Raw genomic sequence first — 72,089 nt, 5'->3', positions numbered from 1 at the left:
GTCTACATCCGACCCTTCATCAAGCCTGTGATGCAGGAGCTGCTGCACATCATCAAAGAAACCGAGAACGATGACCTCACCAGCGTCATTCAGAAGATGATCTGTGAATACAGCGAGGAAGTGGCTGTCATTGCGGTGGATATGACACAGAACCTGGTACTGCACTCGTCTTCTCAGTTTATCATTAAGTAATTATACGGTTTCATGCTAAAAGAGGTTGTTGTGCACAGGCGGAGATCTTCAGCAAGATTCTCCAGAGTGAAGAATATGAGGAAAGTGAAGATAAGACTGTGATGGCTCTCGGTATCCTCAGCACCATAGACACTATTCTCACAGTCATGGGGGACCGAAAAGAGGTTTGGACACCTGCTTGAGTTAGCATGAGAAGGAAACACTATTTGTTTTTCCAATATATTTGGGAAATAAATGAATACCTTTAATGGACAGCATGGACTGATCAATACATTTAATTTGTCAAAAGTGACTGCAAAGACAGTTATAACATTTATAATGTTACGGTTTCAAATAAATGCTGTTATTAGAATGATTTATGAAGATCATGTGACACTGAAGACTGCAGTAATGACTGCTGAAAAGTCAGTTTTGCCATTACAGAAATAAATTACATTTTAAAATGTATTCAGTTATTTTAAATTGTAATAATATTTCACAGTAATACTGTTTTTACTGTATTTTTGATCAGATAAATGCAGCTTTGATGAGCATACGAGACTTCTTTCAAAAACTATTTTAAAATCTCCAAACTTTTAAATGATAATGTAAGTTACTGGTATATCAGCTTGCAAAAATATTTTATTATTTATTTATTTGTTTGTTTGAGGCCGAGTACTCAAAAAAAAAAAAAAAAAGATTCATTTTTGGTGGGAAACAAAATTCTATAAAATTGTTGCACATATTTCAGAATTATTCAAAAAATATGATATACTCTTGCATACAAATATAATATTTATATGAAAAAATATCCTGGCTGCTTGTTTCCTTATAACGAAAGTGAATGAAGTACTATTAAAAATAGGCATCATCATCATCATCATTACCTTTATTTAACCAGAATAAAACTCATTGAGATTAAAAATCTCTTTTCCAAGAGCGTCCTAGCCAAGACAGGCAGCAGCACAATTAACAAGGTTGCAGACATAAAAACATGTAACATATAACATCAACATATAACAATTTATACAAGTAATAAATAATTATAAAGTTAAAAGAAATCAGAATTTCACATATTATCGGAAGCGATAAACAACAACAAGGATTGTCCGTCATAACTGAGTCAGTCAAAACATCTACAGCCAGTTTGTGTAGCTACCATGTTGTTTAAAAGTATTTTAAAATCAACCAATGAAACTGGCTCCTTAAGAATCAGGACATTTTGCAGCTGATTCCAAGTACAGGGGGCCGCATACTTAAACGCCCCTTTTCCCAGTTCAGTCCGGACTTGAGGGACAGATAATAATAATAAGTCCTCAGAACGAAGACAATATCTTCCTGTACATTTCTTTTCGATGTAAGATTGGAGATATGGGGGAAGCAGACCAAGAATTGCCTTATAGATAAAAATATACCAATGAATAAGTCTGCGGGTGGACAATGCAGACCAACCAACCCGATCATACAAAGAACAGTGATGAGTAAGTGCTCTAAAGTTTGTGATAAACCTAAGAGCTCCATGATAAACAGTATCTAACAGTTTCAAGCATGTGATGGAAGCATTCATGTATATAACATCGCCATAGTCCAGCACTGACAAGAAAGTGGCAGCAACAAGCCTCCTTTTGGCCTCAAAGGAAAAACATGATTTGTTTCTAAAATAAAAACCCAATTTCAGCTTTAGTTTTTTTACCAACTGTTGAATGTGAGGTTTAAAAGAGAGTGAATCATCAATTAGGATACCAAGATACTTGTATTGAGATACAAACTCAATCTCGGAGCCCTGAGAAGTAGTGATAGTTATAAGGTTCCGTGACTTTGATTTTGCATTTGAGAACAACATAAGTTTTGTTTTGTCGTCATTCAAAACAAGTTTTAAATCGAGCAAAGTACGTTGTACAGTATCAAAAGCAAGTTGAAGCTGACAAAGAGCTTGGTTTGGAGTTGATGCAGAGCAGTATATCACAGTATCATCGGCATAGAAATGAAAATTTGCGTTGGAGACATTTTGATCAAGATTGTTAATATATAAAATAAATAAAAGTGGTCCCAGCACTGACCCCTGGGGCACACCCTTGGATATACTAAGAGGGCTGGAGGTGAGACCATCTGCCTGTACACACTGGGATCTACCTGATAGATAGTTTTCAAACCATATATAAATCATGCAGTTTTTCCAAGTCATACACTTGGATTAATCCCAATTTTTTTAAAATCATACACTAACTTTGTTCAAGAAATGGACTGAAATGTCAGATTCATGAACAGATTGTTCTTTTGACTCTTAATTTAATAAGTTTATCCAATTCACAAAACTAGACTGAATAATTTGTTCGCAAATTGGCCTGATGAGGATGATCATGTTTGGGTGAAAGATCTCTTTAAATTGCATCAAAATTAGTTTGAACATGTTGTGATGTTTCTGAAACAGAAATGAGGTTAATATATTTCCCCTCTCTCTCTCTCTTTCTCTATTTCTGTCAATCTTAGATCAGTCAACAGCTGGAGGGAATATGCCTGCAGGTGATCGGTCTCGTCCTCCAGAAACCCATCATAGGTATGGCAGGTGTGTGTGTGGCACTATTTTCTATTTCAAGATTATTTATATAGATTTTTGCATTAATATGAAATGTTTGTGACATCTCATAAATTACGTTAAATAATTTTAAAGACATCACCATTAAGATTCCTGAGGCGCATTCACACTGATAGCAATTTGCAGTAACATGCAGAGTTGGTGAAAATTTAGAACTTTGTGTGAGTTGAACTTGATAATATTACTATATTTGCATAAATACAGTGATATGATGACCCAACTACCGATGGAAGTGAAGACAGTAGAGATACAGTTACCTTCTGTATTTGATTGTTAAACTCCAGCAATTTAATCGCTGTCAGTTTGAACGCCCCTTAAAAAAAAAATGCGCCATTTGACCACATGGTGGAACTTGGAATTAAAATTTCAATATCGAAACTTTTTAATTATGCAAAATATATATCCTTTTGACTGTCCTCAAAACATCAGGTCTCTGTTTCAGAAGCGATCGGTCACATTCTCTCTGTCTTTTCCAGAGTTTTATGAGGAGATCTTGTCGCTGGCGTTTGGGCTCACCTGTTATTCCATCTCCCCTCAGATGTGGCAGCTGTTGGGGGTCCTGTACGACGTCTTCCAGCACGACTGCTTTGACTACTTCACAGGTCTCAGACACGCATGTAGCTCAGATACTTCACCTGTGGTGTAAAACACAGCCGAGAGCCAAGCTCAGACTTGATCTCTCCGCTCCATAGATCTCTTAAACTATAAATCATGTCATGATTGAACTAGGTTGAAAGAGTCAAGTTGATGGATGTGCGTATTTACGGGAGTCATTTGAAAATGATCGTGCCGATATTGAGTACTTGGTTAATGATGTGATTTATTACCTTGTTGATGCAGATATGATGCCCCTCTTGCACAATTATGTTACTGTGGACACAGATATGCTGCTGTCAGACCCCAAATACCTGGAGGTCATTTACACCATGTGCAAAAAGGTCTTAATATACATGTCCTCTATTAAATTATTCCATTTAAAGTGTGTTTTATGACATTCTTCCATATGCATTTGACATCTGAACTTTTGACCACTCATCCCCCAGGTCCTAACTAGTGATGCTGGAGAAGACCCAGAATGCCATGCTGCCAAACTTATAGAGGTTATTATATTACAGTGTCGTGGACGTGGCATTGACCAGGTCAGTTGTGTGTGGGGGTTGATATGTATATGAAAATTTAGGTGTGTTTTGTCATATGTTAATTTTGTGTGTCAGGACCAGTGTTATTTTTGTATTTTTTTTTATAATATAATTTTAGCATTTATGAATATTTGAAATTAAAATGTTAAATTTTAGTTTAATTTTTAATAGTTTTGTTAAATTCTTTTTTTTTATTATTGTTACTAGTTTTTATTTTTATTAATTTTTGTGTCCCTTTTTCTTCTATTATTCTAATTCTGTTATGTATTATTTAGGTTACGTTTTCTTATTTCGGTTTTAGTTCAGTTTCAGTATTTTGAATTTATTTATTTATTTTTATTTATTTTTATTTTAGTGCAACATTAGTTAATTTCAGTTCATTGCCTGGGCAACATGTCAATTTTTTTTCCCAGTTTAAATTTTTATAATATACATTGATAGATAGATAGATTTTTGTTTTTTGTAATTTTATGTTATGTTTTAATTTTATTTTTAAATGATTTTGTGTCGGTTTAAAAAAGTAAATAAAAAAATACTCTTTCTTATTTCATTTTGTTTTGTTTTAGGTCAGTTCAGTTTAGTTTACTGATTGATTGATTTGTTTATTTATTTATTCATAGTTGGTCATTAATGGTTCAAATAAAAAATTCTGTTTGTTGCCAAGGCAACATTTCTAATTTTTAGTTTAAGTTTTTCATATAAATGTTTTCTTTTTGTAATTTTTAGTAGTGCTTTTATTTTCTTTAAAAAAAAAAAAAAAAGGGGGAATAATAAATTATATTATTTTTATTTCATTTTATATTATTTTTATTTCATTTTAATATATGTTTCAGTTCACGTTCAGTTTTGGTTTATTTTTGTATTTTTTTTTATAGTTAGTCATTTTAGTGCTTTAACTGTTTTATAAATGTATATGTTTTTTCAGTTTTATATCAGTAACCAAATATGTTTTAAATGGTTTTAGTTTAAAGAAACGATAATAGCTGTGATCAGTGTGCTGTAAAAGCGACAGCTGGTTGATTAATGGTGTTTATTGTTGGTTCAATGAGCAATATCAAAAGTGCACATTAATGTAACATCAAATCTGGTGCCTTTGTGTGTTTGTTAGTGTATCCCTTTGTTTGTGGAGGCCGTGTTGGAGCGGTTAACACGAGGTGTGAAGTCCAGCGAGCTCCGCACCATGTGTCTACAGGTGGTAATCGCAGCTCTGTACTACAGCCCCACCCTTCTGATACACACACTGGAGAACATCCGCTTCCCACACAGCCCAGAGCCAATCACAGCGCAGTTCATCAACCAATGGATGAATGACACGGAGTTCTTCTTAGGGTAAGGCTGTTTGCACAGGAAATGCCTTGAGTTTGGTTCATAAGGTCACATGCGCTTTATTAACGGAGATGATTTAGATGAAACACATTTTTCTGTATTTATGCTGATGTGGCAGCTGACGGGGATGTACACTGTTTAAAACTGACTTTGGAATGGTTTTATATTTCTGTTAAATTCCGGAATTTGAATTGTGGTAGTAAACTGAATTAGAATTTTGAATGTGAGAAAATAGAATGATATAACTACTGGATTCATCTTTTTAGTATGAATTTCCAATTCAGATTACATTGTTTCCCAGTGTTACTGCCATCCTTTTAGTTCTCTTAGAAATCTTAACTTCCCTTTTAAATGAACTATATTTATCAAATTATATTTGATCAAACTACATATTTAATTTTATAAATATATGATTGCTTGTTGTTGCTTATTGTTGTCTACCACAGACTTCATGATCGTAAGATGTGCATCATTGGGTTGAGTGTTTTGATGGAGCTGCCCAGCCGCCCTGCGGTCCTGGAGGAAGTTGCAGGTCAGATCGTTCCCTCCATCCTCCTCCTCTTCCTGGGTTTAAAGCACATCTACTCCTCCCGAGTGCTCAACAAACCGGAGCAGCTCGCCAGAGCTCAAGGCACAGAGGAGGAAGAGAATGGTGAGATTGTGTGTGAATGAGAGACATTCTTATGCATTTCACTTGCAAAGTGTTTACTGTCTGTACCTTTAAGACTTCTATATGTAAATGACCTAATTTACATATAGAACCCTTAGAGGTACCATAGCAAGTACTCTAATTAAACAAGGGTCACAGGAGAGTGGAAATTGTCTTTCGTCAAGATGTTTTGGTGCAAAAAACCTTGACTAGTGCAACAAATGACTTTTAAGGAAACAAAAAATGCTTATGTATAAAATAGCTGCTTTAACAGAAGAACACAGCAAATAGAATAGAATTATGTATTTAGTGACCTATTGAGTCCCAGTGTTTGGTCTGTATGGTTATATTAATCTCATAGTTTCATCAAGTCCTTATCTCACTTCACCTCAGGTAAAATGAATCCCTGCACAGGAAGTACTATTTCTGGCATATATAGCTTCAGGTTGGTCTTTAGTCATCAGGGTTTACGGACGACCGAGAACTGATTGTATCATTCTAACAGGGCCCTGGAGACATGGGAAATGAAAGAACGACTTGTGCATGTTAGTTTAACATGATTCTGAACCTTAGGGCTTCAAGCACTTGACTCAAACGAATTAAATAGATCTTCACGACCCTGCACCATTGACCTGAATTCTGACTGCATCATACTGGTGGAGTTATGGATTTATTGATACTATGATGCTGGTTTCTGTGAAACACAGAGAACAGCTTCATGCCGGATTGCATATTTCCAGTATGCCCTTAATGTTTGGACTTGTTTGTAGAGACAACTATGCAGTGTTGCATTCAAGCATAAATCTTATCAAATTTAGTGAGAGTTATATGCATAAATAAGGCAAATATAAGCTTCATTTAAGATGTATTCTCTGAAAACAAGCCTTAAAGCACAGATAGGCAACTTCGGTCCTGGAGGGCCGGTGTCCTGCAGTTTAGCTCCAACCCTAATCAAATACACCTGCCTGTAACATTCTAGTGATCTTGAAGACATTGATTAGCTTGTTTAGATGTGTTTGATTAGAGTTGGAGCTAAACTCTGCAGGACAGAAGTTGCCTATCCCTGCCTTAAAGGGATAGTTCACCAAAAAATGAAAATTTTGTCATAATTTACTCACTCCCAAGTTGTTCCAAACCTGTATGAATTTCTTTATTCTGCTGTACAAGATGTTTTGAAGAATGTTGGTAACCAAACAGTTTCTGGTCCCCATTGTCTTCCATAGTACTTGGGGCAGTCGTGGCCTAATGGATAGAGTTGGACTTGTAACTCGAAGGTCGTGGGTTCAAGTCTCAGGTCCGGCAGGGATTGTAGGTGGGGGAGTGAATAACACTCTCTCCACCCTCAATACCACGACTGAGGTGAGACCCTTGAGCAAGGCACCGAACCCCCAACAGCTCCCCGGGCACCGCAGCATTGGCTGCCCACTGCTCCGGGTGTATGTTCACTACTGGATGGGTTAAATGCAGAGCACAAATTTTGTCCACACACCACTTCCCTTTCCCCTTTCCTAGTATAGAAAAAAATACTATGGAAGTCAATGGGGACCAGAAACTGCTTGGTTGCCCACATTCTTCAAAATAACTTCAGCATTTTTTGAATAACTCGAGAGGGAACAAATGACAAAATTTGATAAAAAAAATGATAAAATGAAAGTTTCTCGTCATCATTTATGCACCCTCAAGTTGTTCCAAAAATGTATCAGTTTTTTTTCTGATTAACACAAAAGAAGATATTCTGAAGAATGTTGGAAACCAAGCAGTTGACGGTAGCCATTGTCTTAATATGGAGAAAATAAAAAAGTGCTATGGAAGTCGATGCCTACCGTCAGCTCTTTGGTTACCAACATTTACCACCATTGTTTCTTCCACTGTTTACTTTGATTTGTAACACACTAATAATCACAATTTGGTGTAAAATATGTAAATTTGTATGTAGCTATTGTTTCATTGTAAACCAAAAATATATAAATTCCAAACCGTTTCTTTTAGATAACCGTCCAAAGGCTTTTTTTTAGCTTCGTTCTATTGGGACCGGTAGTGTGAGATTCAAACATTGGAAATGTCTATTTTTAGAAGTGACCTTTACTTCAACAAGACCCAGACTACATCACCAAGCCCCTCCTCTTCACTACTCTGGAAATGTACTACTCTGAGTTTGGAAATTTATCATGTCTGTTTTCCAGAGGAGATTCCTAGCGATGAGGATGAGGTCGGACAGAAAGGGGTGGCCTTGCAGTCGTGCGGCGTTCCCACTGGGAATGACAATGAAGATGAAGATGATGAGGATGATGATGAATACTGGGATGATGAAGGTCTGGAGGGGACCCCATTAGAGGAGTATGGTACACCACTGGACTATGACAACGGAGAGGATGAATATCAGTTCTTCACTGCCTCCCTGCTCCGTATGCACATTTTTTTACTCCATAATTACCACACATGTACATTTACATAATACATTAATTATATATATAAATAATATATGTCACACTATGCCATATTTGCATAGAGCATCCCCACCCACAGTGAAATCTTGTTTGTCCAAAATCCGGCTTCATATAGATGAATATTAAATAAATGGGTAGTCAATGCATAATAGGTCCAAACACTTGTTTTAGTCAACATCAAGATTTTAGGTTAAAATTTATGAAGTTTTTTTATTTTTTTGGGTCTGCACTAGTTCATTTGAAGCAGTCATGTAGTGTAGTATATTAAATATTAAATTGGTTGTAGAAAATTGCATTCATAATAAATATGTAATTAATGATTAATAATCGTGTATTGCATTTCACACAGCAGGCACGTCAACTGCCCATATGTCAAATAACTTCACATTAATTTTTTTCCCTTTGCTCAATATCAATATTGATTTTAAGACTCAACATTTAATTATTTTTTATTCATTTATTTATCCATCTGTGGGATAAATATTTTTATTTAGTTTTTTCCAGGTCATCATTTCATTACACTTTCTACAATTTTTTATAATATTTTTTACTTGGTTAATTTGAAATGGTCCTATTTTTGGCAAATTAATTTTTAAAATTAATAATATTCTGTGTAGTTTCTTAATTAACTTGGTAATTGTATACCTTAATTTATTCAGAGATCGCCATGAAAATAGCCTTGATGCTGGCATGGCATTAAAAAGTGAATGAATAAATAAAATAATTAACTTGGTCATTAAAATTGCATGCATCTTTTTTTCTTTGCAAAAAGAACATAAATTGATGTTCAACAATTGTCCACAAGTGCAGCACCAGTAATTGGAAACATTTCCTGTTGCAGGTGTTCAGAGTTCAGATGCAGGCTGGTATCAGTCCCTCACATCTCCTCTAAGTGAAGACCAGAGGAAACAACTGCAGGAGATCTATAACCTTGCCCAGCAGAGGAGGAGCGCAGGAGTCAAGGGACTGTGGTAAGTGTGACCTTTTCGAAGATGTGGATCGGTGGTTCACAACAGCTAGTAGCAGCACATCAGCGTTAACTACTGTAAGACTGTCCCTGCCATGGTTATCTTCTACAAATACTGTACTGTTTAAAGTTTAGAGACAGTAAGATTTAATAATGTTTCTGTAGGAAGTCTCTTATGCTCCCCAAGGTTGCATTTATTTGATCAAAAATACAGTAAAAACAGTAATATTGTGAAATATTATTACAATTTAAACTAACGGTGTTCTATTTTAAAATGTTATTTGTTCCTGTGATGCAAAGTGAAATTTATGAATCATTTACTCCAGTCTTCAGTGTCACATGATCCTTCAGAAATCATTCTAATATGCTGATTTGCTGCTTAAGAAACATTTCTTATTATTACCAATGTTGAAAACAGTTGTGCTGCTTAATATTTTTGCAAACCATGACACATTTTTAAGGATTCTTCTTGAAATATTTTATTGTGACAATATCACACACACTATTAAATTAACTATTGCATTAGGAAAATATCTATTTCAGTCTCGCCTAAAAGTTCTGCCTCTATATATGATTTATGATTTTGAGCTCTCGAATGGGCGGGACATTAACTGAAACAGTGATGTGTATGATTGGCAGCGTTTGAAATCAAAAACTGCAACATTAGCATAGTACTCAGCGACACAGATGAAGTATTTAAAAGCATTTGTCGTCACTCTAGCACATTTAACATTCACATTACATTATTTATCTGTCTGATGACTGCTGTTGTTACTTCAAACACTTGAAATAATGCACGATTGTTTCATCATCTCTCCGCAGAGATGCTCCAGTTGCAGGTTGGAGATACCTGACACTTTGGATTTGGATCTGTACAGAGTTCTGACACCGAAAACAGCTTAAACTCCATAGACTAGAGACATCTCGGTCAGGATGGATGGGATCTTTGACCCAGGACCCAAAGCAAGCTCTTTAGATCCATGACTCTTAATAGGAACATTGAGACATCGTCAAAACTGGTCAGAAAGGCCCCAGTGAGGTCGGAGAGGTTACTCTGGGTCGCCCCTTCCCTGAAGCTGTGTGTGTGTGTGTGTGTGTCTGCGCCTCTGTACAAAATTATGGGTGTTTGTGCATGCGTGCAGACGTGTGTGTGTATGTGTATAAGTAATGGAATGTTATGTATTCTGTTTCTCTCAGTCTCTCCTCCATTTGCAATCAGTCAGTAAGAAACTCGACTAAGGCAGTGAAGTGAGACATGTCAAGACAAGCCAGAGAGAGACAGGCGGACAATGCTTCGGACTGATACACAGATGGATGGATTTGTTGTGTTGGTCAGTGCCTTCAGAGATACGTAGGCATATTTCTGCCCAAACAGATCATGTGCACTGGCTAGATGTCAGAAGGACGATGTTTGTATGTTTCAGAGTTTGTTTTTGTAACAGTCAGTTTTCAGAATTAACTTGAGTCATAAAAGTTAATATAACACTATTCATTTGCATTTTTTTTTTTTTGAATGGTTATCCGGTCATCATGTAATCATTGATTTGTGTATATTTTCTGAATCATTTCATATAGCAAATTTAGTCTGATCGTATTTCACCCCAAAATCAAAAGAGAACTTGAAGAAATTATACTGTACATTTTATTTTAAATGAAATCTATTTTAGTACAATTATGATTATATATATATATATATATATATATATATATATATATATATATATATATATATAAAATTTCCCAACAATTAAGCACATTTTGCACATAATTTCTTTATTACAATATGTGAAGATTTTCTTATGTGTTTATATATATATACAGTTGCATGCGAAAGTTTGTGAACCCCTTGCAGAATCTGTGAAAATGTGAATAATTTTAACTAAATAAGAGAGATCATACAAAACGCATGTTATTTTTTATTTAGTGCTGTCCTGAGTAAGATATTTTCCATAAAAGATGTTTACATATAGTCCACAAGACAAAAAAATTGCTGAAATTATTAAAATAACCCCATTCAAAAGTTTGGGAACCCTTGGTTCTCAATACTGTGTGTGGTTACCTGGATGATCTACGATGTTTTGTGATGGTTGTTCATGAGTCCCTTGTTTGTTCTGAACAGTTAAGAGCCGGGGGTGAAAACTTTTGAACAGAATGAAGATGTCCAAATTTTTCTTATTTAGTAGAAATATAATTTTTTTTTTCATTTAGTTCTGCCCTTCGGAAGCAACAGAAGCTACTTGCATGTTTCCTGGAAGACAAGTTAAGTACAATTTACCTTGAAAAAAAAAAAAAAACGTTTTCACCCCCGGCTCTTAATGCATGGTGTTTCCTTCTGGAGCATCAGTGGATGTTTGAACCTTTTTTAATAGTTGTGTTTGAGTCCCTCAATCATCCTCAGTGTGAAAAGGTGGATCTCAAAATCATACAGTCACTGCTGGAAAGGGTTCAAATATGCAAAAGTTGCTGGAAAACTGAAGATTCTGCAGGACCTGGAGGATTTTTCTGAAGAACAGTGCTCAGTTGAACTGTTCAGAACAAACAAGGGACTCATGAACAACCATCACAAAACAAAACAACAGTCGTAGATCATCCAGGTAACCACACACAGTATTAAGAACCAAGGGTTCCCAAACTTTTGAATGTGGTTATTTTAATAATTTCAGCTATTTTTTTTGTCTTGTGGACTATATGCAAACATGTTTTATGGAAAATATCTTACTCAGGACAGTACTAAATAAAAATAACATGCATTTTGTATGATCTCTCTTATTTTGTTAAAATTATTCACATTTTCACAGATTCTGCAAGAGGTTCCCAAACTTCCGCATGCAACTGTGTGTATATATGTATGTGTGTGTGTGTGTGTGTGTATATATAAAAAAAAAATATATATATATATATACATATATATATATATATATATATACATATTAAAGTGCAATTGTTTTATTTTTTTCCATATTTTTTTATGTGGTTCTTTATTTATATATAAATAATGTCAGATTTTTATATTTGCTACAAATTATTTTAATTATTTAAATTTTTAAAATGTATTTTTTATTTTCACCTTTTTGTTCCAATAAATGTATTCCATAAATGTACATAGAAATATTTTATATTCAGTACTTCAGATATTATCATGATTTATGGTTACAAATTATGCACTTTTACATTTATGCAAAATGTAAATAATATAATTATAATTTTTTTCTTTGTTGCTTCTGCTACTGGCAGTTGGTGGAGGGTGTTTAAATGTGCTTAATTGTCATGAAAATGATTTCACAATCGAAAAAAGCACCATCAGCAGTCAGTTACGCTGTTCTTGGTTGCAAGAGCGATTGGACCGTAGGGAGCCACCAGATGTATTTAAACGACCCCCCCCAGAAGGGTAATTTTAACATTTCTTGCATAAAATCATGTTTAGCCAGATGTTCACCCGTCATTGAATCTTTAAAAGTGCGTTTATCATCATGATTCATTATCCCTGTCTTCCTGTTCCATTAGCAAATCCAAATCCAGAGCAATTTGCTTATGACTGGTTCTGCGTGGAAGCACAGGTCACGGTCAAGGCAGTGCAATCACTTTGTGAAATATCCAACAGCTCTTTATTGATTTCCAGCATGTGGTCGCTCTCTCTCTCATTCGCTCCATAATTTGCATTTATCTTTCTCTCTTGTGTTCTCATTCTCTCCTCCAAAATTTCACCTTGGTAGCCATAGTTTCTGCCAAAATATACGACTATAACCATAAGAAATAGCAACCGGTTCTTCATATAACACCCATTAATATCAAAGCGCATTATCTGAACATTTAGTCCCAACTAATATTCCTTTGCTTAAAGTAAACTTGTTATTCTAGTAAATTACATGGCTATAAAACATCTTTAGCAGGTTTTATTCTCAGCTCTAATCTACAGAAACGTGTTTCTGTCACGGAAAAAAAAAATTCAAAGTAATTGTGACTTTTAATCTCACAGTGAAAAAAGTAAGAATTGTGAGATATGAACTTTTTTTGTTCACAATTCTGAGTTTACATCTCACCATTTGTATTTTTTTGTGATTTACCATATGAAAGCTTGTTTCGGCTACAGGATAATAATAAAAAAATAATAAATTAAAATGGTAATTGTAATTTTTTTTTATCTCACAATTATGTCCCCCCCCTCCCCCCACACACACAATATTGTTTATATCTTGCAATTCTGACTTTCCTCATTCATTGAGACTCAGTATTGAAAAGAAAACAGAATTGTGAGATTTAAAGTCACAATTACCTTTTTATTTTATTTTTTATCCTGTAGCGGAAATAACCACACACACAAAAAAATAAAAGTTTAATGAAAGTTTAAAAGTAAATAATGCAAAAATTAGGTAAATGTAAAAAAGACGTGGGCTAAAAAAAATTTAATGGGGAAATTATTATAAACTAATATTTTTCCATATTTTATTCTCTATCTCTCTTTTGTTTCTATTTGCCTCTCTCTTTCCATCTGTTATTTTTCCCTCTCCTTTACGTGCTCATTCTTTCTAATTTGCATCTCTTTCTCTCGCTCTCTCATTTACATTAGTCTCTCTGTTTCTCTACCTCTTTCTCTCTCTCCCTCCTGCGCATGCGCCGGTAGGCGGGTTACATAGATTTCAACACCTTATACACATTCACACTCAATAATATTACGCATTCAGAGCTGATCCGCTGTCCGGGCTTCGGTGCAGCATACGGGCTATGGAACGGGACGACTCTCCTCTTTTTGACTCCCACGAGCAGCATGCGAGACGGGGACCGACATGACTGCGAACAGCCGAGGGACCAACGCCGCTCCTCTCCCGGTGCAGCAACGGCAGTCGGCGCTACCGAGGCCGGCGGTGAGAGTCCGGTACGCCGCGCTGGTGGCGGTGTGCGCGCTCTGCTACAGTAACTCTCTCTGGGGGGAGTTTGTGCATGATGATATATGGGCCATCACCAACAATCCAGATGTCAGACCGGGCTCCAGCCTCCGGAGTATCTTCACCAATGACTTTTGGGGCAAACGGATGACTGATAACACCAGCCACAAATCCTACCGTCCTCTCTGCATCCTCACTTTCAAGTAAGTCCATCAGCTCCTGCGAAGATGTGACCTGAAGTTGCTTTTAAGCGCACTTTTCAGTTTTCCGATATTTACTTGTGAGTTTGACAGGTCTGAAAAGAGTTTGACGCGTTTTCCGCAAAGTTGTGAATTATAGTAACTTTCATGAGAACATTTTACATGGCTGGAGTCACGTGACCAGAGCAGTTTAATTCTTTGGAAGATAATAGCTGTGCATGACATAAAACATGTCACAATACCATATTTGGCACATATATTAATGAGGCTCAGTAAGTGATTAACGTTGTAAATTTTGAAGCATTTTTAAATTAAATGAAAGTAAAAGTAAAGATTATTTTTCAGTTATTATTCCCTTCCACAACAATTGTTATTATATATATATATATATATATATATATATATATGTGTGTGTGTGGTTTGCAGCTTTCTAACCAGCTGAGCATGTTTATGGTTTTCCTCTAGCAATAAAACTTAATTGAACTTAAAAAAAAAAGATGCATGCGTTTTATATCCGTGCGTGGAAAAAATTTAAAATAAGATTTAATTGGGTTATCGTTTATTTTTTATCATGTGTGGAGTAATTGTGCTTAACATATATAAGTCTTCTGGTATTTTTTTTTTTAATTAATGTATTTAGAAACTCCATGACGAAGCGCAAAGCATTTCAACTAAACTTGACCCACCGCCCTAAAAACGCAATGCTCGTGACGTGTGAAAAATGTAAATCGGAAAAGAAGCATGTTGTGCGTGAACGCGCATTTAAATACAACAGCTCCGCGTTCAAGTCCACTCTTTGGGATTACGCTGTTGTTTACACACACAATGTTAGTAAACACTTGGGACCCTTCTCACTTGTTGCGCAGTTTATATAGAGAGCTGTTGCTTTTCTCCCAAACTAAGTGCACCACCACAGCGGTCATTACAAAAAAAAAGTGCTTGTTAACGGTGAAGTGAGTTACAGACAGACAGTCCGAGATAAGCGCGTGAGTGTTTTGACTCCGGATTCAGAACGCTGGGCGTTCCTTTCGCGTGGATGACGTCATAGTCCATATGGCGAGTGAATCTGACAGCTCTGCAACATCCACAGCACAGCAGCGCTAACACAAAGATACCGGAGGAGGACTTTGTTCCTTATAGTCTGAAAGGCGTTGTGTATTTATGGCACGGCAATTAACAGCCTACTCTGCGCCTCATATTTTATCTCCTTTATTTTTGGAGCAGCCAGACACTTCCTGCACTTTATAAATCACTGCCTAAGTCTTTAGTGCATATAAATCTTTCGTTTTGTAAATGTATAGGTAACCCCTATATATATATATATATATATATATGTGTGTGTGTGTGTGTGTGTGTGTGTGTGTGTGTGTGCATGTTTATGTGGTTTATGAGGACACAAATTTGTATTATGACATGGGTATGACAGAGGTATTACAATATGAAGGTGGTTTATGAGGACACTGCCTATGTCCCCGTAATTCAAAAGGCTTAAAAAACATACTAAATGGTGTTTTTTTTTGAAAATCTAAAAATGCACAAAGTCTCCTGTGAGGGCTAAGTTTAGGTGTAGGGCAATAGCACACACAGTTTGTTCAGTATAAAAACCATTACGCCTATGGAGAGTCCCCATAAACCAACGTGTGTGTGTGTATACAGTCGTGGTCAGAATTATTGGCACCCTTGGTAAATATGTTTAAAGAAGGCTGTGAAAATGAATCTGCGTTGTTAATCCTTTTGATCTTTTATTTTAAACATTTACAAAACATTCACCTTTCATTGAATAATAAGAATTTAAAATGGGGGGAAATATCATTATGAAATAAATGTTTTTCTCTAATACACACTGGCCACAATTAACGGCACCTTTTTATTCAATACTTTTTGAAACCTCCATTAGCCAGTTTAACAGCTCTAAATGTTCTCCTATAATGCCTGATGAGGTTAGAGAACACCTGACAAGAGATCAGAGACCATTCCTTCACCCAGAATCTTTCTAGATCCTTCAGATTCCCAGCTCCATGATGGTGCTTCTTCTCTTCAGTTCACCTCACTCATTTTCTACAGGGTTCAGGTCAGAGGACTGGAATGGCCATAGCAGAAGCTTGGTTTTGTGCTCAGTGACCCGTTTTTGTGTTGTTTTTGAGGTTTGTGTTTGGATTATTGTACGGTTGGAAGATCCTAACATGGCCCATTGTAAGATTTCTAACAGAGACAGTCACTTATTGATTTTTTTTTCTGTTGGTATCTGTTAAAATAAATTAACTTTTCCACGACATTCTAATTTATTGAGATGCACCTGTGTGTGTGTGTGTGTATATATATATATATATATATATATATATATATATATATATATATATATATATATATATATATATATATATATCATATGTGTGTGTGTATATGTAAGTATAAATGTATGTGTGTGTTCTGTGTGTATTTATGTTTATATAAATACACACACATACAGTATATATTTTGAAAATCATGTATTTCATGTATTTACATGTCTATATTTATATTCATATAATTTATACTATAAATATATTTAATAAAAACAACATATTTTTCTGAAATATATACATGCATGTGTGTGTTTTTATATATACATAATAAATATATACATGTGTATATATATAATTAAAAGCGTGCTAAAATTATTTAAAAAAATGACAATAATAACAAAGTTCTTTTGTGGCAGTGAACACATTCCTCCATATTGCATGTTGGCTTGGGAAGTATAAATAGGGAAAATAAAAATAGAATAATTACAATAATTTAAAAGTTTTAAAAATGTAATAAAAATATTATACCTTTTAAACAACATAAAAATATCTGGCAAATATAAAAATACATTGCTAAAAATCATTTGAAAGAACCTTATTCTTTGGTGGCAGTGTCAGTAAAAATGTTGGCTTTGCAAGTTACTTGGAAGAAGAAAAAAGTAATTTAAAAATATATTTAATTACTTAAAGATGTTACATAAAAATGTTTTATATTTAAACAACATAAAATATTATTTTTGGCTCACATTATTATATGGCCTAGGAAAAGGTTCCTACTTATTCTTACCCTGACAGCCGTTACGTGCCAAAGTTTAATACTTTGAGGAGAGGTTTTGAGCAAGGTTTTGCTGTTTGTCAGTCTTGGAGCGTATCAGTTGTTCCATGTATGTCATGAGAGAGCGAATGTGTGCTGCTCATTCCCGAGTGTGTGTGTATGAGTAAAGAGATAAAACGTATACCCTTGAGCCCACAGGCGTGTGTGTGTGTGTGTGTGCGCGAGAGCGAGAGAGCTGTGAGCTTGCAGGCAGAGTCACTCTTGTATCTCAGCTTGATCCTCATGTCTTTTATCTGCTCTTTGATGCCGACTTGACACAGACTCTTGAAAAACTTCAGCTGTCTTTCTCAGGCGTGCACAGATAGTTTGAGCTTTGAGCAGAGCCTTTAACACAACGCTAGAGCTGCCTCTAAATTTAAAGGATTAGTTCACACAAAATTGAAAATTCTGTCATTATTTACTCACCATCATGTCGCTCCAAACCCATATGCTGTTATTTCCTCCCTGGAACACACAAGTAGATGGTTTGGAGAATTGATACAGAGCAAGAATTTATAGTGACCATAGCTGCTAACCATTAAAAAGGCAGACAAAATAAAAAACAAAATAAAAATAGCTCATCCAGTTGTTTACATTGTCAGTAATTTACAATTTAAGTTTAGTGTGTTCCTCTCACAGTGCTATCAACAGCTAAACCATAAAGGATGGGGAACAATCACTTGAAGTTCTTACATTTGTTGACCTTTACATCTATTTTTACATCCTGCACACTGAAACTATCGAGCTGGAACATTTTTGTGAAGAAAAATATACACACACACACACACACACACACACATATATTATGGTAATATTAATATTACCTGTGTGTGTGTGTGTGTACACGTACACTGCCGCTCAAATGTTTGGAATCAGTAATATTGTGAAACCTTATTGAAATTTCTAATATTGGTTTCCTATTTTAATAAACTTTCAAATATAATTTATTTCTGTGACGCAGCGCTGAATTTTCAGCATCATTACTCCAGTCTTCAGTCACATGATCCTTCAGAAATCATTCTAATATGCTGATTTATTATGAGTGTTGAAACTGTTGTGCTGCTTCATATTGTTTTTTGGTGATACTGTATGTGATGTGATACTTTTTTCGTTAATGAATACAAAGTTAAAAAGAGAAGCATTTGTTCAAAATATAAATATTTTCTAACAATATAAGTCTTTACTATGACTTTTTATTCATTTAACACATCCATCCTGAGTAAAAGTATTAATTTCGTTGAAAAAGAAAAAAGAAAGAAGAATAGCATTGTATATTGTAACACACAATTTATTTTTTAAATAAATGCTGTTCTTTTTAACTTTTTATTAATCAGAGAATCCTAAAAAAAATTATCACAGGTCCCCAAAAAAATATGAAGTAGCACAACATTGATAATAAATCAGCATATTAGAATGATTTCTGAAGGATCATGTGACACTGAAGACTGGAGTAATGATGCTGAAAATTCATCTTTGATCACAGAAATAAATTATATTTTAAAATATATTAAAATAGAAAACAGTTTTTCGTATTTTAAATTGCAATAATATTTCATATATTCATATATATATATATATATATATATATATATAATGTTATTTATAATGAATAGAATTTATTTGTATATATATATATACATATATGCTATTGGAAATGTTGTTGGAAAAAATATCATTTAAAATAAACTATAGACAAATGTTTTAAAAACCTAAATAAAAATAGAAATAATATTATTTCTATAAGAATAAATTAAAAATATATATATTTCTTGTTCTTTTGCGGCAAAAGGGTAAAAACTGGAGGTACTGTGCCAGCAGAAAAACTTTATTATCATATGCCTTTATTACACCTGGAATGCTACAATCGTATGGACCACTTTTATGATAGATTTGTGATGCTTTTTGGGAGTTGATTGAGCTTCAACGCCCCTGTTATTTGTAGTGTTCCATGTTGTAGAATGACATGAAGTGTGAGTAAATAATGACAGAATTTCCACTTTGAGGTGAACCATTCCTTTCATATAGTTTCCTCAAATCAATTGGACTCGCTTTTCTGCTCACTGAGAGCATTGCAATTATGTGATGCTAGCTGTGACCAAGAGTTTTGCATGGCTCTGTGATTGCAGAATGGCCTAATGATGCTGTCTGATGGAAACTAAAGACATGCACACTCAGAATAGATAGCTAGATTTTTATTTTCAGCTTTGATGAGGCCTGGAGACATTTTCTTGTTCTCCTGTAGAGACTGTAATGCGCACACTGCCGTCTCGATGTCACATTAATCAGCGGCAGTTAAACAAACACAGGCTTGTTATTGCCTGCAGATGTACAAACTGTTTCACAGTCATTATCGTTTTCCATCCATCATTTCATTAACTGTCACCCTTTTCGCTCTCATTCCATCTCCTCTCATTCTCCGGCTTGTTCTCGACCCTGAGTGCTGAATGTCAAGCTCAAAGCGAAATATTAAGTGGCAGGTGTATTCAGTGACTCATGTCGAACCTTCATGGACAGCTTGCATAACAAAGTACGCTGTCCAAGTAGGTCTGAAAGTACTGTGATCTGGCATTTATCCTGACAAAGTCTTGTGCTTTTCACAATCATAATAGGGAGACACTCAAAAGTCCCTCCAAAATAGTCTTTAATTAGAGTAAAACAAGCTAAGCATCTTCTCATGATTAGATTTTGATGGTTATTGGATGGTGGCAAGTGCCATCAATATTAATGTAGTTTATACTTAGGTTTAGGGGAATAAACAAGAAAGAAGGAAAGAAAAAAAAGCATAAGGGGTTTGAGTGTCATGAGGGAGAATAAATAATGAGCATTTTCATTGGGGTGAAATAATTTGAATTCAGTTTCAGAATATAATCATTTTTATGTGTAGAAAAACTGAATTAAATGATAGTTAATCTAAATATATAAAATGTATAAACTAGAAAAAAGAAAACTAAAAAAATGTAAACCATACAATTATTATTTCTTGCATGTATAAATATACACTGTTAAAAAATAAAAAAACAAAATAAAAAATATCCATTAAAATACAAATATTATTTTATATCTAAATATTATAAAATACAAATATTATACAGATAGATAGATAGAGAGATAGAAAATTCACTTATATATATATATATATATATATATATATATATATATATATATATATATATATATAATCCCCCTACAATCATTCAATCAAAACCTGATGATGATATTTTAGTTTGAGGTGATATTATATCTCGATGTATTGTGAAATGAGTTATGTTCATCATAATCCATGCCATGTTCTGCCTCTGGTGCTCTTGCTAAATTTTAATGCAATCTCTCTTGCAAGTCCAGTTGACCATGGAACCTCATTAATGTTGCATTGCTTTGGGCTAATTGTTCCCTTCTTTTATCTCTTTCAGTCTCTCGCTCTCGTTTTCTTTAAGGGCTTCCTGTGCTACCGCATTGCAAGGTCAAGCAAAAGTGTGTATTGAACATCAGAGGTGTTGTACCTGGTTAGGACATGCTCATATCTTTTTAATGTGACTCTTTCTCTCTTTTTCACTCTCCTGCAGGTTAAACATTTTGCTGGGCGGCATGACTCCATTCTACTTCCACCTGGTGAACGTGTTTCTGCACTGCATGGTGACGGCGCTGCTCATGCACACCTGCGAACAGTGTGTGTTTGAAGACAGCAACTTCTCTTTCCTCACCGCACTGCTTTTCTCTGTTCACCCCATTCACACAGAAGCTGTGAGTGAACATGCACAACATGCTGCTTTTCTACTTATTTCAACTGTAATCTATTCTGGGTCTGAGTATGTTGTTGTATTGCAAGGGCTGTGAAGTGAAGTGACATACTGCCAAGTATGGTGACCCATACTCAGAATTCGTGCTCTGCATTTAACCCATCCAAAGTGCACACACACACACAGCAGTGAACACACACACACCGTGAACACACACCCGGAGCAGTGGGCAGCCATTTATGCTGCGGCGCCCGGGGAGCAGTTGGGGGTTCGGTGCCTTGCTCAAGGGCACCTCAGTCGTGGTATTGAGGGTGGAGAGAGCGCTGGACATTCACTCCCCCCACCTACAATCCCTGCCGGCCCGAGACTCGAACCAGCAACCTTTAGATTACGAGTCCGACTCTCTAACCATTAGGCCACGACTTCCTGTGCAATGCTAATAACAAATATAACAGTATTTTTTTTAAAATAACATGTTAACCAGTTAATTGAAAAATTATGAGAGAATTTTCATATTTGTGCAAAATTATTTTAATACATTATTTTAAAGCATTTATTGTGAAGAATCTATATAAAAGCTATAAATAATATTTGATATTTCCATAATATTTTTTATGTATAAATATTATATTATATGCAAATTATATGTTATATAAATAGTTAAATATATGAGAGAATTTTAATTTGTTGGCAAATTTATTATCTATTAAATATTTATTAAATTTATTAACATATATTTTCATGTGAAATGTGAAAAACATTTGTGAAGAAAAATGAAAACTTCACTTTTAAAAACAATACAATAAAAATATCTGTCATCTATCTATGTGTATAATATTTGTATATTATAGATTACATTACTATATTATATGCAATTTATATGTTAATACACACACAAATATAAGATCATTTTCATTTGTGGTCAAAATAATTTTAATGCATTTTCTGAACATTACATATATTTTATATGAAAGAGAAAATATTTTATTTTGAAGAAAAATGAATAGTTCACATTTAAAAACATAAAAATTAAATAAAGAAATCTAAAGGTTATGTCTTGCACATCCATCCATCCATCATAAATAATATTTAATATGTATATAGCGTGTAATATATAAACCATATGTGTGTGTATACTTTACATATTATTATTTATTTCATATATTAAAATATTAAATAAATAATAATAAATTATATAAATATATATTAAAAAATAATGTATTAATATGTTTAAGTAGTTAATTTAATATTCAGGAATTCTATATTTGACGTTTTGTGAAAGTTGAGGGTGCTTCTTTGGGCTTTATAGAGATGTGTTTGAGTTTTACAGCAGCATGCGGTCTCTTTCAGAGCTGCAGAGTTTGTTAACATTAGAGCGTTTGGTGGGTTGTTTGGAGTGAGTCCATGCCACCAGACTCCCATCATCAGCTCTGTGTAAACACCATACATCAACAGCTGCATCCCACCAGCATTAATGAGACTCACATTCACACACACACACACACACACACACACACAGCCGCTGGAGGAGGTGCTGTCCTCAGGGTTTTGATTGATCAAGCAGAAATATAATTAGTCTCTTGATAAATAAAAGAAAGACAAAGAGGAGGTGCTTTACTCAACTCTGTGTGTGTGGAATTATGATAGTTTTCTTTTTCTTTTATTTATTGCCACTTTCAGTGTAGGGACAGCAAGAGATGAGAATTTAGAAATGATGGACGAAGAGGGGGATAATGTCACAAGCTGTATTCAGACTCACATTAACAGGATGGGCACCATGGCATAATGTATAATGCAGTTAACAGATTTACTTCATTTTCTAACGGTACATAAATCAAGTTTTCAAACAAGTTTCATCACAATTTAAACCTCTGGATGAGATGTTCCCTTAAAAGTATATGCTGAACAAAATAATCAGAATGATATAAATGAATGGCATAATGTTATGAATTAAATTAAATCATACATTTTCTTTATGCATGTTAATGACAAATTCATTTTTCAAGTTTTAATTAAATGCTTTTTATGTTGCCATTTAAATAAATACTGAAAATAAATCATTATAATACTGCAAAAGAATAATACCCAAAGTTATTTTCACATTTAGTCCGTTTGAGAGATCTGTTTAATAATAATAATAATTAGTCAATTAATTAATTAATATATTTAAGAGAATGTATTAATTATGTATATGTGTGTGTGTATGTGTATGTATATGTATAAAACAGTTTATATGTATAATTAATATTTTTTGTGGTGGGGTCAATATATAATTTTATTGAATTTGTACAATTTTAGATTAAAGTAAGAGTAAAGTAGAGTAAAAATACAGTAAAAATGGTGATTTGTGAAATATTACAATTTAAAATAGTTTGTGACAACGAAGACTAGATTAATGGCTGCTGAAAATTCAGTATTGCCATCACAGAAATAAAGTAGATTTTAAAGTATATTCAAATAAAAACTGTTCTTTTTTACATAGTAGAAATATTGTGAAATATTATTACAATTTAAAGGAAGTTTTATTTTAATGTTTTTTTTTTCTATATTTTTGATCAAATAAATGCAGCCTTAAGAGACTTCCTTCAAAAACATCAAAAAGACTTATTCCAAACATATGACTGTTAGTGATGCTTCATCTCATGCTTTCACTCTTCACTATCTATCACATTTTTTGCCTCAGATTTGCCTCACCCTTGATCACATGCGCAGTGGTGCCTCATGAAACAGAATAGCGGTTATTTGATGTCAATATAGTAAATGATATCCGATAAGGTTATCAGGTTACATCAGCTCCCTCGGCACATGCTAGAGATGTGCATCGCTCAGCTTGCAACCAAAGGTTTGTCCTCACAGCAGGGCTGTTGGCTAGTTGTTAGTCAAGAGGAACATCACTTGACCGGCATCAGCATGCTCCTGATGGAGGATGAAAGGCCTCCGTTCACTGGCATTCTGTCTCTCCCTGGAGACTGTACTGAGGCCTGCCTGCAACCTGCTGGCCATCTGTCCCACTTCCTCCTTCACAGCCACCCGCCACTGGCCACTGCCCATGTCCTCACACTGTCTTGTAATTGAAAAAATGCATTTAGTCCTATCATTAGCTACGCTTTTTTTCTTATTCTATTCTCCCATTCATACAGTTTCAGACATTTCTGCATATAATGAGTCATATTTTCCTGATCTTAACTTTTCTTGCACACTCGTGCACCTTTGTCTGTTTTTAAATCGCACAGGAACTTTGACTCATGTCTAACGCCTGCTCGGCTTTCAGCTGTGCGTGTGCGATAAAAGTGTGTTTGTGTAAGTTTTATCTGTTCCTCTTAGGTTGACAGTGTGAGCGGAAAAACGGTTCGTAGATTTGGTTTCGCAGCAGTCGGATGTATGTGTGTGTGTGTGTGTGTGTGCGGACCCTCCGTTGGCAGGGCAGGGCCCAACTGCAGCTGTTCTTGAGGAATTCCTGTTGAATTAAGTAATTGGCTGAAATGAGATAGCTGTGTGTATGATTTGGACTAGTTACAATCACAGACATTTGTAATTATGTGATAAACGTGCAAAAAGTCAAAGTTCACATATAAATCATTTTATTAGGATAAATTAGAAATATTAATTAACTTGTTTTATTATTCAATTATTAATATTATATAGTTATATGTTTATTAAATACAATTATTTTAATTAAAAAAATTAACTATTAAATAAAATGTAAATTTATATTTTAGAAAAGCAAAAAATTGATATAGAAAAATCTGTATTTTAAAATGTGTGTATGCATACGTGTGTGTGTGTATTTATAGATAGATATAGATACACGCATACAAAATAATAATATAAATAAAAATGTGTAATTGTGTGTGTGTGTACATATATACATATATAATTTATGTGTGTATATAATTAATAAAATTAAAACAATATTAATCATTTAATATAAATTCATTAAAACATAATATTAATAATTTACTAACATACAATAAGTTATTTTTGTAGTGTTCATTTTAGTGGTGCAAAAATGAGAAATTACACACTTTCTTATCAAATATTTTATTAATGGATAATAAAAGATTAAATGATAACTGCAGTATTCCCTAGTTGCTGGATGCATTACGACATTAGGGTGGCGTTCATGTACGCTTATCTCATAAATGCTATTATTCCAACATGACCCGGAGGCAGCGTTTATACACGCTTTTAGTGGGTGATTTTATGTCTGCAACAGTGCTTTATTACAGCAACTGTGAAAGTCTGGCGCTAGATTTGCTGATAGGTCCACTGGCCCGACATTTACATCTGTATTCAGCCCGTAAACACTGCAGCCGGACTGTAATACCACACAGACGCTGAGCTGTATTATGGGCCGCTGGGCTTTATATGTTTACATTTAAGATGATGTCTCAGAGCAGTGAAAAACACACACACACACACTCTGTGTCCCTCACCAGCGGTGCATGTATGGTGTGTTGCTCCGGGGTGTGTCTTCTGGAAGTGTGTGTGTGTATAATTCCATGGAATTCTGCGTCTGGGGGATGGGCTTCAGAAACCCTCCAGATGTGGAGTGTGTCAACTGTGGGATCATTTTAGCATTTGTGCCTCTGGCAAAAACAAGCAGGAAAAAGTGCAAGAAAACAGATGGGAGGATAGGAGGACTTTATGGATGATGTACTTTTTTAGGGGGATGGGAAGATAAAAGGACGGAGAAACATTTTCGTTTTCTCCTTCCTGCTCTTTCTCTCCCCTCATTTGATTTCGCTCTCCTCCATTTGTCTTACAAAGAAGCAATCATTAAATGTGCAGTGGCTCTCCATCTTTTCCTCACACAGTTCATACTTTCACACCACCCTTTATGCCACAATGAAAGTGAATGTAATTAGAATGCAGGATGACATCAGGAATGGGCGTCAGCACTCAAAACGTTTTGGGAGAGAGGCTCAATTACTGTGAAATTAAAATTTTTCCAAGACTATTTTATGCTAAGTTAAAAAGAAAAACTGGAAATGACCAGTTACTATATAGTGACTGGTCATTTTAACAGTTATGGATTATAAATGTGTCATAATTGTGTGTTACAGGTGTCTGGGATCGTCGGGAGAGCAGATGTGTTAGCCAGTGTGTTGTTCCTCCTGACCTTTCTCTCCTATATTAGGTAACAGCAGAGTATTTTTCATTAGGGTGTCAAAAAAAAACCCACATCTGACAATTAAACTTTTATGCATTGATAAAATTTTATAATTGATTGTAATTATAAAAAAGCAATTTATGTATTAATTTTTATCTAAAATTAAACTTCTTTAATCTTTGAATGTGAAACCTTGTGTATGATTTTTTTAATATTTGTGTAAATTGTCACTCCGTTAACATTTGTGTAATTTTATATCAAACTGGACAATGGAGAAATTTCAGATTTCATGATTGCGATTCTTTACTAAATTATTGTTTTCAGCATATTATTGAAAATACCTGTAAATCAGACCAAAATAATCCAATTTAACTGAGTTGCGATGCATCATGAAATCTGATATTTGGTCATGATTTGATCATTTGTTAACATTATTTAGATGATTATGATTTGTATGCTGAAGAGAGCCATGAATTAAAGAATTGTAGATAAAGCATTGTCAGACCATGTGAACCAAGACTTTTTTTCCTAAATTGTTGTTTTAGAATTATTCAATTTTTTATTATAATCAATGTTGAAAACAGTTGTGCTGCTTAATATTTTTGATGAAAGATTTTTTCAGGATTCTTTGATGTATATACAGTTCAAAAGAACAGCATTTGTTTGAAATATAAATCTTTTGTAACGTCATAAATGTCTTTAATGTTAAGGTCACTGCACACTGAGTCCGAAATTTTCGCACGTTAAAAAATTAATACGACCTCTCGTTGTGTCAATCATGTTTGCTCACTGCCTCCGAAACTTTTGTCCGTCAAAAAACATTCAGATCAGGTTCGATTTTCTGCGTTTTCGCGTCCGTAGCATGCACAAGGATGGGGAATATGGAAAAAAACGGAAAAACGCATGCAAAGATTTCGGACTCAGTGTGCAATGACCCACTGACCCTAAATTTTTGGTTATTATATGTGTTGACTTTCACTTCTTTTTTTTGTCTTTCAGGAGTGTGTCAGCGAGCCGAATGGCTGATGAGTTTCCCCCCACAGTGTCTGTCTTGTCACTGGCTCTCAGTCTGTTGTTGGGCACCTGTGCCATGCTGGTGAAAGAGACAGGCGTTACGGTGTTTGGTGTGTGCATCCTATACGATTTCCTGGTGCTGTGCCGCAAACCGCTCATCTCGTAAGTGTTTGTGTGTTTGCTATGCCATAATATTAGCGGACACTGATTACTGTCAGCTAGCATTGCTTTGGAAGCTCTGTGTCATTGTGTTGGAATTTTTCCAGTCAGCATGCATGACATAATTTCTATCATATTTTATCACCGTTCAAACAATTCTCAAATTGTCTTTGATTGTCTCTTTGAGTTAGATCTGAAATAGCAATCATTTAAATCCCTCGCTGGTGTGCAGAATATATAAACGGCATATAAAGGGCTCAAGGAAGGCCGTCTGTGACGGAATGTTTATGGAGAATTCCGCTGTGGCTGGAGCATCGGAGCAGCCATGTGCTTTCAATCTTCAGCCCAAGGCTGAGACCGTGCTATAAGTGACCGATACACATTCATCACATGTAGTCGGATCACATAGCACAGACACTCTTTAAATTCATTAGGAGACGGTTAAAGATCGACAGTCCCTGGACAAACATCGAAAATTGAAAATTAGCTTAGCTCATCAAAACATCCTAATGTATGCCGACACAAAGTCTGACCTTGGGTAGTGACCTTTCAGGGAACCGATTTAGTATGTTGCATTTCCGTAATTGAATATGTACACAGTGCTTTTATTTTGTGTAAAACTGTTAGCAACATCATGAATATTGCAATGACTTAATGTGCTCTCTTTAGCCATTTCTAAAAAGCTTGCCATTAGATTACTTTCATGTTCAAAAATATAGTGGCAGGTTCAATTAATTTAAGTAAATCAGTGCAAAGTGTCAGGTTAATTTAATTTAATTGTGTTTCATTATTTTAAAGCATTTTGTATCAGATTCAAAATGTTTACTTTAAAATAATCTTAATAAAAAAATAGAAATTGTTTTAGTAAAAATGTTTGGCTGTATGGTAAAAATGTTTTTTTTTTTATAAAAAAAAAAAAACAAATTTACTTTAAAAATATTGCCATATATGAATTGAATATTGTCAAAAGGGCTTTAAACAATATCACTATAATATAATGTAATATAATAATGAAAATGTATATAAAAAGTTTGTTACAGAATTGTTTTCTGAAAGGAATATCCCTTTAAGCTATTTCTGAGCAGTTTCAAAGACATAGAATAATGTCTCAAGTAAAAAAATAAATCTGTATATAATCATCTATTTGTTGCATAACCACAAATGACAAAATGTTTATTACAGTGTGTCTATATATTGCAAACAGGTAGACTACTCAAATGAAAGCAAATTAGTTTTTCACTTCTTTAATCATTTAAAGAATCTTCCTGTTTGACTGGTACCAAACAAATTGTGAGCAGACGATCTAGCCGAAGATCAACGCACATATCTGCGATGGAGAATACACAAAGCAATCTTCCAATTACAGCTCAGCTCTTTCGTTCGGCTGTGGCGGTAATTGGCATTCAAAGAGAGTCAATCAGGCGAGACAAACAGCAATCGCACTCCCCGACTCAACCCAAACTCTCTCATTCTCTCTCTCTCTCTTCGTGTCAACCACATTTGCTTCAATTACAGTCTCAGCTACTTAAAATGTGCTCTGTGTCCAGTGGGTCTTCACTCTCCAAGAGTGTGAAAAGCTGAACAAAGGGGCTCATCAGTGAGTGGAAAATAGATAGGGACCCCTTGACTGGCCCTTGGGTTCTCATTACTGAAGGAGACACACGACTGAGATACCTGACTGATCCTTGAGTGCTGTGTGCAAACATTACACCCCTGTACCCACATTCACACAATCCCATACTCATTCCTTTTTCCCCAGGCTAATAAGTTGCTGTCCCAGCCTTGCCGTTTTGATAATGTAAAGAAACCCCTTTTTCATGGTTTTATTTTGACATTAACAGTCCTAACAGCATTTTAACCTCTCCCCCCCCCCCCCCCCCCCCCAGCCACATAGAAACACCTTAGAAACCACTCAGACTCACACGTTAAAAGTTCTCTGGCCAACTGCGCCATCTGCGTTACTGTTTGCATCCATGTATATCTACATCATGTTGCAGTAATGCGTTACATTGTCTATATCACTACAGTACTTAAATTATGTTCAGTGCTGGCGATGTTTGTGCAGTTAAGTCTTTCGACGTTCCCATGTGTTCTGCTGAGATCAAAAACACAAGACATGCATCTATTTCTCTGAATTAGTCACAGAGCACATAACCTCAGAGACAGCAGAGACCTCACAGATCCAAAACATCCAGTGGCAAGCTTCTTTAATCCATTATTAAGACATTTAATATGGATAATCTGATGTTTGTAGCGTTTACTTGTTTACTTGCATGCATGTGCCACATTTCACAAATGCAGATATTTTTTATCAATGGAGTCACACATCTCATGTGGTTGTAAAAGCTATTGGATATGCTTAACTATTTTCTAAAATAAAATTAACCAGCATGTAAAGTGTGTTTAACAATTTGTTTTATTTAAAATTATTGAATTTATTTTTTATTTTTTTTATTCCTTCTACCTCAAATGTTTTCAGCTTCTCAATCATACTCATGGAATTTATACCATACAGTGAAACTATTTTTAATGATTAACTATATTTATTAAAATAATAATTTCCCCCCAAAAAATATTTATCTTTAACAAAATATGTAGTGTTCTAAATTTTTTGTATATATCCCTTTAATGTTATTTTCCATTTTTAAAAATCCTTAAATTTGCAACATATTACTTTTTCATCATTCTAGACTAGTTATTTTTTTTAGAAATAGTCTTTTTAATTTTGCTTATTTAATGTTTATTCAATGAAAATGGCATAACAGAAATCATGGTTGTTTAAACGTATTCCAGATTTTTGAAACAACATTGCAAAACCTATGTGAGTTATTTATTTATTTATTTATTTAGTTTGACCTCCTCAGGTTGATTTTACTAATGATTGAACACTTCCTTTTACTAACCATCTGTTGAAAAAGTACTAAAAATACTTTTAAAAAGTAAGAGAAATAATTTTAATTAAATTATTTTAAATTTTGTACCCCATTCAATGAAAGTACCATGTATATTTATTAGGTAGATTATTAGACTTGAAGGAATAATTATGAGCTAATCAGGCATCATAGTAGCAGGAGGTTAACAGGCGCAGCAGAAAAGAACATCCGTGACACTTATATAAAACATGTGACATGGGCTGTGGTTTGCTGGCGGGAATGATAACACTCTGCAGACTTAAAGAACAGCAAAGGAAAGATTTCTCTCTCCGTCTACATCTCCCTCTGGGGAATGAGGGCTCTGCAGCTTTATTTGATTTTCAAAAGTGCCCATAAACCTTTGCTGCTACCCGTGACCCTGGGGAGGACATGAGACACAAACTCTCTCACACACACACACACACAGTGTGGAGTGTGTGAGTGTGTGATTGTGACTGATAGTCGTCGTAATGCCTGCAGACATGCTGTCTCTCAGTGTACGTTTTGGTGTGTGTGTGTGTGTGTGTGTGTGTGTGTGTTTGCAGTAAAGGGGGTGGAGTGTCTCCTGTGGGCTTTATTATTATTAAATGCATAAGCTGACACTTGTTTTCTCTCCTGTATCTCTACACCAGTGCAATATTCATAAGAGCATCAATTATAAATGCCTCTCAAACACCTGACATTAACTAAATAAATGCTCCTAATTCTATTAACATGATTGTTTATCTGCATTTGTACAGACTGCAGTTTGGTGCAGACATGCCATAATTGTCTTATTTCTAGTTGCTATAATTCTTTTAATGGCACAGCAGATGTTGACGTCTTATTTGTATATTCATAGTTGGGGTCTAATTATGCTTGGATGCAAAAAATGTACAAATTGGAGACATTTAAAATGAAATTGCATTCGCAACTCATTTTATTCCCATATGGTGACATGTTTCCAAGTGAAAGAGCATATTTAATGAGGAAGAAAATGTCAGACAGGACTTAATTTTATCCACAGGATTTAATTCCTGTGCCAGTTTGCATTTTGTGTAGGACTCCTCCCCTTCTGAAGCACGACCAGCACCCATTGGCTGAAACTTGTTATCATAAAAAGGAAAGTTGTTTGTATTGTGAAAGTGTTTATATTGTGGTGAAATCTACATTTTATATTTCAAAATTCTTTGGAATAACCTGCACAACTGAATCATTCATAATAAAACTGGGAACTTCTCCATTGGGTGAAACTTGGTGGCCTTGATGATGTCATCAGAAAAGAACAGTTGTTTCAGTGGCGGCGAAACATTATTAAGACTATTTGTATTTTTGAATAACATGCACTGATGAATCAATCACAATAAGAACAGGAATGTGAATTAATGACTTTAAATTCATTAAACAATATTTGTTTAGTATAAACCCCCTCCCTATTTTCTATATCTTCTCATTTTCTTGTAACCAGACAAAAACGCCAGAAAATGGAAATAGCAATAAAAAGGCGAGGATAGAGGCGGGTGGCTTGCGTTTTTTAAAATACAGTGCTGTCTTTGAGCCCGGTTACCGATCCCTGGAGTATAATACGCTCTGAAAAGCACTGATGCACACACACACACACACACACGCACACACACACACAGTCAGTAAGCCCAGCTCTCTGCAGCTCTTTACTGAATCAATCAGCAAAAGTGCGATGTACGGCCTGAGCTCCGCTCTTCCCCCACCTCCTTTTCTCGCTTCTTCTTTTCTTTCATTCATCTCACCCACATTTCCAGTCACAGCTGTCATGGTGTCATGTCACGCTGAATTAAAATTCACTGTACATCCCAGCACTCTCAAAGAAGGATGATGCCGTTCCAGTATAGAGTGGCATTTTAAAGTCTTTTAATAAGGACTGTGAGAGTGTTTGTGTGCGTGTCTTTTCACATGTTTTCTTCCAGATCTGTTTTCCAAGATGGAGAGGTAATTAATTGAAAGCAGCAGTAAACAGATTAATATACCCGTGAAGTAATTCGCTGATGGTTTGATTAAGTCAGTAATGAATGAAAATGAGTTCATCAGCTGATTGAGTTATGGAGTCGTTAAACGACTGTCACATCTGGTTATGCTTTCGTTCCAGGCACCTGTCGCGCTCCAGGTTGAAGGAGCTCGTCAGAATTTCCAGCCCGTTTGTCAAACGAGCTTGCGTCATCTCGCTACATGTAAGTAGCTGTTTTTACTGCCAAATGTTGCAATGCTTCTTTTCTGGCTAGGATTCCTTATTCTGTGATGTGACTTAGTGGTTAAAGATCTGAACTGGATTTTATTTTATATGTTTGACCCCATAAGAGCAAAATCAAAGTTTTCTGGCTTTTAATTCATGCTTGTTAGTTTTGAGCTCATCTATATGCTACCAATCTACTAAAAGCTGGCAGATATGTGCATTTAAAGTTCACTGTCTTTATCCTCTTGGACAATTAACCCCCCAAAAATGGATGACTCATTTGCTTTCAGGGGCATATCCACATTTTTGTCCAATTTAAAAGTGCTCTTTAAACAGGCTTTGTGTCCCTCCATCTAATAACATTAGCAATCAAGTTACATTAACAGGGATTCTCAAACTTTTTTGTCAGCTGAACTGCTGAATTTTTTTTTTTTTGCTGATAGCTGCTGATAAATCGTATTAAACTTTCATATGAATTTTCAAACACCTATTTAATGTTAAAATGTTTTAACATTTTTAGATTTAGATTTATTATTATCATTATTATTTTTATATAATTAGTTAATATTAATTTCATTATCAAATATTTATTTAATTTAAATCAGTACTGGCATTTCTATCACATTTGTGCAATCCCCATGACCTCAAGTACTCATTTGTTCAAGTCTTTTCCGGTAGGTTACAGTCATCATGTCTTTCCGCTTATGGTTGATGGGTGGATCCATGCCGCTGTTCTCAGAGCAAGACAATCCAGCATCCTTCTCTCCATATCTGCTCACCAGGTCGGTCTGACTGTCATCCCTCACACATCTTCATCTTAAAACGGTTAACAGAGAAATATGCTCTCATCCACTGAAGACTGTTTGCACTGCAATGCAATTTAAAACTAGTATGAGGTCTGATGTGATTTGAAACACAAAAGCAGGAAAACCTTGACATTTCCTCCAATCCATAAATAACAGAGGGAGAACTGTTGTTTTACTCATATTACTAAAGTATATTTATGTGTGCGTGACTTGGTCTTCTATCATTGCCAAAGGACCATTAATATTTTATGTGGATGCAGTTTATTAAAATACCAATGTTATGACATGTTTGGGATTAGATTTTACTTAAGTTAGGAAGAAACTATCCAAAACACGATAGCAACACCCTGGCAACCACCCATGTCTGCGTTTTCCAAAAGCTTCATAAGCCCAAGTTGATCGTAGCTCCATTGGTTTCAATGGGTTTACGATTTACTTAAGCTTACGGTGCTTTTTGGAAACGCAGCCCAGAACTTCTTAGCTTTATGATGGCAACTTCAGCCTTCACATTCATAGGAAAAAATGTTTTATAACTTTTTTTTTTTAACCCTCATGTTGTGTTCTGGTTGTTTTGGCCAGGAAAGGATTTTCTTTCTCCTGAAAATTCTAATTAATGTTATCACATTGGACTAAAACCTAATGACTTTGCCCGCACAGGGTGAGCAGCCTACACAAAATTGGGTAACATCTTAGTATAGGGACCAGTTATATTAGCATATTGGCTGTTTATTAGTACTTAAAGGGATAGTTCACCCAAAAATTCTGCTATTAATTACTCACCCTCATGTCGTTCCAAACCGGTACGATTTTTGTTCTTCTTCAGAAAACACAAAGTAAGATATTTTTGATTAATACTGAGAACTCTCTGACCCTCCCATAGACAGCAAGGATCCTTAAACGATCAAGGCTCAGAAACGTAGCAAAGAGATCATTAAAATAATCCATGTGACATCAGTGGTTCAACCGTAATTTTACGAATGAGAATACTTTTTGTGTCTCCTCCGCGTCACCCTATAGCCCCATTTTGGAGCACCGTACACGTATACATTGTTTACGCTTTGATCTGAAGGTAAACAACCAGGCTTTATGTCCTGTCTTTTTAGGTTTCTTACATACTGTTATCTGCTCGCCTTCAATGCCTGGCTCTTACTGGCTCCCATAGTGCTTTGCTACGACTGGCAGGTAAATGGCATCAACATAAACACACAGCAATCACTACATTTGATGGAATGCTTGATGATTGCTTGACTTGTGATTGACAGGTGGGCAGCATTCCTTTAGTGGAGTCTCTGTGGGACGGACGGAATATTGCTTCCCTGGCTTTGGCTCTCGTCATGCTGGCACTGAGCCTGAACTGTGTTACATGCCTACAGGTGAGCGCACACACACGCATTTCCACATGTCAAGACAACCGCAGGAACTGCGTCTACGCAGACTCGTTCTGTCATCATTTATGAAATACACACACCCAAATGTAGCTTTCTCGTTTTGATTGACATAAAAGCCTTCGCTCGTGCTGTCTCACACCCCGCTGTTCTGTATCGTTCTTCACTCCCAACGCAATCCTTCGCGACTTATCACCATGGCAACCTGTGAAAAATTGCAGCAATTGTGTAAATGAATGCGAACGCTCACGTGAAGCAGATGCTTGCCGTGAGCTAATGCACACATTGCGCATGAAGTGAGATGCTTTCTTTTTTATCAGTTCTTCAGGCAATTATTTCTGCTCACCTCTGTCTTGCAGTTTTTGTGAGGCACATATGCTGACGGAGAAATTCTTCATATATCATTTTCATATGGCATATGAATCTGATTTTAGCATCAAAGACACTGGAAAAAAATAGTCCCGCACACCATTTCAGTCAAAGAGCATCTTCAGACATTTTAAAACTTTGCCGTTACAGTCAAAGACCTTCGTTAAGCAATTTAAAACTTTTGAATATGCTTAAATTATGCGTGTTTATTTGTTCATTAGTCTCAAATACACCAATATTTTTAATTTGTTATGTGTTGGAAATGGTCGTAAGTTGGCATAATGGGTGGTGTGTTCGTGATACAGTTTGTTTTGTTTTTTCTATTCAGCGAATGACCCAAAAAGCCCACGAGTAAGAAAAAACATTTAAGAAAATAGCAAAGCATTCAAGGTTTTGAGGCCTTGAGAGCTTCAGACACCGATAAAACATTCACATGCTCGTTTTATAAAATATTTCAGAAACTGCGATAGAATGTCAAGTCTGTCTTTGTTGTGCCCCAGAATGCTTTTTTAGTTGTTTGCCGCTGTGTTGGCTCTGTCCTTGAGGGATTTTTAGAAACGTTCACGTTTCTCCTCTCAAGTCCTTGAGTTTGTGGAAAGAAAATCATCTTTATGATGGCTAGTCTTACTCCATGCAAAGAAACTAAGATAGAGGGAAAATGAAAGATAAAGAGAGGGAATATTCCAGTCCCTGATCAGCAGATCTCATATCTCATACTGACTGAAGAATTCATAGTGTGTGTCTGAGACAAGCTGATAGACCAATGTCAGTAAACTGCCTGCTCCTTTTACTGATTGAGTTGAAAATATTGAAAAAACCCTGGTTTTCTCATTCAGTTTACAGAGACAACAATCTCAGATTTCATATTCTATGAATGTTTCACTAGTGAAATTATTCGCAAGGTCCAAAAGTCCACAAGGAATTTAAACCTGGAAAGAAACTGGCAGCTTTAGAACGTTTTACAATAAAGAAATATTATGACATATTTACACATACTGATATATTGTGCACTTTTTGTGACCAATAGTGTGGTTATTGTAAACTAAAACTATTTGAGCAAATGAATAACATTTAAAGCTAATGAGCTAAATAGTATATAAGTAATACTATAATAACTCTAGTCAGTAATCAAATTTATCAAGCAAATCTTGGTGTTTTGATCATGTGACTCCTTTGTAGAGACAGTCAGATGTTCTTGCTTTCATTGAAGCTCTTTAAATCATTCTCAAACCATGCTAGTAGTCACATGAACAAAATATATGAATTTTCAGTCAAATTGTAATATTAAATTAAAATGTGCATTTAAATTACAAAAATACAAATGTAGAATAATTTTCAATAGTGCCCTCAGACTTTTCAACCTCATTTTTGGACCTTGTTTTTTATTTTTTTTATTAAGGTCTATTTATAGCAATATTGCAGTGGCAGCGTCTTGTATTATCACAAAACTATCCTTCTTACCTCAGGGAGGGGAATTATGATAGAAGGGAACTGAAGGACTGAAAAAATCCAAGGTGAAAGGAATAAAGGAAGGACTGAGGGGAAGAAGCAGAATGAAAGCGCAAAACTGAGAGAGAGTTGTTAGTCTATTTAGGGCCACTGAATGGAGTTTGGCCCAGTGACATTTTAGGACAGACTGTGGATGACCTCTATTTGTGCTGCAATGACAACAGATGGCAACTGGCGAAAAGTATAATGCCAAAGCTATCATCATTCTCATGACCCAGCTTTAGCCTTCTAATATTTCCCAGAAAAACAAAAGCTTTTAGGCTCTGTGTATATGAGTGCTCTCTGGTTTTGCGTCTCTCTTTGTCTGTTTGCATTGCTTGGATTTTCTGTACCTAATTGTACAAATACATAGACAGATAAATATATTTAATAATTTTTATTTTCTCTCTCTCTCTCTCTATTTAACAGATATTAATTTATAATTTTATAAAGCTATCAAATTATTATCAAAATGTAACTAAATTAACACTTTAAAATTTGTATGAAAGTATGAAAGAAAATGTTGTAACTGAAGTAAATAAAGTTGAAGTACTAAAATGACAAAAATAAACAGTAGTTAAAATAAATATTAACTAAGCTAAAGTGAAATATAAAAAATTAATAGAATAATGAACCAAACAAATAAAAATTACAAAAGCACAAATAAAAATGACTAAAACGTAAATGAAAACTGAATATAGTTCATGCCTAGTTATGGGAATTAACAATCTGCTTGAGGTCATTTGAGGTGATATAAACCAGGCGGCTAGTAGTCAGTGTTATTTTACACTTTTGAACCTAAGCAACAACCTATTTGACACCAGAAACTTGAACTTAAAATCGAGCTTCCCCTTTCACTGAAATATTCCCATAGCCAAATGACCATACTTGGCCACGCCTTTATCAGAGGCGTCTTTTGGCAGGCCTCCCCCGATCAGCCGCGCGGAGCTGTGTGCCAAAGATTCACCCTAATGACTTTCTAATCTGTCTCCTCAGGAATGTTTACTAGGCTAATTATCTCATGCAAAACACACAAAAACACACGCAGGCCCAAGAGCGAGTCGATGGTAATGATTTGTGTCCGTGAATGTTATCAGCACATTTTTATGCGAGCTTTTGTTTATTTCTTTACACAGTCATTGCATGTCTGCTCATTTGTTGCTGAATCTGAAGTTAATTAATGTTTCTGATGGACTAGAAGACAGAAATCAGTATTAAAACATTCATATCCTGTCTGTGGATATGAGAGTGAACCTCCAGACAGTGGCTTCGGTTTTATTGCTTATTATCAGCATATCGGCCTATTGAAAGTAAACCAAGCGTGATACAGTTATGATTTCATCCCCCCAACCTCTCTTGTTCTACCTTACATTTCATATCTCTGTATCGACCCTTTATTCCTCTGCTGTCATATTTAATGAACTTATACATCAATAGAAACAACTCTAGCTCATATTTCAAGGAAACACACTCAAATAACATTAATAAAGGGGAAAGGGAAGTGGTGTGTGGCCAAGTATGGTGAGCCATACTTGGAACTTGTGCTCTGCATTTAACCCATCCAAGTGTACACGACCTTTGGGTTACAAGTCCAACTCTCTATCCATTAGGCCACGACTGCCCTAAACGATAATAAAGCAATGGGAGCTCAATAGCAGTGTAGAAAAGAGCATCTTGGTAGTGGAAATATTGCCTAGACAGTAAACAACGTGCCAGTCATGAAGCAAGTATGTTTTGTGTGTGTGTGTGTGTGTGTGTGTGTGTTCTGTATGTTTGTGTTTTTTCATTTCTATACATTTCACACAGAATACCATAGCAACCTCATAGTAACCCAGTTAACCACTCAGAAAAACATTGCAACCTCATAGTAACATCCTAACAACCTCATAGCAACACCGTTAAATACCATCAGAATACCATAGAAAACACATGCAAATACAAAAAACACCAACAAATGGAGAAAACATCTTCATCATTTTGAGAGCACATGCTGCAAATACTCACAACAACCAAATACAGAAAGGCGCTGCAAATACTCATAACAACCAAATACAGAAACGCACTGCAAACACAACAACCACATATAGAAACTTGCTGCAGATACTCACAACAACCAATTATAGAAACGTCCTGCAAATATTCACAATACAACCAAATAGAGAAATGTGCTGCAAACACTCACAACGCAACCAAATACAGAAAAGTGTTGCAAATTCTCACAACAACAAAATACAGAAATACGCTGCAGATACTCACAACAACCAAATACAGAAACGCGCTGCAAATACTCACAATGGGCCTCATTCATGCAACATTCGTAAATATAGGAGTAAATTCCGAGTAATTTGCGCGTAAAACGGACCTTCCCGAAAACTCTCCTCCGGATTCACAAACGATTTGATATGTATGTTAATGAATTCCAATCATTCGTAAATAGGGCGCTCGTGCACTCTCATTCACAATTAGCATAATCCCCGCCTATGACTACAGCTACGCAAATTTCATGTCCAGGAACGCAGTGAAATATTCTGATCTACTTTGTCAGGTTTGGCTGCAGTATATTGCATAAATACAAAAAAGACTAATAGGCAATTTGGCTAACAATAAATATTCAATAACGTGTGTCCACCAAAGTGTTTTTAGCCACCTGAAAAATGACAGGTGCTCTTCTAAAAAGGCCAGCTGGTGGCGTTTTTCCCATAGACTGTAAAAAGAAGTTTTTTCCAGCTGTCGATTTGGTTACTATGATGTGGAATATCCACGGCAGTAACGTATTACTAGTATCTAATTTTGAAGAATATAAAAATGCAGTAACCAGTAATATTAACTTTATTGTTGTTCAGTTGTTGTACAAGTAGGATGATTGGTCGGTGTTTTGTCCCGCTCTTCCGCCATTGATTGGACGGCTGGATAAAAAGTGACAAGCGCTGCGTTCTACCCAAAGCTAAACCGGATACGAAGCAAAAATACAAATATTTTCATGAATCCAAAAATTTACATCAGAACAGCCTTATGAACGATTTACACACAAATTTGTTCTACTCGTATTTCATGAATGAGGCCCAATGCAACCAAATACAGAAACGTGCTGAAAATACTCACAACAACCAAATAAAGAATAGTGCTGCAAATACTCACAACAACAAATTACACAAACACACTGCAGATACTCACAACAACTACATACAGAAATGCGATGCAGATACTCACAACAACCAAATAAAGAATAGTGTTGAAAATACTCACAACAACCAAATAAAGAATAGTGCTGCAGATACTCACAACAACTACATACATAAATATGCTGCAGATACTCACAACAACCAAATACAGAAATGCGATGCAGATACTCACAACAACTAAATAAAGAATAGTGTTGAAAATACTCACAACAACTACATATAGAAATATGCTGCATATACTGCAGAATGCAACCAAACATAGAAATGTGCTGCAATTTCTCACAATGCAAATGCACTACAAATCCTCACAACAACCAAATACATAAACATGCTGCAAATAGAACAGACCACAACGGAATTGTTTCAAGGGGACCCCAACAAGTTACGAATCTGGCTGGGAAAAGCTTATTATTCAGTGTCTACTCGTCAATGGTGCTGTCAATGACCTGAAAGGTGTTTTTTTTATCGTTTTTGTTGGTCGATAATTTCTTAGTCTTTTGGGTATTATTAGCATAAATAATCTGTAGAAATACACCATTAACTGTGAAGAATTATGTAAAATGGCTAACCTGCTTTCACAACTTATTGGGGTCCCCTTGAAACATTTCCGTTGTGAGTATTTGCATCACATATTGTCAGATGTTTTCTTGTGTTTTTTTGTATTTGCATGTGTTATGTTTAGTTGTACCAGGTTGAGTGAGCTTTCTTGGCCACCATAAAAAAACTCTTGAGTATTACAACAACGCTCTAGCAGCATAATAACACTGTGGCTGCAGATTTTGCATAGACAAGCTCTACTGACATTGTCTGCTGGAAAAGTAGAACATTTTGGTTTCTCTAACAGCAAACAGCCTCTGGTTTCTCTCTCAATCTATCTCACTTTTGCTTCGTTTCTCTCTTTGTGTAGAAGATGAAAGGAAAGGAGGTGTTGGTGGGCGTGCTGTTCCTGGTCTTTCCCTTCATCCCAGCCAGTAATCTGTTCTTCCGCGTGGGATTTGTGGTGGCGGAAAGAGTTCTCTACATGCCCAGGTTTGTGTGCGTGTGTGTGTGCGGATGTGCCTGTAAAAATATATTGCGACGGCCTGAGAAAATCTCCTTTGACAACATTCCTTGCTCTTCATGTGACTTTTTTCTAAAGCATTACAAATTTAACTTCCATTTTTCTCTCCCTCGTTCTCCTTCATCTCGCTGTTGGGATGACACACCACTGATAACAGTACATAATCTGTCTTGAGCCCTCCTTCCCATAATGCACCACTGATCTGTTATAAATGTGTGTGTGTCTGCGTGTGTGTGTGTTCGTATTATCTAAACTGTCGAGATTAAACAGAAATTTGAACAATGAGGCGAGGCATTTAATAGAAGTTGTTCAAAAATTATCTTATTAGCTCGGAGTAGCAACGTACAAACGTACACATACACACACATAAATACAAGTACACACAGCATTACATCCGTGAGTACACTTAGTTATGAGTAATGAGCGGTTTGTGCTCAGTGAATTTAATGGCCTGTGTTAGGATCAGATGGGCACTTATCTTGGTGTTTAGGCGGTACTTTTCTATGCATGCTGGGTAAATATTAGTAGCACTGTCTTTGTTAGTGCTAACAGCAATCGTAGTCAGACACGTGAGGCCGGCACTGCGGTTCAGAGGCCAAACCATTTATACACACATGCAGCCACACACACACACACACACACATCAGTGAAAAGCTACGAGAGGAATGTGAGTTGTGTCTGTGCAGTAAAAATATAAGGGGAACATCACAGTTACTTTTGCTCATACTTGGTCTTATAAAACTGTCATAATTTACCTCAAATTTAATTTTTTTTTGAAATTTTTACCTAGCCAAGTATTAAAACGTGTCCTGTATTTGTCCTGAATTTTCATTTTATACTTACTTTGAGACTATTATGGTAAAATATGCAAAGCAATCTTATAGACTTATATAGAAGGAAGAATCTGAACCATATCTAGAGACCAAAATATCATAGAGCCTTGCAATACTGCATATTTTAGCAACCAAAAATAACGCTTTAGCATTGTGGATGCAAATTTTGCAAAGGCAAGCATACTTACATTTTCTTCATTAAAACTCTTGTTCAAGTGATGTGTCTTCACAACGGAATTACTAGACAAATTCATTTGAACTGTGAATGTACCACATGTTTCAGAAGTGTGTGAATGTGTGTGGGAAGCTGTGGAAGTGTGTGTGAAGCCGCAGGAGTCCTCATATGTTCTGTTTTTGAGGAGTGGGTGTTGACGAGGAAAGGGAGGTGTCGCTTTCTGTGACGCAAAGCAGAGAGACAAAGAAAGAAAATGAGATTGGAAGGATATTGAATCCAAATTAAGCCCCAGAAACACTGAATAAGTAACAACAAAAAAACATGAAACAGATATTCCCAGCGAATATGCTATTTGATATAACTAATTTTTTTCTTCAATGGTCTTTTTCAACACTAGTAAGTAATATTCTCTGTCTGGAGGATTCATGTAATTGTGTTTGACTTGAGCTGTTTTTGACCGTGTCAACAGTGACACCAATGTCTGAAAATAAACCGTGTGAGGTGTGGAATCAGATCGACCCCATTCCTGTGACTAAAGGATTGAAGGGCGTTTTTTCCTTCTCATGATTACCTTCAAATATGCATTCAAGTCAACAAACATAATTCACAGATGTGTCTGATTTTGAGTTTGTGTTTGCAATTTTAAATGCTTTTGCCTTGATGCTTACCTGGGGGATCATAACAGGGTTACAATAATTAGCACAATATTTAGTGTTTGATAATAATAGTCAATCCACACTGCATAAAATAAAATAAAATCATAATTTCTGCTATTTATATATTATTATTATCATTATATATTATTATATTTTTTTTTTATCCTGTAATATATTTAGTATTTGTTTTGTATAATCTGATTCTTAAACTTTTGCATTTCTTCAGTAATTTTGAATATTTAGTTGCTAATACATTATAATTCATGAAATTGTAGTTATTTTATTTCCAGTGTTTTTTTTGTGTTTTTGTTTTGTTTTTCTGTGGTGAAAAATCACTCCTACCCTTAACCTTTTAGTTTTACTTGTCATTGCATGTTTTGTCATTCAGCAGTTATGCTACACACATGAATGATATTTGAGATACTTTCATAAGAGTCAAATGATTTTTTAACGTAAGTCGTTGTCATTTTGAATATTTTATTAAAGTCTTGCACAGACATAATATTTTTAAAGGGTATATTATTGCTATTTTTCATAAGAGTTAGATGTCTCCACCTAGGAAATGGTTCTTTAGCTGTCTGAAATAACATTAAAAACATGAGAGAACATTAAATGTTGAAATGCATTAACATCATAGTTTAAAATGTTATTTCCACCCACAATACTCTCTACAGTACATTACCTGTGGAATATACACAAAGGTCTATTCCAAAACTGCTTTAATTCGTCCATCTATGCAGTGTTGCTCACATTACAAAGGATTTTTCCATAACAACACTCTCTTTGTGTCTGTCCAGTATGGGTTACTGTGTTCTGGTGGTGCACGGGCTGAACAGACTGTATTCAGTGGTCAGTCGGTGGGGAGCAGCCGCACTAACTGTGTCCATGCTGGTTGTCCTCCTCCTCTTCTCCTGGAAGACTGTCCAACAGAATGAGATCTGGCTCTCCAGAGAAGCCCTGTTCAGGTGTGTGGGAGTGTGAATGTTCATATTCACTTCCTGCTGTAAGATCCAGAATAAAAGTTTTAGTTAACTATAATAACCCTGGTTATTTTTTATGTAATTTTGTATGAAGTGTTGCATTCTTTGGATTTTTATCCTTTCAAATTGATATGCTATTTCTTCCTCTGGTTCCTGATCTGTTTTCTTCCTCCTCTGTCAGGTCTGGCATTCAAACTTTACCTCACAATGCTAAAGTTCATTACAACTATGCCAACTTCCTGAAGGACAGGGGACGAAACCAAGAAGCCATTTTCCATTATAAAACAGCCCTCAGGTAAGTGTGTTTATGTGAGCATGAGAATAATTTGACACTCAATGGTTTGGTCTGCTGATGGAAGCATTTCCAATTGCCAAAATACACCTTAATACCCCCAGTTTCCTTCATACTTTTGGTTAAGAATCAGTGCTTTCATTTGATTATGTAAATCCGTAAATTGCCTCTGTGTTTTTGTATAGACTGTACCCTCGACATGCCAGTGCTCTGAATAATCTGGGCACCCTGACTCACCAGGCAGAGGAGGCTGAAGTTTATTATAGGAGAGCGCTGGATATTAATCCTCAACACAACAGAGCTCTCTTCAACCTGGGCAACCTTCTGAAGTAAATACATAAATTCCATATCATCTGAAGTAACAAATTGGTAACCTTCTGAAATAAAGGTAATAGTAAACCTTCTAAAGTTGTGGCCTAATGGTTAGAGAGTCGGACTCGTAATCCAAAGATTGTGGGTTTGAGTCTCGGGTCAGCAGGGATTGTAGGTGGGGGGAGTGAATGTCCAGCGCTCTCTCCACCCTCAATACCACGACTGAGGTGCCCTTGAGCAAGGCACCGAACCCCCAACGGCTCCCCGGGCGCTGCAGCATAAATGGCTGCCCACTGCTCCGGGTGTGTGTTCACTGCTGTGTGTGTGCACTTTGGATGGGTTAAATGCAGAGCACGAATTCTAAGTATGGGTCACCATACTTATACTTGGCTCTTTCACTTTCACTAAAGGTAAAAATATAAAGGTAATAATGACCTTTTATCTCACAATTCTGACTTATTTCTCAGCAAATTATATATGTGGGATATAAACGCGCAATTCTGACTTCTTTTGTCAGAATTTTTAAATGTAAACTCGCAATTGCAAATTATAAAGTCAATTTCTGAGGAAAAAAGGCTATTTTCTTGAAATTGCAAGTTTATATCTCACAATTCTGACTATAACTCACAATTGCTTGGTATAAAGTCAGAATTGTGTGATATAAACTCAGAATCGTGAGACTTGTAATTGTGAGAAAAAAGGTAAGAATTGTGAGATGAAAACTTGCAATTACCTTTTATTCAGTGGTGGAAACGAGCTTCCATAAAGTACACAAACTGGTAACCTTCTGAAGTAAAGACAAATTGGTAACCTGAATTATGAAAGTCTTTTCAGTCTCTAGAAAGTCTCTAAATGCATAAATCGGTAGCCTTCTGAGGTAAATACATAAATTGGTAGCCTTCTGAAGTAAATACATAAAATAGCCTTTTGAAGTAAATACACAAACGCTATTGCAATATGACTTAATCTGAGAATGCTGCTTTTGTGTGCCGTATGCCAAGGTTGGAACGCACCCAGGTACATCCGGATGCTGGAAAGGATAGAAATAGCGTTTGATGTTGTGGTTCACAGAAGTAATTTCATGTTTTTGGTACTGCTGCATTCAGTTTCAGACACAGCCACTGTGTCTGTGTGTATGAGGAAGAGGATGATGGTGATGATGGTTTTGCAGGTCTCAGGGGAAGGAGGAAGAGGCGGAGAGGATGTTGAAGGAATCAATTCGTTTCGGTCACCATTTTGCTGACGCGTACTCCAGCCTGGCCTCTCTATATGCTGACCAGGTCTTGCTCTCTGTCATTTGTGCCTGTTTTAGTAAATGATGCACATACAAAGTGATCTTTTTGGTCAGTTTTTTTTGCAATACCTAATAAAGGCCCCATTTTATATACTTAATCTTTCCTTCATTTTTGTGTAGGGACATTCTAAAGAAGCAAATGAAATTTATACCAAGGGTATTGAGAACTGCCCTGACAGTTCTGACCTCCATAACAACTACGGCGTGTTCCTGGTGGACACAGGTAAGAAACTTCTAGAACTCTCTAAACTAGATCAACTCTGCTATGATGTTATTTTGACGGGTTGCTGTGAAGATCTTTAGGTTTCTGTTTGTTTATGATATGATGATAGTTTTTCTCAAATGAAACGGTAAAATGCTCATGAAGTGACTCTCAGAGCAGTTCTAGAGGTTGTTCATGAGTAGAGCTTCAGTATGTGTGTAGTTAATGAAACCCACGTCTGCGCCATTCATTCACACAGAGACACCAACATGCAGGATTCATATTTAAATGGTATTTTGTTGCTTAATATTCACAGACACTAGTCCATATTGCATCTTGATTTAAGTGTACTGACCTACTCTTGATTTATCCATCCCAAAATTTGAACAATTCTGTGAAAGTCCGCGTTATACAGCAAATTCCATTTTTATGACTGGATTCCATCCGCGGATTCCATTATTATAGGGCCCTACACATGTGTTATGTTACATGCTTCATATCAACCACATATTATACAGCCTACATATAACCTATGGAAGCATATGTGTAGCAAAATTCAATTTGCAGTGTAATATGCAAATTGAATTTTGCTACACATATGCTTCCATAATAACCTGGCTGTCTCCGTTTTAGGTCATGGGGATCGTGCAGCCTTTCATTACCAGGAAGCGGTGCGTCTCAAGCCATCTCACTATGTTGCCATGGTGAACCTGGGTCGTCTTCTTCGCTCGTCCAATGACAATAAAGATGCAGAGCTATGGTACAAAAGGTAAGATGAGATCAAATTAAACCGAATAGTCTGAACGGTGTATCCAGCTTGCACAGCTAAATCACAGGTGTGTGGGTGTGTGTGTGTGTGTGTTTGTGTGTCTCACAGGGCCCTGCAAGTGGTTCGTAAAGTGGATATCCTGACCCCTCTTGGGGCTTTATACTACAACACTGGTAGATACGAGGAGGCACTGGAGGTTTACAGAGAGGCGGCCACGCTTCAGCCCGACAGCACTGATATCTGGCTCGCCCTGGTGAGATTAGTCACTTTTTTTTAGCATAAAAAAAAACTTACCACCATTTCCTTTCTCGTTTTTTTTTTTTTTCAATCCAACCAGTTATATTTAGGTTATATTAGGTTTTAAAGGGATAATTCACTCAAAAATGTAATTTGCTGTTAATTTACTCACCCTCAGGCCATCCAAGATGTTAGGTGACTTTTTTTTTCTTGAGTAGAACATCTTTTTAGCTGAAACTGTGGTCCTTGGTGATTCAGAAAATGCAAGTCAGCAGCTTCCCGTTTTTGAGAATTAAAAAAAAAGCATATCAAGGAACACAAAATTAATAACCAAGGCTCTTGCCGAAATATTGAACTCATGAAGCGTAACAATCAGTCTGTGCAAGAAGCTGAATGTTATTTATTATTCGGAGTTTTGAGTTTTTTTATGTAAAAAGTTGAATTGAACTTATATGCTTTAGACATGCAAAACCTTCAGGTTTCACATCATTATTGGGTGCTTTAATAACTGTTATGTATACATTACGTCATTGTATGATTATGTAAACGAACTAATGATGGGGGTGGTGATGGCGCAGTGGATAAGACACATGCCTTTGGTGTGAGAGACCCGGGTTCGAATCCACTGTGAGACACCAATGTGTCCCTGAGCAAGACACTTAACCCCTAGTTGCTCCAGAGGCGTGCGACCTCTGACATATATAGCAATTGTAAGTCGCTTTGGATAAAAGCGTCAGCTAAATGAATAAATGTAATGTAATGTAAATGTAATGAATTGGACCAGTTAATAGAAACGAACTGTCCAAAAGAACCAGTTTACGAAAAAAGAATCAGATTTCCCAGTTGCATGAGGCTATAGATTACATGTAATAATGTAGTAAATAATGTTCAGTTTCTTGCACAGACCGATCGTTTTGCTTCATAAGACCTCAATATATCGTCAGGAGCCATAGGTATTAATTTTGTGTTCTTTGATATGTTTTTTTCTTATTATTCTCAAAAATGGGCAGCCGCTCTCTGACTTCTGTGCAAGTTTAATATAAAAGAGAATGTAGTTCACTGGTTTTACGGCTGCGAAGAAGACAAGAATACAGTTTACACCGCACATGTGTGCAAAAATATGTTGAATTCATAATAAGGCCAAAACTGGGACTATTGATGCCTGGCAATATTTTTCTTCCAATTTATTGGATTAAGAAATGATGATTATATAATGTAACCTTTTTTTAATTTATTTTTCTTGCCTGTCCGACTGTCAAATTATTAGCAATATGTCTGTTATTCCTTCGTCCTTAACTATTTGTTCCAATGATGTTATTTTGTTTATATTTAAAATACAATAAAAAGTTGATCATTAAAAACTAAATTTGCAGCCTCTGACTTTCATTTTATGAATCACCATGGACCACGGTTTCAGTCAAAAATCTTCTTTACTGCTCTACTGACAAAAAAACACAAAAAAAAACTTACTTGGATGGCCTGAGGGTGAGTAAATTAACAGCATTTTTTCATTTTTGGGTGAAATATCCCCTTAATTGTCAGCATTGGCTTTGGTATTTGAAAACGGTTTGCTTGGAGTGTTTCAAAGCGCAGAACGTCAGCTTAATTGAGTCTCCACAGACCCTTCACTGTGATTCACATCACATCATTCCTTTCTGGTTGCTCTTTCATTCCCTCTCTCCATTTTTAACTCGTTTTGTCTCTTTCCCATCTCGTTGTCTCCACAGGCGCAGGTTTTGGCCATGGCAGGTCGCTCTGCAGAGGCAGAGAAAATGACCCTGGGCATAATTTCAAAGATCAGCAACTGCATTGAATGTTACCGCTTGTTGTCTGCCATCTACAGCAAACAAGGCAACCACACTGAGGTGCGTGTACATGTCTTTGTGTGCGTCAATTCATGCGTGCTCTCTTTTATTACCCCCGTACTAAAGCGGAAAACACAAACACAAGGTTTTTTCATCTCATTTGGTGCTGTGAATCAGTTCATCCCGGATCTTAATTTTGCCCGGGTCCAATTTCGTCCGGGTCCAAGAACATTTTATTGAATCTCAGTGAGGCGTCCTAGACTAAAATAAATTGCATGTAATTTCTTTTTATTACTCATTACTTTATTACTCAGTTTAGTGGTTCTCTGCCTCAAAGAGAAATCTCTATGCCTCCTGAGAGACAAAGAAACTCAGGAAAAAGAAGTTAAGGTTAATGAGTGTATGTGCGTTTCAGGCGTTGGATGCACTGAAGACAGCACTGCAGCAGGAGCCGTCAGACTCTGCGGTGAGGGCAGAGCTGCACTTCTCAATGGGCAACCAGCTCAGAGAGATGAACGAGCTTGATCGAGCCTTCCAGGTAACTTCACCTGCAGTTGTCAGTGTGAGCGAAGAGCTCTTCTAATATTCCCTTTCTTCACATTCTTGTTTACTATATTCTTAGCTTTCCTATAGATAGTTCACGGACTGATTGATGCATATCGCACACAAAAATTGCAAGAGCTTTACCCAAAATGAAAAGCTCTAATTTGAGTGTCGGGATTTATACAAAATCCAAGAGTAAAGATATACAGGTTTTTATCAGTCCTCTGAGAAGCATAAGATTTGAGGCTTATTTTTTGTTTTTCAGAATCGATTGATTTACTTTTTAACTTTTATGAAAAGCATAGTATTTTTCAGAAAGAAATATTCCCATAAAGAAAATAAAGCCGTAACTTAGGACCGTAAATAATTTTTTAATGACAATATATTCTCAATAGCTTGTAAAAAAAAAAAAAAAAAATCCTATAAATGTAATGTGAAGGAAGAAAATAATAATGAAATATTATTTAAATATATCAATATGAATAATTAGATATTTGATATTTGTTATGTATTGATTATCTTCTTAACTGCATTAAACATTTTGAATTGAAAATTTGGCTACAGTGGAATTGTTCCTTTGACTGAAAATGTAACATATGATGTTGCTAAAAAGAACATTATTTTGTGTATTTGGTGTAATGCATTGTGTTTACGCGGTTCAAGGTTCAAAAAGCACATTATTTTCTACATACTGTACATTATTGTTGCTCCTCTATGCTCCGCCTTTCTGAAACACACCGATTTTTACAAAGCTCATCGTTCTGAGAAGCGAGGAGTGCTCTGATTGGCCAGCTATCCGTGCATTGTGATTGGCCGAATACCTCAAGCGCGTGATGGAAATTTTACGCCCCTTACCATGTTGTGATGCCATGTCCCGATGAGACTAAACCCGCAATAAACGAGGCATTTGGTTCCTCCCAGGTTCAGGAAATAATCCTCTGTAAAATGCGCTGCACACACTCGAATATTTGCATTGTACTCTTTTGGAACAGTGTTGTAAATATAGCTTAACCACTGATTTCTAGTTGTGAACTCATTTGGAAGGCCAAACAAAGTACTTTCGCTTTCACAACAAAACACAGCGTCTCCACGACATCGCAGCGGCAGCAACAACACTACCGCGAGAATAAAAGTTATGCCTTCTTTCATTGCGTGTACATTTGGGCGGTGTTATGCAAATCTTCACACATCGTGACGTAGACATGTGGGGGCGTGTTTAAATAAGCCATTTAGGGGGGCATGGCAGAGTCTTAACTTTTATAAAGAATATCTCTTTTGGTTTGAGAAACTTTAGGTATCTTATGTATGCACGAACAGCTTGTAACACTCCAAAGAGAAAGGAAAACTTGAAATCGCATCATATGACCCCTTTAAAGCCTTTTAAGAGCAAATACATACTTGTCAAGATGAATATCAATCAGGGTTATATCCATTACAATAAACACAAAAAACTGATTGGTTGTTTGACTTGTCAAGCAGGCCCCTTCCTGTTTAAATTTCAGTCAGAATAAGCTGGAAAATGGATCAGTTTTGCTGATAGTCATGAAACCAAATGTTGGAAATTGTGGTCTCTGCTGCTTGCTGCTTCTTTCACCTTCACACTGTTCCTTGCCGGTGCCCTGATACTGTCAAAGGAACATCACCCACCTCCTTTCATCTCCAAATATATACAGTCCAGACTGGAAACAGTCTCGTGCTGGAAGCTTTGTGCTTGAGAACTAAGTTTCTTCAGCAGGATTTCTGGTTAATACGAGACTGTTTTGGTTGCATTCTTCGATCCTGGACCCATTCCAGGTCTCCCCCTAATATCTGGCCTGTGGTTCTAGTTTTATTTAGACCACAAAAGGACAGACGAGAACAGGCTGGTCTCAGGTTTACATAATTGTGCTATCCCTTCAAAGCTCAGTTATAAATCCCTGAACAAAAAGGCTTTTTGCGGTATTTCAACACCACATCTGCGGTAGAGCCAGACTGTTAAATGCGCCTCCAGTGCTTTTTTAATCTTGAATGGTTCGTGTTTCTTACACAAGCCAAAACTGTTATAAAAGCTTGAATCTCACTGGAGGTTTACTGCTGTTGAAATAATCATTGACTACATATCCTGTATATAAAATGTCATGTCTTGATCTAATGTTTCCAGAGCTACAAGCTTGCTGTTGAGCTCAAACCTGACCAATCACAAGCCTGGATGAATATGGGCGGCATTCAGCATATCAAGGTATGAGGGCTGAATTTTGAGGTCTGATGAAAACTTTGTTTTGCATGAAGAAAGAACTAGTTTCATTCAGAAATTGAAGCTATTGGTTAGGACCATAAATAACTGTGACATTTTTTTAAAGATAATATATTCTCAGTAGCTTGTAAACAAATTCCTGTTACTGCAATGTGAAGGAAAACGCAATGATGCATTATCATTTTTTTATTTATTTATTAATATAGGACCATAACTTATTGTGACATTATTTTTGTGATAATGTGTTCTCAGTAACTTGTAAAATTAATTATTTCTGTAATGTGAAGGAAGACATAATGATATATTATTATATAAATATATTAATGTATTCACATTAATATAATTATATCATATTAATATGAATAATAGCATTTTATTATACCCAGTAATACAAATTAAATAACAAATAATTTTTTTAAATTAAAATATAATAATGCTAATAATTAAAAGTAAAAAATTAAATAATAAGCTATATCAAAATATGTAAAACACAAAAACTAAAATTGTAAAAAAAATTGTAAAAAATGGACTACTCTCATTTTATATAAAAATCTTTTAAAATCAGATACATTATCTTGAGTTACAAAATTTCATAAAATAATTTGTATCTTTTAATTATAATTAAGCATAAATTTATAATTTATTTAAATGCAGAAATTATAAACTATTTCACACATTTATTATTTAAAGTATAAAAATAATGCTAAAATGTTAATAATTGAGTCACATTTTGTTAAAACCATTAAAAAATTACAAATTATTCTAAATGTGCAAAAGAAAATCGACTTTTATTACTGCATTACAATAAAAAATGCAAGATTTTTTTTAAATAATGAGAATTTGAAGGGAATATGCTTAATTGTTAATAAAATGATGGTGATTCTATTTTGACATTTCCTATTAGTTGGTTAATACATGAAGTAACAATGAGCAAAACATTTTTAATCTTGTCTAATACTTTCCTTATCATTGTTCGCTCGGGTTCATTAAATAATATTAACAACTTTTGATTTTACTAGTGTAATAGTAAATGTTGTAGTTATCATTAACTAATTAATTCTCTAGAAGTATATTTATGGTACACTATGCATATTTCAATTCTTATTTATTCCTTTTGATTAGATGAAATATGACCTGGACATTTCCTCACGCCATTGTAACCTGAACTGTTGTGCGCTATTTACTTTTTTTTTTTTTTAAGGGAGACTATGCAGCAGCACGAATGTATTACCAAAGAGCTCTTCTCCTCTCACCTGGCTCCAAACTGCTGAAGGAAAACCTGGCCAAGTTGGACAGACTAGAGAAAAAACTCCAAGGGGCCTAGAGGAAAAACGTGACCTGAACTATCAGCCAAATGATAAAGGACAAGCAACCGAGAGACAGAAGGGTGAAGAGAGGGGGCGAACTAAGACATGCAAACTACGGTTTGGACTCAGGAGATAATTAATGACTGCTTCTTTCCCCTCCAGAGTTTACAGAGAGCCTCTCGGATTGAACTAATCCAAAAGACTGGATTTTTTACCCTCTACATCCAGGGCTGGACCACACAGATACCATTGACCTCAACACATCACTGCAGTATCTCACAGCAACATATTTCACAAGTTCACATCATTTTTTTCCCACGTGTTGTCCCAAGCACTCAGACCAGCACAAATTGAGCGTTTGTTGGTCTTGTTTGAATCGGAGCAGAGGCATCATCTCTGAGAGGGATTTTTTTCGGAGCCGTTCCGCTTCACTGATTGCAAAACCTCAGAAAGCATTTCAGACAAATGCTGCGAGTTATCAAATATGACTAGCTGTCTACTGTTTTCCATGAACACGGCTGATCAGTTGAGGGTGGGCTGTTTTTTTCACATAATGATTTTTAAATGAAGGAAAAAAGGACAGACTCGTTCATCATGTGCTTTAATTTGATCTTTTATCTTGTACATGCATCAATATTGTGGAATGTATCTTGGACTAAAGGCATATTGACCTGTGCAGTGAATTACATATCATTTTTATCCTCATAAGCTATAATACTGAAGTCTCTTTAAATTGGAATTACGAATATCATGCCTAATGACGTATCCGGGAACTAGGTCATTAAGTGGATTTTAGTCATATTTTCGTTGGCCGGAATTTGTCATGAGGTACTCTTGATTACCCCGTAATCTTTGCACTTACATTTCGTTGCCATAGGAACTGTTATCAAGAACATTTCTTGAATTCGGCAGAAGCAGCAGCCGTGCGAAACGTGTCACAGCAGAAACCAATGTGAAGTAATGTATGATTATTTAATAAATATTATCCAATACCAGTGAATGTGTTATTGTGTTTGGAGATGTTGATATTGCTCTGGCTGGGCAATTATGTATGCAATCACTTTTTGTCAAAATAGCTGTCTGAGGCTAGGTGTTAAAGTACACAGAAATGCATTGTTTTGTAATTCGGTCTACGTCCCACTGTTTTAAAATTATCATTAAAATACACACATCTGATATAGAAACGGATTTAGCAACACAGTCTCTCCTTCAACTGAATTTGCAATATTAATATTTTTCACATTTGATTTCATTTAACCTTACAATATTTTTAATCTCAGACATTGGTACATGGGAGAATCCTGAATGATCTTGAAAAAGACGAACAGCTTTTGCATATTTAAACATGTTACAAGTGTAAATATTGCTTTTAATAGTTCACTGAAACCCCATGTTTATTGAAAACACACAAAAAATGTGAGAATGTAAAAAAGACTTAAATCTGGAAATATAATGCTTCATCATATATACGGATGATTCTTCATTTGTGGTAGCAAGTGGTGTCCCTCTACTTTACAACAGTTGAAATAAACTTTAAAAACCAATAAATCATAAAATGTTGGCATGTTTGTATTCTGTAGGGTATACACCATTTGTGCACTGTTAATAGTTACTTTTTTTTGTTTTAAAATATATATTTAATTGAGTTTTAGAGATTGCACAAAATATGGATGTTCCCGCCATACCTTAGAGAGGCATCATGGAATGTTATTGCAACAATATAACATTTTCAACACAAATAAAGTGGTTATATTGTGAATATAGATTTTATTTAACGTACAGTTTTATTAAATTGTTTAAAAAAAATACATATTTTGTTATATTTAAGAAATATTTGTGTCCCCCAAATTCATGTCTGTGGTGTTACAACAATGGATGTAGCACTAGCCCCTTTAAGAAAAGGGAGAATTGTATTTGGACTACTTCCTGTGTGTAAAGGTCACTGCAGGTGCTGGTTGATCTGAGGGGTGCATGGGGAGAACATTCTTTCTTATTCATTTTCTTAAAGTTTGCTAATTTTCTGACAATTTCATGTGTCGCACTTTATTAGTGTCTATGGTGTTATGTTGATAACTTGCAGATCTGACATTTTTTAATCAGAATTTTGATAAATACATACTTATTAATATGTCCAAAATGTCCCCTGAGCTTGAAATCATCATGATGGCCGCCTCCATTTTAGAAAAGTCTGTATTTAGGCTGATTTGTCTGTGGTGTTACTGTCTTTTCAGCCTATAGTAACTTGCAATATAAAGTCTGTGGTGTTACTTCAAAATGACATAGACATAAGTGGCTATGTCACCAGTGTTTGATTGAAATTATTTAAAAATCTAAATGTTCTTAAGCTTTCATTTGAATGGATATAGCATATTAAACTAATTTTAAATGCTTAGCAATATATTTTATTAGAAAAATACAAACAAGCATTTTTACAAATTCTGCCTCTCATTTGCCACCACAATTGAAGAATGACCCATACATATACAGGTGCATCTCAATAAATTAGGATGTCGTGAAAAAGTTCATTTTTTCTTGTAAGTTATTTCAAAAAGTGAAACTTTCATATATTTTAGATTCATTGCATGTAAAGTAAAACATTTCAAAAGTTTTTTTGTTTTAATTTTGATGATTAGAGCTTACAGCTCATGAAAGTCAAAAATCAGTATCTCAAAATATTAGAATATTTACATTTGAGTTTCAATTAATGACCATCCCTACAGAATAAATTACGGGTATCTCTTGTTCTTTGAAACCACAATAATGGGGAAGACTGCTGACTTGGCAATGGTCCAGAAGACGAACATTGACGCCCTCCACAAAGAGGGTAAGTCACAGAAGGTCATTACTGAAAGGTGTGGCTGTTTACAGAGTGCTGTATCAAAGCATATTAAATGCAAAGCTGACTAGAAGGAAGAATTTGAGTACGAAAAGGTGCACAAGCAACAGGGATGACTGCAAGCTTTAGAATACTGTCAAGCAAAGCTGATTCAAACACTTGTGAGAGCTTCACAAGGAGTGGACTGAAGCTGGAGTCAGTGCATCAAGAGTCACCACGCTCAGACGTCTTCAGGAAAAGGGCTACCAAGCCACTTCTGAAACAGAAACAACGTCAGAAGTGTCTTACCTGGGCTGTGAAGAAAAAGAACTGGACTGTTGCTTAGTGGTCCAAAGTCCTCTTTTCAGATGAAAGTAAATTTTGCATTTCATTTGGAAATCAATGTCTGGAGTCTGGAGGAAGAGTGGATAGGCACAGAATCCATGTTGCTTGAAGTCTAGTGTGAAGTGTCCACAGTCTGTGATGATTTGGGGTGCCATGTCATCTGCTGGTGTTGGTCCACTGTGTTTTCTGAAGTCCACAGTCAATGCAGCCATCTACCAGGAAATTTTAGAGCACTTCATGCTTCCCTCTGCTGACAAGCTTTATGGAGATGCTGATTTCATTTTCCAGCAGGACTTGGCACCTGCCCACACTGCCAAAGGTACCAAAAGCTGGTTCAATGACCATGGTGTTACTGTGCTTGATTGGCCAGCAAACTCGCCTGACCTGAACCCCACAGAGAATCTATGGGGTATTGTCAAGAGGAAGATGAGAGACACCAGACCCAACAATGCAGATGATCTGAAGGCCGCTATCAAAGCAACCTGGGCTTCCATACCACCTCAGCAGTGCCACAAACTGATCACCTCCATGCCACGCCGAATTGAGACAGTAATTAAAGCAAAAGGAGCCCCTACCAAGTATTTAGTACATATACAGTAAATGAACATACTTTCCAGAAGGCCAACAATTCACTAAAAATGTTTTTTTATTGGCCTTATGAAGTATTCTAATTTGTTGAGATAGTGAATTGGTGGGTTTTTGTTAAATGTGAGCCTAAATCATCACAATTAAAAGAACCAAAGACTTAAACTACTTCAGTCTGTGTGCATTGAATTTATTTAATACACGAGTTTCACAATTTGAGTTGAATTACTGAAATAAATGAACTTTTCCACGACATTCTAATTTATTGAGATGCACCTGTACATACACACACACATTATATATATAAATATGAAAATATACAACTGAACCTTCTTCAGTTGTGATCATAGGCTATAGTGACTTGTTTTAAATTGCATGAATAATAGAGTAAGCATATGGTAGGCTTTTCCATTTGAGACACATTCTGTTGTAAAACAATGCAAATCTGTAATAAAAACATTGTTCAATAAGCGTAGTTTGACCAAAGCAAGTTTTAAACCGTGGTGTGGTTGTAACTGGACTAACTTTCAATTTCTACACGTATTTTCAACAGTACATTATAAATATAATAGCAACAGATTTTTACAATGATGTAAGATTTGTCGAGCAAAACATGAAAGTAATGCATAACTAACGATTTCAATCCACAGCAGTTCTAATGTAGGTTTAGGCGTTTCAGAGCTTGAATCTTTGCAGACATCTAGTGGCCAAACTCCGAACTGCTCCACTCGGTTAATTAAACACTAATTGCGCCAGGTGTTGAGGAATTGCATTTGCTTTTCTTGTTGAGGTCTTTGTATTATTACGCGTCTCCTTGCATTTTTAATAACACATTTGTGAGCATGTGTAAAAAGTATTTATTTATTTTAATACTCTCTATTAATTGGACCAAAGCTGACCCTGGTGAGACTCAGTTTCACAAGCTGGTCGTTATGATGAAACCATGTTACCCAAAATGTGAATAACTTGGTTTGCTCATACGATTTCCTACTATGTATAATAACGTAATATTTATTTTAAGATGCTGAAGAGAATCCTACTGTGAACGCTTCAGCTGAGACTAACTGCATCTTTGGCAATGGATGTTATGGTAAGGCTGAGTTCATAATAATGCGTTCTTCATCTGCTGGCATGCAAATATGATTCTGTTTTCCAGACCAGGCTGGTGTACGTGCGTTTATCCCAGAGAAGGATGAGGAGGAGAGCCGGATTATAGGGGGGCAGGAGGCACGGGCACATTCATGGACATGGCAGGTTTCCCTGCAGTACTCCGATATGCCAGCCTGCGGGGGTGCCATCCTCGACCTGCGGTGGGTTATTACCGCCAGCCACTGCTTCAAACGGTAAGCCCACCGGCAGTGGTCTATAAAACCTCTATGAGTGCAAATATGTGACCCTGGGTAACAAAACCAGTCATAATGGTCAGGTTTTCTCATTTTAATCATCTGAAAGCTGAATAAATAAGCTTTCCATTAATGTATGGTTTCTTAGGAAAGGACAATAGTTGGCTGAGATACAACTTGTTTGAAAATCTAGAATCTGAGGGTGCAACATTTTTTTTTATGAAAATATTGAGAAAATCACCTTTAAATTTGTCCAAATGAAGTTCTTAGCAATGCATATTACTAATCAAAAGTTAAGTTTTGATGTATTTACGGTAATAAATTTAGTAAATATCTTCATGGAACATGATCTTTATTTAATATCAAAAAGATTTTTGGCATAAAAGAAAAATCAGTAATTTTGACCTATGTAATGTATTGTTGGTTATTGCTACAAATATACCCGTATGCTACTTAAGACTCCAGGGTCACATATGTGTCTTAAAACCGAAATTCATGTTTGTGAACAGCTATAAAAAGGTGTCACTGTGGAACGCTGTGGTTGGAATGCACAATTTGGAGAATATGAATGAATCCTGCCATCAAGTGAGTGTCTGTGTGCATTTATATCTCACTCCCCTTTTATGTGGATCTTTTAAGTTATCTCATTTTAATTTTTGTAACTGTGTATTTTATTTAAAGACCCTTAAGGTGGAAAAAATCATCTCCCACAAGGACTACAACCAAAAGACAAACGAGAATGATATTGCCTTGGTGAAACTGCAGAATCCCCTGCTGTTTAATGAGTGTGTGAGGCCTGTTGCCATCTTAAACAGTGATTTGCCCCCTCAGGAAACCTGTACTGTCACCGGCTGGGGCGCCATCACAGAGAGTAAGGCCCTAAATGGCAGGAATATATTAACCTTGTTCTGTATAACCTGTGTAATGGGCTTCATTAGCAATGGTTATGTGTGATTAGATGAATTTCTCTTTATAGATGGGCCTCGTTCCTCCAGACTTCAAGAGGTCAATGTAACTGTTTTTGAGACGCAAACATGTAACAAACATTACAGAGGGAAAATCCTTAAGGATATGATGTGTGCCGGAGCGGATGCTGGAGGAAGGGATGCATGTCAGGTAAACATTGGCTTTTTTTTTTTGTTCTGACAAATACCAGAAGAGGTACTATGTCTGTTCATATACAGTACATGTTTTTAATTTCTGAAGTAAAAAAATCAAGATCATATCTTGATTTCTATATCAAAGGAAAAAAATCTCAAAAGTAGTTTCATTATCTTTCTTAGAAAAATATGTATAGGATATATTAATAAAAATAGAATAATTAAAATATAAAAATATGTATGTATAAATAAGCTTGTCAGCTGCATCAATGCAATGTGGTGCAACAATCAAATTAATATTAATAATTGTCTTGATAAATGATTAATATTATTAAATGATTAATATTGAATTAATATTAATAATGCTAATAATTATAATATTGACCATTATTAGTAGTAATTTTATTATTCTTAGTTATTGTTTATTAAAAAATATATTTTTTTTAACTATCCTTAGTCATTATTATTATTATATATAAAATATTAAATATAAAAATATATACAAAACTTGTCTTCCAAATTAAAGCCATTGGATGTGACTGAAAAAAATATCATAGAGAGGATTTAATATAAATTATTATTAAATTAAGTAATATTATGAAATATATTATTATATTAGTGTACACAAAATATGCTATTAATTATTAGTAGTACTATTAATTATTAAAATTATTAATAATATTATTTATTAAAATATTAAAATTGTTTTGTATTATCAGTTAATAAATGTGTGTATGTGTTATATATATATATAATTTTTTTTTTTTTTTTTTTTGTGAACACTCTTACATGTCATTGACCCACTGACCCCTCTGGATCAGGGCGACTCTGGTGGTCCCCTCTCATGTTTCACAGATGAGAGGTACAAGCTTGCTGGAGTGGTCAGCTGGGGGGTTGGATGTGGTCGGGCCCAAAAACCAGGGGTCTACACCACACTATACCACCACAAACAATGGATCGAGTCTTCAATACATGGTATGAACTTTCAGATTTCAGTGATGTATCAGTGGCTGCTCTAAAACTGCTATATTTTTTGCTTGTGTCATATAGGTGAACTCGTTTCTGAAAGTCCTGGAACTGATTCAACTGGTAAGACTCTCATCATGAACCTTTCCGATTGCTTTAGTCGTCATTCATGTCCATTTCCATGATGTGGCTTCAGCGCAGTGTGGTCAGGCCAAGATGGATCCCTGCCAACTGCCCGCTGGCTTGGCTCAGGTGGTGTCCTCTGAGAACGGCACATTCAAGGTGGAGAACGTGAGCGAGGCCTGTCCTAACTCCTGGCCGTGGCACGTCAGCCTCCAGAGCCACGATACGCATTACTGTAGCGGCGTCCTCGTTCATCCACGCTGTGTTCTGGCACCGCGCCACTGCCTCGCCAAGTAAGCCAGAGGAGTCTGATCATCTATTGTTCCTCAGTGATGTTCTGACATTTCATCCCACAGGGCTGGAGATGTTGTGGTTTTGGGAGCTCATGATCTGAACTTCATGTCGGGTCAGACTGCAGCTGTGGAAAGCGTGCTGAGTTTGGCTTATGACGGCAGCTTCCCACCGGTCTCTGATCTCTCCATGATCCGCTTGTCCATCCCAGCTCGAATCGGTATAGAATCACATGATCTTATGCCTGTTTTTCATGAGATCCTTATCAACAATTAGAGTTGTACAGCTTAACATGTGCTTCATCCAGGTCCGATGATATTTCCGGTGTGCATAACGGATACAGATGATGAAATGGTTAATGAAGGCACCTTGTCTTGTGTGACAACTGGTTGGGGACCGAGAAAAGCTACCTGTGAGTTAACAGGCTTCAGCATTAAAACTAACATGAAATGGCATTCACAACCCAAGTTACTTTTATTTTCCATCTATCCATTTTCCAAACCGTTTGTAATATGTAGGTCAGATATAATTTTAATTAAATTTAATAAATATATATGTACGTATATGTAGCTATATACATATAGTTATCTCATATTTTTGTTGCGAAAACAGGGAATCACTGGGGTGGATGATTATTTTATTACATTTTATTATTTTTAAGTTGATTGATTGGAGAAACATGCATTGCAAAGTCATGCACAAGAAGACCAGAAACACATTTCATGAACAAGAACGAGGTGAATCTTGGTTTCATGTTGGTGTTACTTCTGAAAATATGGAAATAATAAATGGAAACACAGCAAAACACATGTGAAACGTTTGTTGTTCATTTCTGTTTTGTATTTGCTCCGTCTTCAATCACATACAAACTGTTATTTAACATTTTCTGGTAGTAGTTGTTTTATTTTCTCATATTAGTGGATCTGCACCCTGATATCCTACATATGGCCAGAGTTAAGCCTCTTTCTGAGAAAGCCTGTGAGACGGGCTGGGGTGACGCTTTCAGCATGAAGTCCCTCCTGTGTACAGATGCAGCAGCCTCCACCTCCTGCTTGGTACAGTCTTACAGTAGTTTCAACAATCACTATTCACATGCACATGTCCTGGTCACTTAAATTCTTTATTTTGTATAGGGGGACTCTGGCGCACCCCTTATGTGTGAAAAAAATGGGGTCTACTACCTTGTAGGGCTAACAACATGGGGTGGCAAGAAATGTGAACCTCGGAAACCGGCTGTGTTCACTCGAGTGTCGGCCTATCACTCATGGATACAAACTTGCATCAAAAATGCCTAATGTCTATAATAAAGCTATATTAAAATATGCATTAAACTCTGTGTGTGGCTTGTTGTCAAGTTGTTTGCAAAGCAATACTTTATAATCACGTTTCATCTATTAGCTAGAAAAAGTGACCCATTTAACTTTTCATTGGCTAAAAGTTGTTTGGAAAAGCTTAAATAGTTGTTCTGCTTTCACCCATTTGCCACAAATTCAAACTAGTAAACAAATCATTCTTCTCGAGTCTCTTTTTGGTTTTATGAACTCGCATACAAAACAGCCACTGTAAATTAATTTTAGTATGATGTAATGTAAATGCAAATGATATTTAGGTTTTAAAAAGCTCTTTTGGAACGTTTTGGTTTTGAAGAATTTTGTTGGAATGCCAGGGGGACGTGATTACGTCAGGACGTAAAAGAACCGAACGAGCTGTTCAAAAGAACCGATTCGCGGAAGTGAGTTGGACTTCCCATCATCACTAATTCAAACTCCACCCCTCCCATTCATCTTCATTTTTTTTAATGAGCATCAGCGCTCGAGTCACCCGAAACAAAGTGACACCTCATTCCTCCAGCGAGCCGCCAAGATGGGGGAAGTAAAAACGTCCAGACAATGGTTCTTGTGGAGCATTGCACTTGTTTACGTGTGTGCTTTTGCATCCATCTACGTTCAAATACCAGGTAGGGAAGTTTCTCTGTTTTTTTTTTTTTTGCAGATGGATGTTTGGCGGCTATGGTGGATTTTGGGTGCGGCACTAATGAATGGTCGCGCGTACACTTGAACTTGAACTGTGTTGTGGACTGTCGGCGAAAACAAAACAATTCCTTTGCTTCATTCATTCATTCGTTAGCGCTAATCGCTCGTTGTCTTGCAAAATCACGGGGGTGGCACGGGGGATCACTCTCGCTTTTCAGCGCAAACGTTTCAAGGACCTCGTGCACAAACCGCATTTCCATTCGAGCTGAATTTGCGCAGTGGATTTAATGTCTAAACGAGATTTCTTAGATGATAATGGCCGTGTGAATAAAGCAGCACTGCTTCAGTTCCTCCACATGTGCTGATATTTGGGAGCCCCGCCAGTTAGTGCTGAGCGCGCACTGTAGTGACCCGTCATCATTCAGGGGCCTGTGAGCTTTTGTCCCTGAAATGCTCCATGCATGAGCCATGTGTGTTCATGAAGCCTTTTTTCAACTGCAGCATGTACCAACACTTTTCAGCATGTCAATAAGCTCCATTCAGCCCGTGTACAAAGAAACACCTCATCCAGTTTAATAAGCTCACTTCTTTGTTACTCATACATCTGCAATGTGTTTCCAAGTGCAGGGTTATACACACTCTTTCTCTCTTAGGCGTTTACGTGCATACATGGTGTAGACGATGGGTTTATTTCTGTATTGGCACATACTTCAAAGTTTTTGCTGAAAAAAAAAAAGTTATATAACATTTGCACCAGAATAGGCAAAGAAACAAAAAATGTAATAATGAAAACACATTGACCTTTTGTGACAGCATTCCCCAGAGAATACACATGAATGGCAGTAAATGGGTAGTGTGTGTATGTGTGTAAAATAAAAATAATGCACCTTACATAAATGTGTGTGTGTGTGTGACCCTGGGGTATATTTGGAGCAATAGCCAAAAATACACTGTATGGGTCAAAATTATTTACTTTTCTTTTATGCCAAAAAATCATTAGGACATTACGTAAAGATCATGTTCCATGAAAATATTTAGTAAATTTTCTACTGTAAATATATCAACTTAACTTTTGATTAGTAATATGCATTGCTCAGAACTTCATTTGGACAACTTTAAAGGCTATTTTCTCAATATTTAGATTTCTTTGCACCCTCAGATTCCAGATTTTCAAATATTTTCCAAATATTGTCCGATCCTAACAAACCATACATCAATGGAAAGCTTATTTATTCAGCTTTCAGGTGGTGCATAATATCAATTAGAAAAATTTACCCTTTTTGTGGTCCAAGGGGCATATTACAGAAAGTTTCTTATCTTAGGTCTTAACTTATGATACGCTAAACTAGGATCTTTCACAAATTCGTATTACAGACGCAAATCTTAACTTGATTTGGGATTCTTATCCTATCTTACAAAGTAGTATCTTATCTCTAGTTAGGAAATCTTAAATGGCATTTTCAAGCTTGACAATCCACTCTCAGGCCTGTTACCAAGCAACCAGCACTGTTGATGAGGTAAACAAAATAATAGACGCTACTTCACTTTTGCAATCACCTTTTGCAAAAAAAAACATAAGGCATTAGTCACTTGCACTGCAACCAGTAATGCTCCATGACACTTTTGTTGGTCTCTATAATGCTGGTTGCAAAAAATTAACCTTTTACCCCATATACTATAGTGACAACAACATTACTACTGGGGTATGTTGTCACAAAAGGTCAATGTGTTTTCATTATTATAATATATATTTTAGTAAATTTAATAATAAAATTAGTCAGTGTAAGACTTTTGTGTTGATCATTTTGGAAATAATCACATGCTGACTATCTTCACAGAGTATGGTTAGGGCTAAGTGTCTGTTCGTCACAATAAGCTGAGTCCTGCCAAATCTGGCCACCAGCAAACTGTGTTGCTCACAGATAAAGGAAATCATGTGCACTGGATAATAGCTCTCTTCCCGTTTGTTATTCTGAGTTGGGTTATTTGCCGCCCGACTGTGCGTGTTCAGCATTCAACAAAAGTGGGCATTTTCCGAGTTTCAGTTCCTGCTAATATATTTCCCAATCAGAGCTAAAGCCCATGTCTCTCAGAGATTACGCATGGAGTCTTTTCCTCCCGTGGGAAACGATCCTCTAAGGCAGTCTGCCTGGAGGAGCCGCTTGTGGCAGGACTGGGTCTAACGTCAAAATGGAGTAATTCAAAGAGCAAGCGTGAGTCATATGTTGGCACTGCCACAATACCCGGCCTGTTCTCTAACTCAAACCAGCCTGCTATACGCTCACTCTTGCTGTGGCTTGCATGCTAAAAATGTGGACATGCAACTTTGCAACCTCTGCCAACTGTCATCCACCTTAAGAATGAGTTCAGTCTGTCAACGTTCTGTAACAGTGAAGTAGTATTTCCTGATCTTTCAGACTGGTGTTCACTAACTGTTAGTGAGTAGCCTAAAGCAGTATTTTACAGTGAGTGCACCTGTTAGCATCTAATAGTATTAGGGCATGTGGGGTGTCTGTACTTGATTTTAGGCATTAAAAAGCCATAGGATGGGTTTGTTTTGCTCATCATCATGGCAGTGTGCGCCTATGGTGTTCTGCTTTGTGCTTTTGCTATCACCGAGCTACTTATTGTGTGCAGACCTCGAGGGCAGTCTGTCAGCACCGGCCGCATGGCGCAGTGTTTCTAATCAGCACATTTGTCTGATGAAATAGGCTATTATTTGTTTTGTTTTTTTTGTTTCTTTCTTTCTCTTTCTTCATATTGCCAACTTTTTAATGCCTCACTCATCAATACAGCTTTAGTCAATATATAACTCGTTTTACTTCCAAAATGTGAAACATACATGTGTAGAAGTAAAATTGGTTGCAGATATTTATTCATTTGAATGGATTGATTGATAGTACAGGAATATAGTTGCATTAAAAACATGAATCAGACCACATTGGTTGTGCTGTGTTTTTGTTGTTTCAAGGCCATATTATTTATGTTATCACATTTTGATATGTAACCAATGTAAGATAATGCAATCGTCAAATAACAACGTTTTCAGGATAAAGCAGGTCAATATCACAGATCAACAGTTATATCATGCAACATAACACTAAGAATGATCAGAACTAAGCCTTTTCTGTTCATGTCTTTTTGGACAGGTTTGTATGGAGATGAGGGTATTCTCCCTGTGCGCCTGCAGATGCCAAAAGTGCAGCGGCCCCTGCTGGAGCAGGAGTCCCTTCTCGGTCTGGGGCCGTCTCTGGGTCTGGCACCTCAGCAGGTCCTGGAGCTCACGTGCCTGGTTGGAGTGGCGCTGGCCCTGTGTGCCATGCTGCTGGAGCCCCTGAGAGACAGTCTGATCTACTTCTGCCTGCGAGCCCTCTACCTCTCACTCTATAATGTCAGTATAATGTCCTTTTAACTGTTGTCAAATGCTTCTTCAAAGGCTTATGCCATTGTAGCCTGTGGAAACATAATTGAGGGATTACAGTATGTGTTTTGTTTTATAGGTCGGTGGAGACTTCCTTCACTCTGAATGGTGAGTTCCACAATTTGTCATGTGTGACTTGCATTTTGACCTACTGTGTCACATTCGGTATAACCGACAGCCATAACTTGTTTATTTCTCCATCATTGTTGGGGCCCATTAAATTTGATGTGATTACAGTCCAATAAATGACTAATCAGTTAGCGGACTGTGCTTTTGCTTTCCTAACAGAATTGATGATTAAATGGCCAAAAAACTATTGTTTATTATTTGAAATACTGACTATTATTTGAAGCCATATATAAGAAAAGGTCAGTAAGCAACCATCTAAACACACTAGTAATTGAATAGCAAAGGGCTAAAATCAACTTGGTTGTGGTTTTAAACTGCTTTTTATTGTCAGATCATGACAAAAAAAAACTAAAAACTTTTTTGAATTCTTTACACTTTTCCAGTCATTTTTCCTTCAAATAAATATCTTAATAGAAAAATTTATTTCTTAGTTTCTGCATGCATCAAATGAGTAGCGCTGTTTCGTGATGATTTCGGCACATAAACATTATATCGAACTGTTATCATTTTATCAAGGTAAATTGTGATTGGTTCCAATGCTCTCATAGGGACGTGCTGCTGTTGGAGGCCGGGCTTCTGGCTGTGCTTGTAGCTCCGCTGGGTTTGCTGCGCCGTCACTCCTCTTACCGTTATCATGACCCTGTGAGCTTCTGGTTGACCCGCTGGCTGTTCTTCCGGCTGACCTTCTGCACAGGTGTGAGTAAGCTGGCCAGCGGCGACCCTGCGTGGTATGACCTGTCAGGTAAAATGAATAATTTTTTACTTTATTCATTCTGTATTGGTTGTAATGTCGCCCACTCTTATTCATGAGGAAATCTTATACAGCCCTTTGCTGGAAATTCACTCACCAAATGATTTATAGATCATATAAAACATCCCGTTTTGCTGATCTAGGAACTTAAATATTGAAAGGGCTAATGTTTATTAGAATGAATATTTCTTTGAATTTGCATGAAGCAATGGTGAAAATGGCCAAGAACTGTGATGCAGACAACACATTTATGTGGGAAAAACTGACTGTATCTGTAGATTACAGTGTTTTGAAAACTCTTTTGCAGCACTGAGTCATCATTTGGAGAACCAGATGAACCCCACTCCTTTGGCCTGGTACGTCCATCAGCTTCCTGATTGGCTGCTGAGATTTGGAGCAGTGGTTGTGTTGCAGAGTGAGATCATCGTTCCTCTTGTGACGTTCTTTGCTCCCATTCGCCGTTTGAGACTGTTTGGCTTTTATGTTCAGGTTTGTTACATGTAGTGCGTGTGTTTGGGCGTGCATACAAAATCAAAATTTAATGTTTGTTTGTCTTTTTTTTTTTTTTTTTTTTTTTTTTTTTTTTTTTTTTTTTTTTTTTTACTGGCCCCACTACAATTTTATTCTTTTAAGTCTGTCTAGATCTGTATTTCCACCTCTAAAAGACCAATTTCCTGCAAAAGACAAAGTATAGCTCTAACTCTAAAAGGACTCAAATAGCATGCATATTTAAATGGACTTGTGTATTATGAAAGATTTTATATAGTAGTTCCAATGTTATTTTTTTTATTGTAATACTTTGTTATTTATGTTTTTAGGGTGATTTATTAAAATAATCACATAATTAATTAATATTTATTTCTATTTATTTATTTATTTAAATTTACACAATACACGCATATAATATGTAAGCAAAAACTTATTTTGGATGTGAATAATCGCGATATATATTTCAATGCGCTCTCTCTCTCTCTCTCTCTCTCTCTCTCTCTCTCTATGTATGTGTGTGTGTGTGTGTATGTGTGCAATACTGAAAACAATATTTGCTTTTACAAGATGAAGTAAAAAAAAAATTCTGTAGTAGTAGACAATGTGACAGTTTAAACCTGGAATATTCTTTTGAGTGTTTTGTTGTTCTGTGAGACTTTTTCACTTACGCCTCTTTTTATACCATTTTGTCAGCTGTTTCTCCAGCTCTGCTACATCCTCACTGGTAACTGCAGCCTTCTGAACCTGCTGAGCATCACCCTGAGCTTCTCATTACTGGATGATGATCATTTCAACTCTAATACTGCTCCAAAGAAGAAGAAGGGCCAGGAAAAAAAGCCTAGACGTATGACCACATATCTCTAACTTCTGTTTTGTGCAGTATTTTCTGGTGGGATAGTCACTGACTTTCTCTAATGATCTGATTAATGGGCTTATTGACAGATTTGCATTTGAGTAGATCTTAATTAAATCTGTTTGTTCTGCCAGTACTACACTAGTGTTCACACTTCTGAGCTTTTATTTAGTGTACGTCTGTGTTTTTCAGGCTGCGGACAGACCTTGGTCTCTTATTTGATGCTGCTGGTAGAGTTGGCTGTCTACCTGTTCATCGTCTACTGTTTTATTACTCTCTTTAAACTACAGATTAACTGGGAAGAAAAAACTCTGTCATCCAAAATAAGTGAGTGAGACTTCAAATGAGAAATGGAAAACTGATTTGCAAAGGAGCTGATGTTTCCTTTACTTTAACAGATTTATAAATATGAGTACAAACATAGAATTGAACTGTTGTAAAATGTTATGATGAATTTCATAGAGATATGGTGAGGTTTTTTAATCCAAAATTGAAAGGGATATCTTGAATAAATGAAGAAAAAATCATGACAATTAATAAGTAATCAGTTATACTAAAATCCAGAATCCTGTTTGAACAAACATTTGTATAAAATTTGCATACTACCATGAAGTATAAATACTTAAAATATATATAGATGTAGAATGTCATTTATAATTATAATATATTTTTTGTAGACATATCGTTTCTGCATTGCTTGAGTTAGTTAGGATTGTTTCTGAAAATGTAACAATGCAAAAAATACATATTAATTTTGTTGACATTCATTTGCAAAAATATTAATTGCAAGATTATTTATTTTCTTTTGATGTTAAGGTGAAATATGAACCCAAAATGGTCTTGGAAAATTCATTCTTGGAAATTAATTTGTTTCTGAACTTTCTTTCAGATTTCACTCAAAAGGGATTCCATACATTTCTGGAGGTTTTTCAGGAGCTCACGATCTGGATTGGTGTCCTGTCGTTCACCTGGGAAGCGGTGTCTGCCATGCTAAAGTAAGATCTATCAGGAATGGTTATGAGAATCTGGGCTGCGTTTCCCGAAACCTTCTTAACGCTACGTCGTTCTTAAGTTGTACCTTAAGCTGTACCTTATCGTTCATGCGTGTTTCCCGAAACGTTCTTAGTTAAGTATACCTTCTGTAAGTCATACTTTCGTAAGGTTGGTCCGGACCACTCTTAGCTATACCTTATCGCTGTTCACAGTTCATCACATCTCAGTCTATATGAATATACACTGCCCTCCAAAAGTTTGGAAACGCCCTAGAAAAGTGGGGATAATTTTGCACTGATAAGGGACAACACAAATTATGAAAATATTTTTTTTTTACATAAACAGTTTATACATAGAAAAAAAACTTACATTTTCGATTCATCAAAATATCCACCATTAGCAGCTGTTACAGCTCTGAATAATCTGGGCATCCGAGCTGCCAGTTTATTCAAACATTAACTTTGAATTGGCAATCAATTGTTGAAGCTACAGTATTAAGGTGTGCTGACCCAAAAATCTTTTAAAAACCAGTAACCAGGCATCACAGCTGGCAAAGGGGCATGTCTGACTTTGACATGCATATATTGCCATTATTATGTTTTATTGCTGGTCTTCAATGATAATGTCAAGTTACTTTAATGTATTTGCACCAAAAAATGATAAGGATTTATGTTGATATCATCCAAAACCACACTTTGCCAGGGGTGTTTCCAAACTTTTGGAGGGCGGTGTAATTCTGAAGTTTTAATACACCCAGTGCTCAATTAGGCTAACTGAAGTGTTTTCATGCAAATAATTAAACTATCGTTAGACTAATAGTTGTTAGCCATTTTATTAATCAAAGACGTGACCGTCCGCGGAACCATTTAGTGTATATGTGCACTAAAATTGTCCAAATCTGGAATTAAAAAAAAAATAAAAAATTACTAATAATAATAATCTTGGCAGCTCTCCCCTTTCTTTCTGTTTATTTATTTATGTTGTGTCGCGCGATTAGTGAATTAGTGATTTATACCCATTAATGAAGTGATGCAGCTGCAGGGCAATCAACCCTGGTTGTAGAGTAAATTAAGACACTGTGGAAAATATATTTTGATATAATATTTCTGCTGCTTGTTGGAAAGCACTCTCACCAGAATATTTTTTTTTTTTTTTTTCTCCCTGTCAAATTAAGCAGTGTCCCATGTAGGTTTTTCCAGCTAGTATTTTATGTGGTGTGATGGAATATATTTTTCTTTCTTGGTTAAGAGACCGCGTTATCGGGAAACGCAGCCCTGATCATTTTAGTGTGTGTACAAAAAGTAAAGATTTTGAATTTCAGCCACTGATTTTGCCAAAGTCCATTTTGCAAAAGACAAGCCAAGAAATCTCCCCTCTGTTTCCTCTGTCAGTTGCGTGTGCACACGAGGTATTGTCAGCAAGCTCTGGTCTCTCATTCAGTGGGCGCTCATCACGGCAGCTACTGCGGCTGTCTTTGCCCTCAGTGTGGTGAGTTACATGTCCTACATATGGTTGACACTGCAATGTCAAAAATGTATTGATTTAGGGTGGCGTTTTGTTTCATCCAGTCATATTGATAGTGCATACCTGTTCTGAGTCTCAAGTATTACATAATTGTACTGGGGACTTTCTATTTATTAATTTGTTTGCATTTCCTTTAAAAATAACTATATTGTTATAACATTCTAAATATATTTTTCATTCATTTCATTTATTACACACAAGCAATGCAGCGCCCTCTGCTGTCCATAAGTGTATAACCTGATCTACAGGTCCTTTTCAAAAAATTAGCATATTGTGATAAAGTTCATTATTTTCTGTAATGTACTGATAAACATTAGACTTTCATATATTTTAGATTCATTACAACACAACTGAAGTACTTCAAGCCTTTTATTGTTTTAATATTGATGATTTTGGCATACAGCTCATGAAAACCCAAAATTCCTATCTCAAAAAATTAGCATATCATGAAAAGGTTCTCTAAACGAGCTATTAACCTAATCATCTGAATCAACTAATTAACTCTAAACACCTGCAAAAGATTCCTGAGGCTTTTAAAAACTCCCAGCCTGGTTCATTACTCAAAACCGCAATCATGGGTAAGACTGCCGACCTGACTGCTGTCCAGAAGGCCATCATTGACACCCTCAAGCAAGAGGGTAAGACACAGAAAGAAATTTCTGAACGAATAGGCTGTTCCCGGAGTGCTGTATCAAGGCACCTCAGTGGGAAGTCTGTGGGAAGGAAAAAGTGTGGCAGAAAACGCAGCACAACGAGAAGAGGTGACCGGACCCTGAGGAAGATTGTGGAGAAGGACCGATTCCAGACCTTGGGGGACCTGCGGAAGCAGTGGACTGAGTCTGGAGTAGAAACATCCAGAGCCACCGTGTACAGGCGTGTGCAGGAAATGGGCTACAGGTGCCGCATTCCCCAGGTCAAGCCACTTTTGAACCAGAAACAGCGGCAGAAGCGCCTGACCTGGGCTACAGAGAAGCAGCACTGGACTGTTGCTCAGTGGTCCAAAGTACTTTTTTCGGATGAAAGCAAATTTTGCATGTCATTCGGAAATCAAGGTGCCAGAGTCTGGAGGAAGACTGGGGAGAGGGAAATGCCAAAATGCCTGAAGTCCAGTGTCAAGTACCCACAGTCAGTGATGCTGGTGTTGGTCCACTGTGTTTTATCAAGGGCAGGGTCAATGCAGCTAGCTATCAGGAGATTTTGGAGCACTTCATGCTTCCATCTGCTGAAAAGCTTTATGGAGATGAAGATTTCATTTTTCAGCACGACCTGGCACCTGCTCACAGTGCCAAAACCACTGGTAAATGGTTTACTGACCATGGTATTACTGTGCTCAATTGGCCTGCCAACTCTCCTGACCTGAACCCCATAGAGAATCTGTGGGATATTGTGAAGAGAAAGTTGAGAGATGCAAGACCCAACACTCTGGATGAGCTTAAGGCCGCTATCGAAGCATCCTGGGCCTCCATAACACCTCAGCAGTGCCACAGGCTGATTGCCTCCATGCCACGCCGCATTGAAGCAGTCATTTCTGCAAAAGGATTCCCGACCAAGTATTGAGTGCATAACTGAACATAATTATCTGAAGGTTGACTTTTTTTTTTGTATTAAAAACACTTTTCTTTTATTGGTCGGATGAAATATGCTAATTTTTTGAGATGGGAATTTTGGGTTTTCATGAGCTGTATGCCAAAATCATCAATATTAAAACAATAAAAGGCTTGAACTACTTCAGTTGTGTTGTAATGAATCTAAAATATATGAAAGTCTAATGTTTATCAGTACATTACAGAAAATAATGAACTTTATCACAATATGCTAATTTTTTTAAAAGGACCTGTATATGGACTGCACTGGTACAATTTA

At 36.1% G+C, this 72,089-nt stretch overlaps 4 protein-coding genes across 8 annotated transcripts in view; all 4 read left to right on the top strand.

Annotated features, from left to right (window-relative positions):
- Window positions 1–10,783, top strand: part of LOC306861140 (importin-8-like) — a gene marked incomplete at its 3' end in the record, with an annotated part of 19,810 nt that extends 9,027 nt beyond the window's left edge. For 2 of the 4 annotated variants that reach the window (XM_079403237.1, XM_079403239.1), the window contains 11 exons: window positions 1–156; window positions 231–356; window positions 2,662–2,737; window positions 3,244–3,369; window positions 3,608–3,705; window positions 3,811–3,906; window positions 5,015–5,235; window positions 5,679–5,884; window positions 8,065–8,286; window positions 9,170–9,299; window positions 10,118–10,782. The exon at window positions 1–156 is cut by the window's left edge and continues 5 nt beyond it. In XM_079403237.1, coding sequence (XP_079259363.1) covers window positions 1–156; window positions 231–356; window positions 2,662–2,737; window positions 3,244–3,369; window positions 3,608–3,705; window positions 3,811–3,906; window positions 5,015–5,235; window positions 5,679–5,884; window positions 8,065–8,286; window positions 9,170–9,299; window position 10,118 — 1,458 coding nt within the window. Of the gene's footprint in view, window positions 157–230; window positions 357–2,661; window positions 2,738–3,243; window positions 3,370–3,607; window positions 3,706–3,810; window positions 3,907–5,014; window positions 5,236–5,678; window positions 5,885–8,064; window positions 8,287–9,169; window positions 9,304–10,117 lie in introns of those variants that run through there. The other 2 variants (XM_079403240.1, XM_079403238.1) reach the window with 2 other exon arrangements.
- A 3,140-nt stretch (window positions 10,784–13,923) lies between these two features.
- LOC306861294 (protein O-mannosyl-transferase TMTC1-like) lies at window positions 13,924–53,523 on the top strand. The gene is made up of 20 exons (XM_079403493.1): window positions 13,924–14,381; window positions 21,041–21,218; window positions 26,281–26,354; window positions 27,327–27,503; window positions 32,514–32,595; window positions 33,276–33,379; window positions 34,507–34,585; window positions 34,666–34,776; window positions 40,735–40,856; window positions 43,349–43,516; window positions 43,713–43,826; window positions 44,009–44,152; window positions 45,307–45,415; window positions 45,550–45,652; window positions 46,265–46,400; window positions 46,509–46,653; window positions 48,365–48,502; window positions 48,858–48,980; window positions 51,126–51,203; window positions 52,420–53,523. Exons 1-20 carry the CDS (start codon window positions 14,080–14,082, stop codon window positions 52,540–52,542), a joined length of 2,610 nt encoding a protein of 869 aa, XP_079259619.1. The 5' UTR covers window positions 13,924–14,079; the 3' UTR covers window positions 52,543–53,523.
- Window positions 53,524–57,348: 3,825 nt separating this feature from the next.
- On the top strand, window positions 57,349–61,388 carry LOC306861879 (transmembrane protease serine 9-like; the record flags this gene model as incomplete). The annotated part of the gene is made up of 11 exons (XM_079404365.1): window positions 57,349–57,360; window positions 57,432–57,613; window positions 58,123–58,198; window positions 58,295–58,484; window positions 58,590–58,729; window positions 59,535–59,688; window positions 59,840–60,095; window positions 60,159–60,313; window positions 60,401–60,505; window positions 61,012–61,148; window positions 61,227–61,388. 11 exons carry the CDS (start codon window positions 57,349–57,351, stop codon window positions 61,386–61,388), a joined length of 1,569 nt encoding a protein of 522 aa, XP_079260491.1.
- Window positions 61,389–61,807: 419 nt separating this feature from the next.
- LOC306861345 (lipase maturation factor 2-like) overlaps window positions 61,808–72,089 on the top strand; it is a 14,393-nt gene continuing 4,111 nt past the window's right edge. The window contains exons 1-9 of one of the 2 annotated variants that reach the window (XM_079403558.1): window positions 61,808–62,050; window positions 65,216–65,457; window positions 65,567–65,595; window positions 66,165–66,358; window positions 66,675–66,856; window positions 67,550–67,700; window positions 67,902–68,036; window positions 68,599–68,704; window positions 70,094–70,190. In XM_079403558.1, coding sequence (XP_079259684.1) covers window positions 61,957–62,050; window positions 65,216–65,457; window positions 65,567–65,595; window positions 66,165–66,358; window positions 66,675–66,856; window positions 67,550–67,700; window positions 67,902–68,036; window positions 68,599–68,704; window positions 70,094–70,190 — 1,230 coding nt within the window. In that variant the 5' untranslated portion in view covers window positions 61,808–61,956. Of the gene's footprint in view, window positions 62,051–63,977; window positions 64,280–65,215; window positions 65,458–65,566; window positions 65,596–66,164; window positions 66,359–66,674; window positions 66,857–67,549; window positions 67,701–67,901; window positions 68,037–68,598; window positions 68,705–70,093; window positions 70,191–72,089 lie in introns of those variants that run through there. The other variant, XM_079403559.1, reaches the window with a different exon arrangement.

This window comes from Barbus barbus (assembly GCF_936440315.1).
Source record: "Barbus barbus genome assembly, chromosome: 42".
In the NCBI taxonomy this organism is placed as follows: Eukaryota; Metazoa; Chordata; class Actinopteri; order Cypriniformes; family Cyprinidae; genus Barbus; species Barbus barbus.
The sequence above is the reverse complement of the archived record's forward strand: the minus strand, read 5'-3'. Positions and strand labels throughout refer to the sequence as shown.

Coding starts and splice junctions, on each gene's coding strand:
- LOC306861294 (XM_079403493.1), top strand. CDS start 14,080: ATGACTGCGAACAGCCGAGGGACCAACGCCGCTCCTCTCCCGGTGCAG. Junction 21,219..26,280: donor ACCCCATTCACACAGAAGCT/GTGAGTGAACAT, acceptor TGTGTGTTACAG/GTGTCTGGGATCGTCGGGAG. Junction 45,653..46,264: donor CGTGTTCCTGGTGGACACAG/GTAAGAAACTTC, acceptor TCTCCGTTTTAG/GTCATGGGGATCGTGCAGCC.